Source organism: Pituophis catenifer, unplaced genomic scaffold, assembly GCF_029215685.1.
Source record: "Pituophis catenifer annectens isolate HBS135680 unplaced genomic scaffold, rPitCat1.0.hap2 SCAF_2, whole genome shotgun sequence".
In the NCBI taxonomy this organism is placed as follows: domain Eukaryota; kingdom Metazoa; phylum Chordata; class Lepidosauria; order Squamata; family Colubridae; genus Pituophis; species Pituophis catenifer.
The window spans coordinates 87,710,368-87,782,456 of NW_027256882.1; positions in this window are offsets into that span (position 1 = coordinate 87,710,368).

Below are 72,089 nucleotides of genomic sequence, written 5' to 3' on the forward strand. Positions count from 1 at the left end.
TGATGGTCTGTTTAGGTAAGGTACTCTATAGATTTTTGTGTGTATTTGTGTGTGTGTGCACGCGTGTGCCTTTGAGTAAGTGTTGGCTCGGTGTTGAGAAGTGACTTTGTGTCTAAGACAAAACTAGAACTCACTGTCTCTTAGTTTCTAACAAAGTGCTTTTAACCATCCCAGTTTGGCTCATAGCTCATTATTGCCAAGCAAATTTATTCATTTCAGAACATTCTCATTAGGGTTTTGTAAGAATTTTTTAAAATGAACAATAATGCTACTGTATCTGCATACAGGATCACATATTTCAACCTGGCATGGAGTACTTTTTCGTTCTCCTTTGTTGAAATAAAGCAGAACAAGAAAAGCACAGAAAATAGACTGAATAAAATATATGACAAAAATAGACTGAATAAAATATATGACAACTATAGTCATTCCCAATTCATTTGCAAGTCATTTCTATATCAGGTCAAGTTGACTCCAGGAATTGACTCAAACTGCCCCAGCTCTGACTCTGAGGTTGCTCTGACCCTTTCTTCCAAGGAAGAATCAAGTTGTGTTAAAATCAGGATTGAGCCAGATTGAATGAAACTGTTTCTCCCATGCACTAGATGAGCAGCCAGCAGAAAATCACAAACCAAAGTTAATTCTCTGAAGCTGGATAAAGCAGGTAACAAAAAAGTCCTATAGAATACCTAAATGGAACACCTAGATGGAGAGGCAAAGGCCGGGACTGGAAGACAAGCAAAAGAGATTCATTTGGAGAAATGTGGGGCCCTTCCAAAACACAGTGGTGGACCTAGAATATTATACTTTGTTCATCTTTCAGTCACTTTCAATCAGATGAAGATTGTTAAAAACTTAAGATGGTTGAAAACCAGCCTAGTTGAGAATACCTTATCTTTACCTTACCAATGCAGCAATAGCAATAAGCACTTAGGACTTATATACCGCTTCACAGTGCTTTACAGCCCTCTCTAAGTGGTTTACAGAGTCAGCATATTGCCCCCAATAATCTGGATCCTCATTTTATCGACCTCCAAAGGATGGAAGGCTGAGTCAACCTTGAGCCAGTCAGAATAGAACTGCTGGCCGTCGGCAGAGTTAGCCTGCAATTCTGCATTCTAACCACTGCACCTTACCTAACCTAATGCAACCCAACCGAAACAGAGAGAAGGTAACCCTCTAACCCTGATGGAAATCTTAGTAACTAAAGATGCTTTCATTAGAAAAGGAAAATCATTGCCTAAAAACATTCTCATGTAAACCTAGTTATAAGAAGGAATGCTAGTCGAACTATAAGCCCATTTAGCTCATGACTGTCAGCAGTTTTCCACAGCATGAAACTGTCATATTTCTTAGCCTCTTAATAGGAGATATTTCTAGAAACAGAACAAAGGACTACTGCTTACATGTAAAACATGTGCTGAACCACACAGCTGAGATGTTCCTGCTTCAAGAAGTTGTCGTTCGTACAAGGAAGGATTCTGGCCTCAGTAAAAGCGGTGGCTGTTCATATTATTAATTACATCTTGCAGACAGCCAGTTCCGTGAAGCAGCACAGCAGGTCTCTATCAGTTTTGAACCAATTCAAACAGAATTTTGATTTCAAGAAAAGCTTTCTCCATTCTGCACACCATTTCTTTCAAATTAGCTCTAGATGCAACGGAGAGCTGACGCGTGGAGAGGAAACCTGGAGAAGAGAGAGCTGAGAAGAACGAAGTTTGATATCTTGTTTTAAAAGCACAGATGCACAGCAGGTTGCTGCTTGTTAGATACCGATTTCCACCTGTACCGTTTGAGCATGTGCCAATGGTGGCACGGGAGCACACACAAGGAGGCACTATGAAACACAAGTGGCTTCGAATTCATTTACAAAAACTACAAAGAGAAAAGAAAAACAGGACAGCTAGCCTCATCCTTTAGGAAAGATCAAGGGTTCTTCTTGCATAGGGTACTATAGCAGCACTCGGGAGGCTTTTCAATTGTCTCATCCCACGTCACTGTGATAATGTTTGGAAGTTAGAATTATACAAATGGTGCAAAACTGTGATCAGATGCCACTGGCTTTCAAACATTAGTGCAGGGCAGAAGTGGTATTCAGCCGGTTCGGACCAGTTCTGGAAAACCGGTAGTGGAAATTTTGAGTTGTTCGGAGAACTGGCAAATGCCACTTTTGGTTGACACCGCCCCCACCTGCCCCTCCCCTTCCAGGAGTCCCCACATGCCCCGTTTTGGCTCCCAGGAGGCTGCAGGGAGGCCTAGCCTGTAAGGCTGGGGCACTCAATAGATCTATTTGCTGCCTCCCAGCCAGGGGTGGGTTCTACTTACTTTTACTACTGGTTCACAACGGGGGCACGTGCATGCGCAGGAGCTTCTGCACATGCGCAGAAGATTTTCATGACATGAGGGTCAGTGGGCGGAGCCTCCCACCGGTTTTACTATCGGTGCGAACCGGGAGCAACCCACCACTGCTCCCAGCCTCCCAGGTGATCGGCTGGGTCTTCTTTTGTTGCCCTGCACAGGAGAATGGACCTGGAAAGCGGGTTAGTGGAGTGGGGTGGAAGTGGGGATTTTGTAGTATCCTTCCCCTGCCATGCCCGCCAAGCCACACCCACAGAACCAGTAGTAAAAAATTTTGAATCCCACCACTGGTACAGGGATCTTGGTTAGCACTTAGAAAAGTTGGACGAACAGCTATGTTTTAACCACAGGTGTCAGGTTAAACAAACTTCAGGTTAGTTTTGTTCTATAGTAAAGGAGATGAGGAAAGCTACTAGTATTGTCTACAGTGAAAGGTTATGGTTCTGAAATCTTCCAGCTTCTCAGAGGTGCTATCACAATACTGTAAAGATGAGAATGCACCTGGTTAGACTCGACTGAACGGCAACAAAGTAGAAGGCATGTCCCATTAAACATTTCATTTCATCCTGGAGGATATGGAAATTAGGTCAAGTAGAGAATAAAGAATTCATGACCAATTAAATTAGGAATTTGGAACAGGGAATAGTCAATTGTGACTTTGTTTCCCATTGTGAGTCCAGACCAGGGATCAGTAGTCTCAGAATAAAATTCCCAAGCAACTTCAATAAGAGTTCTCTCCCAAATGCATAGTAGCCATTTAACCCAGGAAATGAAGGCACTAGAGTTGCAGTCCTTACCTCTCCACCAAAGTTATAGTTCAAATGTCTCTATTCTCTCCAATATTTATTTTTGAAAGCTCTTTCTTTTTACTTTTTACTATTCAAACCTCCATTGTTGACTTGTTTTCCTCGCATAAAAAAGCAAACAACAGGGAATATACCGGTAGCCTATCCACCTTTAACTGGGGACAAACTCCACTGAATACCCAGTGAGACGTTGTGCTCAGATAGTAAGAAGAATGGGTTCTAAATAGCACAGGCATTTAGGTCTTTATAAAGTCTATGAAGAACACAGAGAAATCCATGTTGGGAATATCTCTAAAGAGAGCCAGCAAGGAAAGCTTGTGTTCTGAACCATGCTTGTCCATCTTTGATGTTTCTTCTGTTCCTCTGATAATTGCGGGGAGGCGGGGGGGGGGAGAGAGAGGTAGTAGCCATAACTGAAACCTTAGATCAAGAATTGTGATCTGATTAGTATTTCACTTCAAGCTAACAATTTCAATGCCTGTGAAAAATTATGGCAAACATATCTGAGCTGCCTAAAGCCAAGTAACCTTATATGGAGCTTTTTGTGGCTATTTACTACCCTGTTTCCCCAAAAATAAGACATCCCCTGATAATAAGCCCAATCGGGCTTTTGAGAGCATGCACTAAAATAAGCCCTCCCCGAAAATATTTAAACGCAGAGCTGAAAGTCAGGTAAGACACAAAGAGGAGCCCCATCTTGCTCCACACGCCCCAAAATAATAAGACCTCCCCGAAAATAAGGCCAAGCGCTTATTTCGGGGTTCAAAAAAATATAAGACAGGGTCTTATTTTCAGGGAAACACCGTAATACCTGCTGATCATCCTCCAAATTTTTTTCCGTCGATGTATGGTAGTCCTAGAAAAGTGCTACAAACCTGCTTGGGTTTCCTTCTCATCTCATCATGATACTTTGGGAAAGAAATATTTTCCTCCTTTAGAATGTTTTGTTGAAATGAGACAAAATCGATTGAGAAAATATCCAAAGTAATTTATGTTTTTTTCTTAGATTTATACCTCACAGTTGGAGATCAATGTAATACGCCATCCTTCTGATTTGATCATTCGATGACATCTGAAGAATAGCAACTCGTGCATTGAACTGTATAAGTTAGGACTGGGAAGTTCACTGCTATTAGATGCAAACATCAAATTATTGCGTTGAATCACTAAATCCTTTGGTCTGGAAAACTCTTTATGATTACTGGATCGGAACAAAGAGTCTTAGCTTTCTTCATCTCATTCTTCATCTCATTGGGGTTTTGCAGCCCATATCGGTTGGTCTTAATTTAGACATTACATTCAAAACCCTGCAGAGTGTTGGGGTTCAAATTAAAAGATCCCCTACAGATGTCTATCTAGTCTACATTTGCATATCCAGTGAAAAGAAATCTACCACTTTTCTAGGATAAACAGTAAAAGAACAGTTAAACTGCTCTTACTGTTAGGGAACTTTTTCTAACTTTCAGTTGAATCTGCCTTTCTGGAACTGAAGTTATTACATAACTTACATTCTGGATGAATAAGACTAGCTCTTCTTGGCATTGAGTTAGGCATCTGGACAAATTCATAGAAGACTTAGCTACAAGACTTGATGGATGGCTGCTGTGTCCTTCACAGTCAGAAGCAGCATGCCTTGAATTCCAATTACTATGGAGCAACAGCAGAGGACGATTATCTGAACTCCCTGAAAATAGCTGGTTGTTTCCCACATGCCACAAAATGTTGAACTAAATGGACCATTACCAGGGGTGGGCTTCAAAAATTTTAGCAAGGGGTGTGACCATGGTGGGTGTGGCCTAGTCAGCCTCCTGCACCACAACAGGGTGGGGGCATTTTTACTCTCCCAGGGTTCTGGAGGCTTTCCTCGAGCTTCTGGGAGGGTGAAAACGGCCTCCCCAGGCTCCAGAGGCCCACTGGAGGCCAGAAACAGGCCCGTTTCCAGCCTTCCCGAATTTCTGGTAGGCCCATTTTTTGCCTCCCAGAGCCTCCGCACGTGCCCTGCATTACCTGCATCCAAAACAGGCCACGTGGGGACTCCTGGGGAGGGGCTGGGTGGGCAGGGCCAGCCAGGAGTGGGATTTGGGGGTTCTCAGAACTGCACTGAATCTTAGCTAAAGGTCTCCTGAACCCCTGCGAACCTCCAGCAGCCCACCCCTGACCATTACCCTGTTCAAGGAGAATTGTATTCTTACAGGAATTTGCCAGCTCTGATTTCCATGCACATGGCAGACTTTCAAGCAATTCCATCTTGCATTGGTTCTAGATTATTACCTTCTGTGAATCTGAGTGTTCCAGGCTTGTATAAACCTCATACGGAAGTTTCTGTGACTCTTTCATACCTGAGACAAGCATTCAAAAAAGAATGGGGGTGGGGGCATTCTTCTAAGACTATTACAGAACTAAGTGTCCTCAGGTCAACTCTCCCATTACACATAATGCAGTAACCAGCTCAGGCAGCTGATTTTGAATACCATGAATTGTTAGCAGAGTGCCAATTCATTAATTTCTTACTGTTGTGTTTTATTTCATGTCAGGAAAGGAGAGGGGGAGACACATGCAAGATATCCTATTCAGGTACTCAAATTAGTGACAAGCTGTGACTTCTATGAATAACCTTGATTTGGGCAGGTGGGTGTGATTTGTTTCTCTACCCCAGGCTGGAATGGCCCTTATTGGGAAAACTAGCATAAATCAGTCCATTCGAGTTTGCACTCTAAAGCCTTTTCAGCTTGCACATTTATTTACCATTATCATGCCTTTCCTTTGCAAGTTGCCTTGGATAAAGAGGTCCATCTGAAGAGGTTAGTCTGCTGATGCTATGTATAGTAGGCACCTACAAGCTGCAGTGCATCAATTATTGAGGCCAAGAGCTGGGCCTTCTGACAGGCCAGCCATCTATAATACATGACGGCAGTAGGAGGGCAGGACAGGCAGAGGCCCTCGGCAGATAAATTAAGCAGTCAAGTCCTGTTTAAGAAGCAACATGAAACAAAAGACAGAAAAGCTGGAGGAAGAGTTAGATGCTCAAGACAACTCATACAATGCAGAGGGTGAGGAAACTTATTTGCAAAAATAGTGCTTATTGGAATGCCATGAAAAAGAAGAGAGGGATCAGAGTGACAAGAGGAGCGTCAAAATGAAGCAAATCACCAATGAGTTTTTTGGCTCAACACAGTAGACTTCTTTAACTGCTGATCAAGACCATGATTTATTTAGAAGGAAAGACTCCCAGAAAATCGCAGTTCATTATTTGGTAATTCTCCTGCCTGGAAAAGAAGAACAACAGACTTTCTGATAACAGACAGATCTAGTCAATCTTCAAGAGCTGAGAGAAGATAGTGATGGATGGTGCAAACCCACCCATCAGAAAGAATCAAGAACTCTTCATGTTCTTTCTTCAGGTGCACACAACACATGTGTGCATGCACATACACATACATAGTTGCATACATATTTTTGTGACTGTCATGTTTTAGTCAGGCTTCAAATTATTATTATACTGTATAATATCATTCTCTTTCTTATACACACATACACACACACACACACACACACACACATGAAATTTCAACTTTTGGGAGAAATTCTGAATTGAATTCTGAAAAACAGTTGTTTTCATCAAATGATTCATAGCTTCAGTTTATTCCCTTCCACCATTAATTAGTACAATTGGCTTTAATTGGTTTATGGCTTTCATCCAGCATTCTCTTCAAATTGTTAATGATTTTCATACTATTTTATGCATGTTGCTGGAAAAATCAGAGAAGCCTCAGCCAATTCATTTTGTCTACATAATTGCACAGATTTTTTTAAAGAAGAAAAAACAAAGTTTCTTATTCGCATATGTTTCAATGCTCATTAAAATAACTTAGATTTCAGACATTTGACATATTTTCCTTTAGATCCAAATATCTGAAATCCGAGTTATTTTAGTACATATCCATAGCTCCATATCCATTTTCTTGAATACAAATTCTCTATAACTACAGAATCTGAGTGCTATTATATTTGAAATTTTGTAATTCTGTATGTGCTTACTGCAATAAATTCTATTGGGCTTTATTTTTAAATGAGGGAGTATTGGATTACAATTTGCAATCCCAAACCATATATAACTAGATTATGTATTGATTTTGCCTCATGGACTTGTCTTGTCCTGTGGACTTGCCTTGCCTTATGGACCTTGATTCTTGCCCTTGCCCTCTGGAGCTTGCACCTTGTCTTTGGACTTCCTCTCTGGTTTTGTGAATTGGTTTTGTTGCTTACTGGGTTTTGTTTGTAGGACTGTGGGTGGCTGCCTTCAAGGAAGTATGGGGTGGAGACCTATCAGTTTTTGTAGGGCCATTTGTTGGGGAATTTAACAGAGCAATAAAGTACTTTATCAATGCCTGCCTCTGCATAGGCAACCTGGGTCAGAACAATGGAATAAGGTAATGTGATCCTGTTCTAAACAGGTGATATTATATTTAAACATGGCTGATAAGCAGCGGAACTTAAATTTGGGGTACCAATTAATTAGGGCTACATTTAATACCATTGAAACTTCTGTACTCTCACAGTTCACCCTCTTGATTTTATTTAAAGAAATGACTCTTGAAAACAATAGAACATATTGTGCCACATATAAATTTATAGAAAACAGAAGTACTCATCCAACCAAATCCAAAATCTAGTTACTTTCCTTCATTACCGATCATCAATTTATGCATATTGAAAAGTTCATCTTTTGATTTGTCAAAACTCACTTCAAGAATGCTAGTAACAAGGCTTAAAGGCAACATTTCCAAAGCATCTGCTGTTTTTGGAACACTGATTAAGAATCATCGAAGCAAGTGCAAAACCACATTGAAAAAAGCTGGTTCGCCAATTTAAATATTGCTATTTATAATTATCATTATAAAGGTGTGAATTCTCATAATCCTGAAGTTTGGCACCAAAAAACGCTCAGGGCCTTCTGGACTTGGCATTGTGATCATTGTGAGGACCCGGTTTGTGGGGGCAATAAGCTGACTTTGTATAAAATATACAAAAGTATGAAAGCTATTGCTTAATGCATTGTAAGCCACCCTGAGTCTCCGGAGAAGGGCGGCATATAAAAATAAATAAAAATAAAATAAATAAAATAAATAGTGCTTGAAAGAAACGCCTCCATTCAGAGATTTCCTTAGGGGAAAGAGAGAAACAAACAGGTTGAGATTGAAGCCATGACTGTGCAATGGTAGCCCTTTTCTTTTACATGTGTCACATGTGAGATACATGTCAAAGGAGATGGAGCTTTGGTTCCATGGCCATTGATTGCTATCTTGACATTTTCGATCCCCCACAAAGGTGCCTCTGTTTCCACTCCAAACATATTCAATTCTTCCCTAGTAGTAAGTGTGTCAATATGCACAATGCTAACATCAAAAGCAGCGGTTCATGTATTTATTTTATTCAATTTGTGCACCGCCCACTCCCAACAACTCTGAACAGTTACCACTTCTTCTCTGTAACGTTAATTAAAATCAGACTAGTAGAATGACATCATTGTGTTGGAAAGTTACATGCTCTGAGAAACAGCAGGCTAGAAGAACTACAAAATGTCATCATTCAGCTGAAACTACCATCAAGCTATAACATATTAAGTACATTTCAAACTTATTTAGCTCTAATAGTCTTAAACCTAATCAGACACTATTCATCCTTTTTTATTATTCTAAATCCCACTGTCAGTCAATCATATGGAATTCAGCCTAAACTTTTTTGTTAGACATATCAACTTTTTAAAAACTAATTAGATCAACTATAATCCTTTGTGTCTCTTTGCCCACAACACACCAAGGTACACTTTCATATCTCTCCTGTCCAGGAGTGAAATCCAGCACTGGAGAACCAGTAGCGGAAATTTTGAGTAGTTTGGAGAACCGGCAAATATCACCTCTGGCTGGCCCCAGAGTGGGGTGGGAATGGAGATTTTGGAGTATCCTTCCCCTGCTACACCCACCAAGCCACACCATGCCCACCAAGCCACGCCCACAGAACCGGTAGTAAAAAAAAATTGAATTTCACCACTGCTTCTGTCCCTAAATCTGCTTCCCATAAATATCTGTGCAAGGGAATGGCAGAAAGGAGGAGCCTGGTTTAGTTCAACAGACAGAAGCACTGTAATTTAACACCAGCTGTCTGCAATTAAAGTAAGATCAAATCTCGCCAGGCTCAAGGTTGACTCAGCCTTCCATCCTTTCTAACGTAGGTAAATTGAGGACCCAGTTTGTGGGGGCAATAAACTGACTTTGTATAAATATACAAAAGTATGAAGGCTATTGCTTAACGCACTGTAAGCTGCCCTGAGTCTCCGGAGAAAGGTGGCATATAAATCAAATCTGAACTAAACATACCCCCCTTCCGAAAAGAAAACAAAAAATCTAATCAATAAAAAATAGATCCATGCATAACCAGTATAAATGCCTACGGTATATAGAATTAATTCAATTGTGGACTTATCAGTAACCTGGACCAAGCAGCATTAGGTGTGTCATCTTCTCATTTATTAAGCACAAAGGCTTTCTAAAAAGAGAAAACAAACTTATCCTGGATCCATTCCTTACAATAAGAAGAGTGACTTTCTTTCCTGTTGCATTGGGATTATCCTCTTTGCTGTACCTCAAATTTGACAAAGACAAAGCTGTTTGTAACATGACAAGCCCCATAATTCAACCTCATAAGAATCTTTAAATATAATGTTTCCTCCAAAAATGATATTAAAATATAGGCAGTCCTTGATTTATGACTGTAATTGGGACTCGAACCTCCATTGCTAAACAAACAATTGTCGTGCCTGATTTTACCTTTTTTTTTTTTTTTGCTGTGAACATTGAACAAATCATGTGGTTGCTAAACGAATCTGGCTTTCCCCATTCACTTTGCTTGTTGGAAGCCCCCTCGGGAAGGTTGCAAATGGTGATCATGTGATCCCATGACATTGCAACCATTGTAAATACATTCCAAGCATTCAAATTTTAATCATATGGATCCGTGGATACACTGTGATGGTCGTAAGTATGAGAACCAGTCATAAGTCACTTTTTTCAGCACTGCCATAACTTTGAACAGTTGTTAAACAAATTGTCATAATAAGTCAATTTTCAAATTTCTAAAATCACTAACATTATAAATCTAAAATTAATCTCTTTTAAAATATTTGAGGGATCCAATAGACCCAAAATAATATTTTCTGGATGAATTAGTTTCATTTTTAAATCAGAAGGTGTATATTTCACATTTTTGATCCAACAAAGACAACTCAATTTAAGATTCTGGTAAAGTTAATTATTAATTTTATGTAAAATGCCATAGTAAAATGAACAGGGCCAAGCTAAAATCCCCCATCTTCTGGGGCAACCTTTCAGTTAAGAGTGGATTCCCTTGAAATAATGTATTTGAAATAGCCTAAACTAATAACAGAACTTCCTAGATACATAAATTGTTTTACCCAGGTATTTGAATATAATCCACCCACATTATTTCTCATCTTTGCTAACAAACATAGTCATGATTTAAGAAAATTGTCAAGTACACAATAAAAATCACTTGTTATTCTCCTCCTCACATCTACTTGTAAAGAGGTGACAAGGACAGAATCATTACAAGTTGCAGCAAAAGAGAAAGTGACTAATCTCTCAATTATATCAAAGGGTTCTTGATAAGATTTCATGAATATTTTTCCATATAGATTAAACTAGATTAAACTAATGCCGTGCCAAAATCAGCTTCATAAATCCTGAAAGATTTTCATTCCCTGTGAAAGAGGTTTCTGGGTTTGTATCTTATTCTCAAGGTGCTTAAAAATATTTTTTACATTTCTCTCAGTAGTACTTGTCATCGCTTTCATTTTGTCTTTAGAGAAGGCTGAGGTTCCAATTACTAGTGTGATTCTTTTCTGAGAGATGTTATGGTACCACCCCTTCCCAACTGAAAAGATGCAGTGGGAGGAGCTTTCTTAAGGATTCTGTTGAAGCCTGGGAAGTCAGGAGGAGACCAATCATTGGAGAATTTAATGAAACACAAGGCATCCACAAACGCACCTTGGTTCCCTGCTAAGATTTAGTATTCAACTCAGGAGAGTTTTACCACGATTTTCTGCTCTTTGAAAGACATTTCAGAAACAAGTTATTTTTCATTAAACTGAATAAAAGATGATTGGGGGGGAATGCAAGAAAAATGTTCTGCACAGGACGAGATTTCCCAGCAGGAAAATTCCATTATGTCTTCTTGAACCTTCTTAGATATTGGCATTCTGCTTCAAACTCTCCGATGGGTTCTACCTGGTCTTTCAGTGAAGTTTGAATATGGAATCTTATTATTAAGTGGAAAAGATTGTCATCTATATTTACACGGTTGCTTCACTCACACAGATATCCCCAGTAGAATATGGATTATAAAATGTCACATACTTTGATTAATTGAAAAGAAAGGGTTGGGTGAGTTTGGCAGGTAGGGAAAGAAAACCATTATGCTAAGTCGTGGCCCACCAGCAGCCAGCAGAGCTGGCAGCAGATTCGGACAGTGAGGAGGTTGGGGAGGAACATGGGCCAGTCCTGGAGTCTGGGGAAGGCTCAAACGAGGGCTCTGAGTCGGAGGCAGAGAGGGGGCCAAGGCCATCTGGTAGTTCTTTGCTGCCTCCGGAGTCTCAGGTGTCTGACATCAGCGAGGCAGAAGAACAGCATTAGCCTGTTCCCAGTGTGTGCATGCACAGAGCTGCCAGAAGACAGGAACAATTAAGAAAACAGGGTCGATTTGGGAGTAAGGCTTGGAGATGATTGGCCCCTCCCATAAGACATAAAAGAGAAGTGAATGGGACGTGAGCTTTTGCAGGAAGCAATTAGTTCATCTGGTCGGTAAAAGCTCTGGAAAAGCTTTGACTCTGTGCTAAATTTGGCCTTGCCCTGCGTTTGGCAATTAGTTCTCTGGCAGCATTCCAAGGGAGATAAGGTGAGTGTTTGTAAACACTCCCCTGATAGACTGTTTAAGAATCCTTTCAGACTGGGAATGACAATAATTCACAGCCGTTTGAATTAAAGAGGTTTGCCGGGACTACGTTTGTTCTGTATACTTTCTAAGGAAGCCTAGGGCAGAACATCAACATTAAAAAATACATTAAATCCTGGTTAAATGCTAAATAAAAGTAGAAGTATCTAGGAATGTATTGGTGGTCAAACAAACACTACCAAGAACTTTGGGCATGACTAATGGAAATCTTTTTTTTTTTTTTTATTGCAAAAGTTTTACAATTACATTTTCACCCCTTTTTTCACCCCCCCACCACCCTCCCACCCTCCCCAAACTTCCCATCCTCCCTAACCCTCCCCAACCCTCCCCCCCCAGACTTCCCTATTACATACTCATAACTAATAACACTAATAAATAAACCTGAACCCATCCCTCCCCCTATATAATTTTTCCTCTTTGTCTCTTTACATTAAAATATTTCTAATACATTATTTTCAAATAAAAGCTATTTGATACTTTCTAGTTTGGTATTTGTTCTGAACATATTCTATCCACCTTTTCCATTCCCATTCATAAGTCTCTTGTGAACAATCTTTTAAATACGCTGAAATCTTCGCCATCTCTGCAAAACTGGCCATCTTCAAAGTCCATTCCTCGATAGTAGGCAAAGCTTCATTCTTCCAGTATTTACCTATCAACAATCTTGCTGCTGTTATCATATACAATATTAGTTTTATTTCACCCCGTGTAAAACCCTTAACTATACCCAATAAAAACAATTGTGGAGAAAATTGAATTTTTTTCTTCAAAACATTCTGCATGACCCACCAAATTTTTATCCAAAAAGCCTTAACTTTCCTACAGGTCCACCATACATGATAATACGTAGCATCCAAACATTCGCATCTCCAACATTTTGGCTGAACATTAGGGTACATACATGACAACTTTTTAGGATCTAAATGCCATCTATAAAACATTTTATAAAAATTTTCTCTCAGGTTTTGCGACTGTGTAAATTTAACATTCTGAACCCAAATTTTTTCCCAAGTTTCCAGCATCACTGGTTCTTCAAAATTCTGTGCCCACTTAATCATACAATCTTTAACTAATTCCGTTTCTGAATCTCTTTCTAACAAAACATTATAAAGCCTTTTAATATGCATTGGACCTTTCTCTCTTATATGTCTAACCAATTCTTCCTCATGCAACATAATACCAGTTTTTTGGTCCTCTTTCCATCTCATTTGTAATTGATTATATTGTAACCAGGTTAAATTAATCCCTTCGTCCAACAGTGTCTGCAATGTCTTCAGCTGCCATCTGCCCGCATCTGTAAAAAGAACCTCTTTATATAAAAACCCCCCGAGTGACATTATATTTGTATTCCACAAGGTATGACCAAGATCCAGCCATAGCGGTATTTTATAATCCCATTTGAGTCGGTGCTTCTTCCAAACTTTCATCAAGGAGTCTCTAAGTATATGACTTTTAAATACTTTATCCACTTTATTTTCATAGAATAAGTAAGCATGCCATCCAAATTCAAGATCAAAACTTTCTGCATTCAATATTCCAGCCTTTTTATTTCCAAACCAGTCACTTGTTAAAGTTAAAGCTGCTGCATCATAATATAACTGTAGGTTTGGGAGTTTAAGGCCTCCTCTTTCTGGAACATCTTGCATAATTTTCAATTTCACTCTCGGCTTTTTCTCGTTCCAGACAAACTTATTCACACCAGACTGCCAGACTTTCAGTTGTTTGTCACTTTTAAGCACCGGAATCATTTGGAACAAAAACAGAAATCTTGGCAAAATATTCATCTTAACTGCTGCTATTCTTCCAAGTAAAGACAGTTGCAGCTTTTTCCAAGTCTCCATGTCTTTCTGAACCTCTCGCCACAACACCTCATAATTATTTTGAAACAATTTCATATTTGATTCTGCAACCTGAATTCCAAGATATTTTACCTTAGGTACAATTTCAAAACCTGCCCTCCTTTCAAGCTCGTGTTTACGATCTTGTGTCATATTCTTAACTATCATTTTAGTCTTTTTTGAGTTCAGTTTAAAACCTGAAACTCTACCATAGTCTTGTATAATGTCGTTCATCAGGATTATTGATTCCATTGGTTGTGATAGGGTAACAACCAGATCATCTGCAAATGCCTTTATTCTATAATCCTCTTGCCTTATCACTATACCTTTCAAAATTTTTGAGTCCCGTATTGTATTTAGCAAGACTTCCAATGTTAATATAAATAAAAGTGGGGACAACGGACATCCCTGTCTTGTTCCTTTTTCAATTTTAAACTCTGTCGTCAAACTTCCATTAATAATAATCTGTGCTTTTTGCTCTTGATAAATTGCTGAGATCGACTGTATAAATTGGTCCCCAAAGCCCATCTTTTTTAAAGTCTTTAGTAGAAAGTTCCAATCCACTCTATCAAAGGCTTTCTCCGCATCCAAAAAAACCAGCAGTGCAGAAATCTGTTTATTCTTATCAAGATATTCCAATAAGTCTATTACTTGCCTTACATTATCCTTCATATATCTGCCCTCAATAAATCCCGCTTGGTCCTCATGAATTACTTTTTGGATTACTGGCATCAACCTGTTGGCTAATACCTTCGCATAAATTTTATAGTCTGTGTTCAAAAGAGATATTGGTCTGTAGTTCTCTGGTTTTTTAGGACCAACTTGTTCCTTTGGTATCAGAGATATATAAGCAGTTGTCCAAGATGGGGGTATTTTACCCCCTTGTTGAATATTGCAAAATAAGTCTCTAAGTTGTTCCACCATTTCAGCTTGTAAAGTTTTGTAATACACTGCAGTCAAACCATCCGTGCCAGGAGCTTTGGCTGTTTTTAGCTGCTTAATTGCTGCTATTATCTCCTCCTCTGTTATAGGATAATTCATTCTTTCCTTTTGTTGATCAGTAATTTTTGTAACTCTCTTATCCTTTAAATATTTTTCTATAAGTCCATTCTGCACCTCTTCTTTGGCATATAATTTAGTATAATAATCCACAAAAGCTTCTTTAATTAATTTTTGTTGAAAAATTTCTTTCCCTCCAATGTTAATACTATCAATAGTCCGTATACTTTGTTTTTTCCTCAGTGTGTAAGCCAACCATCTGCCCGGTTTATTGGCATTGCAAAATGTATTATACTTCGCGTATTGTAAACTTGTTGCAACTTGTTCCGCCATAAGCATTTGAAATTGGTCTTTCAAAAGTTTTATAGCACTTCGTATTCTTTCATCTGTTGGGTTTTTAATAAGTAATTGTTCCTTATTCTTTATTTCCATTTCCAACTCAGATCTTTTCTTTTGTCGGAACAGTCTATGTTTAGAATTCATGTAGATAAGTACCCCTCTCATATAAGCTTTACTGGCGTCCCAAACAATTTCAATTGGGGTACCTTTATTCAAATTTATCTCAAAAAATTCTTTCAAATGCTTTTTAAGTTCTATTGTATTTTTTTCATATCTAAACAAATTCTCATTTAATCTCCAAGAACGTCTCTCAACCTTATCCATCTCAATTTCTATCCATACAGGGCTATGGTCAGTCAAAGTTCTTGGAAAAATCTTTGTTCTTTTTGTCTTAATAAGTAGATCATTTGACAACAGGATAAAATCAATCCTAGAAAAGGATCTATGTCTATCGGAAAAGAAAGTGTAATCCAATTCATTTGGATTATGTATTCTCCAAACATCTTTTAGTTCCATATCTTCTTTCAAATCAAAAAAAGTCTGCGGTAGTCTAATTCTAGACTTTGCCAAGCTCTTTTTGTCTAATTTAGAATCAATTACTCCATTCCAATCTCCCATAAATAAAATAGATCTATAGTCCCATTGCACTATTTTAGTATGTAACATCTTGTAAAAACAATCCTGTTGTTGGTTGGGAGCATAAATTCCAATCAAAAGAATTTGACCATTTGCTGTAAGCAATTCAGTTGCTACAAACCTACCATCTTGATCTACTTCTATAACTTTTGCTGTTAATTTTTTATTTACATAAATAACCACACCATTCTTTTTCTGCGAAGTTGAAGATATATAATGTACTCCTAATTTTGAATTTATCAGGTATTTCTGATCTTGAGTTGTAATATGCGTTTCTTGTAAACATATTATATCATTATTAAATTGTTTCAAATATGTAAATAGTTTCTTCCTTTTCTGTGCTGAATTCAACCCATTAACATTCCAAGATAAACACTTAAGGGTCATCGGCCTGTTTCTGGAGCGCAGAGCAAAATATTTGAAGTTCATCCAAGAGCTTCGATCTTGCTCCTCCCATAGCTCCACTCTCTTGTGGGGTACTCTTTGCTGCCTTCTTGTCTTGTCTTTCCTGTTGTTGTTGTTGCTTTTGTTTAAGTAATTTGGATTGAGCTCTAGTTATACGTTGATCTTTAACTTCAGTCAACTGAATCAAATCCAAAATTGGAGAAGAATCCAGCAAGGGCTCACTCAGAAAACCTCCTTCTGCACCTTGCACATTTTCTAATTCCTGCTTAGGCTGTTCTTCCAATTGCCTCTCTTCACTCTCCTTAATCTCCAAAACTGTAGATGTACGTGGAGATGGTGTTCTTTCCTTAAGAATAGTACTATAAAAATGTTGTGCCTTCTCCACAGTATTCAATCGATATCCTTCTCCCTTATATCTAAAAATTATCCCAGCTGGCGCGTCCCACCGGAAGGGTATCTGTAAGTCTTTCAATTCCTTAACAAGAAAACCAAATTCTTTTCTAGCTTTCAGCATTTTAGGAGGTAATTCTTTAAAAATTACAAGTCGTGAGCCCCCCACTTGTACAGAGGTGTGAAAAGATTTTTGAAGGATTTCATTTCTAATTTCTCTCTCAGTAAAATATATGACCACATCTCTAGGCAGTTGTCTTTGTCTGGCCACCCAAGAGTTCACTCTGTAAATTTTATCTATTTTGTGAAATACCAGATCAGGGTTAACTTGTAAGATCTTAGCCAAGGCTTCAGAGCAAACTTGTCTCAAGTCCTGTCTCTCCTCCTCTCGAATTCCCCGAAGCCGTATGGCAAATTCCATCGCCCGGAATTGTATCATGACAATCTCATCTTCAATTCTCTGCATTTTATTATCAGCTTCTTCAATTTTATAGTCATTATCTTTCATCCTAACATTAACTTCTAATTTGAGTTCTTCAACTTTAAAATCAACTTTCCCAATAAAATTTGCCAGGCCAGACGCCACTTCTGATATTTTTTTGGTCACCATATTTTGATTCTGCTTCACCATATCTTTAACTTCATTAATTTCCTGCAGAAATTCCTCATGTGATTTTTGAAGTTTATGATCTATTTCCTGTTGAGATTCTTGAAATTTTTCATCCAAAGTTTTAGAAATAAAGTCTTTTAAATCTCCCACATCAATTTCTTTTTTCTGAGTTTGTAACTGTTGAGCAGGGGGAAGTTGCGTTTGATGTTTATGTGTGGGGGATCCCCCCCCTGATACCTTCCCTTCCTGCTTCTTTGAAGCCATTGTGCCACGTAAGCTAATTTTTCTAAAGAGGGAAGTTCTTTTTCCTTTCCCTCTTCCACAAAAGCTTCTAAAAAAGTCCCCCAGATTTAATCAAGTGAAGCTGAAGTAAAACAAAGTCAAATTTTAGAAAAAGAAATTTTTTCTTTAGATAGAGCAACTTTGTAGCAGCTTTATAACTTTGAAACAAAGCAGGAAGGCTTCACAAATCCACTTTCATTAGCTCGTTAACTCAAATGCTGGGCGCCATTTTTTTTCAAATCACTTTCACTCACTCACTTTCTCTTTTAAATTAGAAAGTCAACAAAGCACTGATACTTGCAGTTTTCAAGTTTCTGGATTCAAGTTGATATTTCCGTTGATTGTTAAAATTAGTTCCTTTCGCTTTAAGAGTTTGCTGCTGCCGGCTTGTTCTGCTAATTAGCAGAAACGTCCCACGCCGCCCGGAGTTTCAGCAGGTTGGAAGGGAGCCACGCCTGTTTCCTCCCCAGAAACGGTTCCCTGGGGGGTTACAGGGGCTCAACCTGTACCCTGCTATCTCTTCTCCTTCAATCTTCAAGATTTTGGAGTTTTCAAGCCGCTCCTCGATCGCGGGGCGGCTCTACAGGCGGCGGGGCTGGCGGTCTTTAAAGAAACACCGCCGTCGCCGAGGCTCGCAAACCGGAAGTCCCCTAATGGAAATCTTTTTAAAAGGCAACATTTCTATCAACATCTGAGATAGCACTTAGAAGTATATGTAACTCTTTGTTACATATTCTATGTTATTCCTAAATAACTTTTGATTTAACACAATACTGGTTATAAGATTAATTGTAGTATGCTGTGCGTTATTCAAAATAATTCAGAAAGAATCTTTTGGACTTCCCATAAGCAACAATAACCTTCTGTTATTTGTTAAAGCAGGCAGGTTTTCAAGCAAGTGTGAAAAAAGATGCCAGTGTCTTAAAATCATTAAAAATGCACTGCTATAATGATTCAGTTCATTAAAGCAGCAACATTTTTCTTCTGGCCCATTCGAAAGACTGAAGAAACATGGGCTTTCATGAATAGCAGAGAGGTGTGCTTAGGGGAAGCCCAAAGCACCAAATAATTTTTAAAAATGTGCATAGTGCTCATAAGAGTCAAACACAAAAATCAGCAGAGATCTGCATACAGCACAGATGTATTATATAACTTGACCAAACTTGGAGTATTATGTCTAATTTTGGTTGCCACTGTTCAACAAAGATGCTGAGGGACTGGAGAGAGTACACAGAAAAGCAACAAAGATTGGAGCATAAGCACAAAGCTTAAAACGCCAATTGCAACATTAGTGGATGGCCAATACAGAATAGCAATTTCTTTAGTGTTAGCTGAGCGGAATTTAGAATTAATATCCTTTTTTAAAAAATTGATGCTTTAAGGCCACCCACAGAATAGAAGCTTACTGGAAATATAGCAGGCCAGTGATGATGCTCTTAACAAAAAATTCTATGGTACTTAAAAGAAACTGACTGCCACGAGGAAGAGAACAAAACATGAAAACAGCACTCTGCCTGACAATGTCAGGAACAAATGCCCTTGATGTATAAAATGGATTTACATTCAGGGATGTAGAAAGAAAGAAGGAACTTTAAAGCCTATTGGAAATTTTTTAGATCTATTGTGTGCTCTAAAAATGTTAATGATGAAAGGTTTGTCTTCAGATAACATCCACAAAAGGAGACCATTAAAAAAATTGTAAAGATTTGAAAGGAAACAGTAAATCTTGAGGTTTTGGTGTGTCAACTAAATTTTTGACCAAAGATCCATATATCTTGGGAATAAAAAAAAAAGAAAAGAAAGAAAGCTCAATGAGATTTACTTAGAGATTTGAATTTGTCCCTAGAGAATTATATTAACAGAAGCAGAAGAAATGAGTTATTCACAGTTGGAAATTATCATAGTGATGATATTCTAATATTGGCAATCACCCAGGATCAAGACATGGAAGGGAAGAAGACTTAAACTCTAGTGAGAAACAAACCTTTGGCCTAATATAGGAACCAGCAATGGGGGTGGGGGAGAGAGCTTGAAAACAGACATGTATGCAAACAATGTAGCTAATGTGGTATGAAACATGGCTATGTCCAGCTTATGTGCGGCAAAGTAACAAATGTAGAAAACATAATGTCATGAGTTAGATGTGAAACTCTCAAAAAGCAATTCAAGAAATAAGTATACATATGGCAAAAGATTATAAGCCTAAAGAACAGTATTTCTGATCATCAGATCATCAGAAAGAGAAAGAGAAGCAGAGAAAGTGTCATGACAAGATAAAATCCTGCATGTGGGATGTATCAGTGACAGACATCTGAGGTGAATCCTACCAGTGAATGGAAAGGGCTGACCTAAAAGGCAACATTGAGGGATGGATCATAGCAGCACAAAAACAGGCACCAAGCAATAAATGAATAAAAGTATGGGTCTACCATACTACACAAGACTGAGGTGCAGACTGTACAGAGAGGCCTCAAAGACAGTCCAACAAATAATGGCAGTGTAAGATGTAGACAGAAATAACATACACTAAACAACATAGTTTAGGAGGCTACTATGAAATACAGGGTGGACCTTACCCAGCAACGGTGGTAATTTTAGCTCCACAGTTACAGGATTGATAACCCGTACTACAGGGAACGGACCTAGATATTTTGGGCCCAGTTTTTTACTAGGTGTACGTGGCTTGAGGTATTTTGTGGATAAAAAGACTTGATCCCCCACTACGAACGGTTTGTGATCAGCCCTTTTTTTATCCGCCTGGCGTTTATATGTCTCCATTGCTTTATCTAGAGCTGTTCGTATATGTGGCCACTGTTTCCAGATGTGACTAGCCCACTTATCTGGTGCTGGTTGCTCATGGTTCTGGGCCTCTAGTTCGGGGATTGCGGGAAACTCCTTTCCCGACACTATTTGGAAAGGGGTATACCCAGTACTACTATGAACAGCATTATTGTAAGCTATTTCGGCAAAGGGGAGCAGCTCAGACCAATCGGACTGCTGATACGATACATAACAGCGTAGATATCGTTCTACCAATGCATTTGCTCTTTCAGCTGCTCCATTAGTACATGGATGAAACCCGGAACTCAACCCCTGTGAAGACCCAATTAATTTTACAAACATACGCCAAAACTTTGAGGTGAACTGAACGCCTCTATCTGATATGATACGTTGAGGAGCCCCATGTAACTGATAGATGTGCCATATGAACATTTTGGCCAATCTGCGAGCTGACGGCAGTCCAGAGCATGGAATAAAGTGGGCCTGTTTCGAGAAGAGGTCCACTACAGTCCATATTACGGTGTTACCATTACTCTCTGGGAGATCAACAATGAAGTCCATTGCAATCTCGTCCCAGGGTCGTGTGGGTTCCGCGACAGGTTGTAACAGGCCAAGGGGCTTTCCTGTGCGGGGTTTCACTAAAGCACAGGTTTTGCAACTTTTCACATATTGTTCAACGTCCCGCCTGAACCGTGGCCACCAGAATTGACGGCGCACTAGATGTAATGTTTTTTGAAAGCCAAAGTGGCCAGCCGTTTTAGTATCATGACACCTGTATAAAACAGATTGTCGTAAAGTTTCGGGAACATATAATTTATCCCCCACCCAGACAAAACCATCCCGTTGTGTGGTCATTCGTTCATTGTCCTTGAGCCAGACATCATCGGTTAGCTGTTTTTGCAGCTCCTCTTTCCATGTGGAGTCTAATCCAGTATAGAATGTTTGGCATGCTCGTTGGTTCCCAGGTATTACCGCTTGTACTACTTCTTCCCTTTTACTGTCATATTGTGGTAAGCGGGACAATGCATCTGCTAGAAAGTTCCGACCTCCCGGGACATATCGTAGACAGAAATCGAAGCGTTGGAAGTATTGTGCCCATCGGACCTGTTTCGGGGACAGCCGTCTGGGATTCTGCAAGGCCTCCAAGTTTTTATGGTCCGTCCACACCTCGAAGGTAATACCACTACCCTCTAACAAATGTCGCCACGTCAATAAAGCCCACCGTACCGCAAAAGCCTCTTTTTCCCAGATTGCCCAGCGTCTTTCAGTAACGGAGAACTTGCGTGATGTGTAGGCGCACGGATGCAGCTCCCCTTCAGATGTTTTTTGTAACAGGACCGCGCCAACTGCTACGTCACTTGCGTCTGCTTGCACAATAAACGGTAAAGTGGGATCCGGGTGACGCAATATAGGTGCCTGTGCAAATAATGTTTTCAATGCCTCAAAGGCTTGTTGGCAGTCTGGAGACCAGGAAAGTACTTGCCCTGGCCTTGCCTTCACCCCTGACCCTTTTGTACATAATAGATTAGTCAACGGAAGAGCTATGTGTGCAAAAGCAGGGATGAACTGCCGGTAAAAATTAGCGAACCCTAGAAAACTCTGTAACTGCTTTCGTGTCGTGGGTGCTTGCCACTCTAGAACCGTGCTCACCTTTTTTGGGTCCATCTCCACTCCAGCCTCGGAAATGCGATATCCCAGATAATCGAGTTTCTTTCGGTGGAATTCGCACTTTGACAATTTAATGAATAATTTTGCACGGAGCAGTTTTGACAATACTTGTCGCACCAGTGCTACGTGCTCTTCCATTGTTTTAGTGTATATAAGGATGTCGTCGAGATAAACGAGGACTCCTCGGTACAAATGCTCGTGTAACACCTCGTTTATTACCTGCATAAAGACAGCTGGGGCGCCTTGTAAGCCAAAGGGCATAACCCGAAATTTATAACTTCCTAATGGGCAGTTAAACGTTGTCTTCCACTCGTCACCAGGTCTTATTCGTACTCGATAATAGGCCTCGCGGAGGTCCAGTTTTGTAAACACTTTTCCAGTTGATAGAGTAGCCAGGAGATCCTTCATTAACGGAAGGGGGTATAAATGCTCAACACAAACGGCGTTCAGGCCACGAAAGTCCACACATAAACGAAGGCCCCCATCCTTCTTTTCCCGGAACAACACAGGTGCAGCCAAATGGGAACGACTGGGTTGAATAAAGCCTCTGGCCAGGTTCTTGTCAATGTATCGTCTTAACTCTTCCAGTTCCGGTCTCGTCATGGCATACATATGTGGCTTGGGTAGAGTGACTCCTGGTTTTAATTCTATAGCACAGTCAGTAGGTCTGTGTGGTGGCAATACCTCACACTCTTCCTCCTTGAAGACTGCCTCAAGATCTTTGTACACATCCGGGTATGCCAGGTCTGTCGTTGGAGTCAAACTGAGTGCACCCCCCACCCGTGACTCTCCTTGGTTTGCCGGTGCTTCTGGCTCTGGCTCCGGTCCCACACTCAACCGAATCCGCCGAAAGCCCCCTTCCCACCATATAGTGGGCCTCCACTTATCCAACCACGCGAGGCCTAATATCACAGGTTCTACCACAGTATCAACGACTATAAAACGAATGGTCTCCCAATGCTCTCCGATTCCCAATGTAACTGGTTCAGTGATTCGGGTTGCCGGTTTCCCACCTAACAGGGATCCGTCCATTTGTTCAAAATGAATGGGGGTAGACAGGTTTAGTATGCGGAGACCCAGCTCCTTGGCTACGGACTCCCGAATGAGACACCGAGTACAGCCGGAGTCTACTAAAGTGCCCTGTTGGACTGTCTTACGGGTATGAGGATGTCTGAGTATGATAGGGATAACGAAGGGTTGTATCGGATCACTCACCATAGAGTCAGCAGGAGCGTCTTCATCGCTGCTTTCTGAGACCCCCGGGGCGGCTACTGGTTCATGGGACTTCTCCGTCTCCGACTGACGTCCTCGGGAACCGGCCGGTGTCGTTGCCCTGGACCAGTCTGACGAAGAACGAGCCCGTTCCCGTCCTCTGGCCACCGTTGGCGTGCTTTTGGTAGGTAATACTGCAGGTGAGGGGCATTCGACTGCCCGATGGCCTAACCGATTGCAACGGAAACACCGGATCGAGCCCCGCCCAACTGGTACCAAAGAACGAGGAGCCGCCACACTGGCTGGGAGGGGACCTGGCGGCTTGTCTGCGCTACGCCGGGCCGGTGGGGGATAATTAGTTACCCCCCGGGTACGGAATTCCCTCAGGCCGACGTCTAGATCTACTGCTGCATGGAACCAATCCGATAATTTAGGGCCCAATCCCCGGTACACACAGGCCTGCCTTAGATCTCTATCCAGACCTAGTCGAAATTGGTGCACCAACAGCCGTTCAGGCCATGCTCTTAGACGGCCAGCTACGGTACGGAATTCTTTGACGTACTGCCTCGCAGGCCGCCCCCCCTGTCGTAGAGCCACTAGCTCCCCTTCTAACAATTGTGTTCTGGACTGGTCCTCAAAACGGGACCGCAATGCCTCGAGGAAAACCCCTACATCTGTTAATTCATTAGCGTGGTCGCTATGAAGATCAGCGACCCAATCCGCTGCTTCACCCGTTAACACGGAGGTGACAGCGACTACGACGGCCCACTGCGATGGGTACAAGTGACCATACAAATCGATGTAACTTAAGACCTGGCTCAGAAATAGGGACACCCTGTCCGCACTCCCGTCAAAGGTCTCCTGTAAAGGAGGAGGGCCCCAAAACCGATGGTGGGGTTGACCACCTGCGGGTGGCCAGATAGGAGCCGGGGCCCCAGACCGAGCGTCTTGGTCAGCTCTGAAGGCGGCGGTGCCGCCGTGGTGGTGTCCCGGCTGACCACGAAACCCCACTTGGTCCTGTCCCGTCTGAGCATGCCCCCCCCCTCCGAGGAGCTGACCGGTCCCCCTCGTGCGAGGACACAGGACCAGAACGTGACGGACCTCTACCGTCGAGTCTAAGCTTCGGACTAGCTAAACGGAAGCGAGAATCAGCACTACTTCGGGACTCCCCCCTCCCTTGCCATGTGTCCTGTGCAGGCACCCATGGTTGCCAAGAAGGAGCGTCTCTGAAGCTGGCCTCACCAAACTTCTCCCGTAGAATGTCCAAAGTAGACGCCCCCAAACCTGTCGAATGGCTTCTCTCCATTTCATCCTCCTCCAGCCACCTCTTCTCTCTCCAACCCTGGAAGGAGGGCTCGCTGGGTTGAGGGGTTAGTTGTTTAGCCTCGGTAATAGCAGGACTGTGCCACCATTCCCCTTTCTCGAGCCGCCCAGCACCGGGGTCAGCCGCCTCCTCGTCCACCGTTCCCGGCTGCTGCGGCTTCTCCTTAGGTCTCACCACCGGCAAGTCCGCCCCATCCCCCTGACCGTCTGTCACAGGGCCTGTCGCACCGTCCTCTGCCGCCTCGTCCTCTATTCCAGGCCGTCCGGCTGTCGTGCCTTCTGCCATGCTCGACACGTTCCAGCCGTTCGTACCGAATGAAAACAAACGCCGACTTTTCTGTCAAACCCTCCGTACGTTGCTTCACCCAAAAGGAAAGGATGACCCGAATGCCAGTTCTAGTGTGCATGAAGTCTTTAATCCAATCGGGTCACAACGGTAGCGATAGGTGACATTAGCGCGAATTGCACAAAGTCGGCGTTGGGAGCGGCTGCCTCCCAACGCCTTTTAAACCTTCGCGCCGTCAAAGCATACACCCTTCCGGGTTCGGGCGACTGCAGCGCATGCGCCATGGATCCGCAAGGGCGGGGAGCGTTAAAAGCATCAACCCTATCCCGGCCGCAGGGGTGACCGACCGCCTGGATTCTTGAAGCTAACACCCCCTTCCACCGTGATATGGCATCTTTGCCCAAACCCCCCCCCCTAGCCGTGCCGTTGATTCGTGAACGAGCCCAGGCTGCGAGTCCAGGAGTAAGGTCAGGACCGCTGCTACCCGATGAGGTGTCGAGGGCTCTCGACACATAGTCACAATCTCTGCATTCCAGGCTTCCGGAATGTTAGAAAGGGGAAATTTATTAAAACATTAGGCCCAGCGTTTCTCAACCTTGCCATCTTTAAGGCATGTGGACTTTGGGAATTGAAGTCCATACGTCTTAAAGTTGCCATGGTTTAGAAACACTGCACTAGACTATGTCACAAATGCATGTGCAGGATGCATAAATACTCCGTGCAGAACAGTGACAGGTTGCCCATTTGCCTGAGTTGTTTGCACAACAACATTCAGAAATATCCTTATCTGTGCAATAGAGTGTCAAGACTTTTTCAGTGTAAATGCTGCAAGAACAAATAGGTTCCTTTTTATTACCTTGTGTATGTTTCTTAATGCAGTCAGAAGGGGCATATTCTTGCATATTCTTAAAGCAACTCAAAACCTATTGAAGACTTGTGGAGGGGATGGGGGCGTTATAGAAGGATGCTATTTCCTGTGGAATATTTGTGTCTGTTACTTGCAAAACTCCAGCCTATGAGAGTGGCGGCCATGTGCTGCCAGCCAACAATTGTTAGAAGCACACTGGGCTATTTTTACAAAAGCTTGTAATCTCATGCTTGCCTTACAGGAATAACAGCCAAGGTTTTTATTTTGTTAGTTTGTTTTGCTTGAGCTCCATATTTACAGACGGGCAGCAATGAAGGACTTGTTTTCTGACAAGGGGTGCAGCATGAAGAGAAACTGGATTTCAAACCTAACTTGCTTCTGTAATCTGAATTGGGTCTCCAACCCATCCCCCCTTTACTCATTGTGCCGCAAAAGCCAAATTGCTGGATGAAAACAGTTTGTTGCGGTGTTATTTGGAAATCTGAGTCTAGAGCAGTTTTAGCTTTCTCTCTTGCAAGAACAGGGGCACTATACAGACACCCCTGGAGTGGAATGAGGGGAGGCAAGAATCCTTCTTTTTTAATTAATTTGCTTTCAAAAATATCTCCCATTAAAAAAGAGATCAAGAACACTGCAACGGACATAGATACAAACAAAAGAGATGGCAGGGTTTGGATATTTTAAAATAAACTGAAAGAATTTTTTGGAGCAGATTTTGATCTGGAGAAGTGCCTTTGTCTCTCACTTACCCATGAGGATAGGGGTCCTTCAAAATTTCCTTGGTGCCATCACTTGGAACTGAGATGCCCATCTTGCTATTGTATGACACTGCATTTTTTTTGTCTTGTTTGTGTATATATACTTTAGGTCAGGGTAATAGGGACTAAGGAGGAGGTTTTTGTTTGCTGGCTTATTAAATTAGTTATTTAACATCCCATCTTTCTGATTCTGCCATCATTCAGAGCTATTTTTAAATTAAATATACATGACAGCCCTGGAACATGATACTCCTGGATCATCAGATGTTTTGGGACTGCAGTTGTTATCATCAGTTTCTCCTGACCCATGATGGCAAGAGCAATGGATATTGGAAGAACAAAAATCTGGGAGGCCACAAATTACCCTCCAGGGCTATCATGTATATTTAATTTAAAAGTAGCTCTGAACTTTGGTAGAATCAGAAAGATGGGATGTTAGATAACATTGTTTCAGCATTTGATTTCAATATATCAAAATCAATAAACATTTAACATGTAAACATGCCACCAGCCTCTTGGGAAGGAAAATAAGTAAACAGCCTACTTCAGTAGAGTAGGATTTATATTCAGGATTTATATTTTAACTGTGTTTCTCAATTTCCAGTGATATAGTAAAGCATAGCAGGCAACAAATACTGCTTTTCCCAAGTTGGAGAAAGATTATCTTATCCAATAGGCTAAGATGGATCAATAGCTGTGTTTGAATCAAAACTCAACCATGCGTGTGTTGGCCTTTGGCAAATCACTTTCATAATAAAGTATAAGCTTTATCACTAAAAATCAATAGAGCAGGAACTGCTTTAGATCCTGTCATGTATACAAAGCTAAGTTGAAATGGCATCACACAGTGGTGTTTTTTTTATTATTTCACTTTTTTTTAAAAAAAAATTTGATTTATATGCCGCCCTTCTCCGGAGACTCAGGGCGGCTTACAATGCGTTAAGCAATAGCCTTCATACTTTTGTATATTTATACAAAGTCAGCTTATTGCCCCCACAAACTGGGTCCTCATTTAACCTACCTTAGAAAGGATGGAAGGCTGAGTCAACCTTGAGCCTGGTAAGATTCAAACCTGCAGAAATTGCAGGCAGCTGTGTTAATTACAGGGTGCATTAAACCACTGTACTACCAAGGCTCTTACTCATATATAATCTCTATTACTCTCTTCTGGTGCTAACAGGATGCCATTAGGATGGATTATAATTGAGCAAAGGAATTTGAGTGCAGACACATCAGGAGTTCTTAGGATAAATGTCTAAGAATTTTGAATAACACTTCTCTCTACAAAAGCATTAACATTCTATATTTCTGGATAAAAGGGGTGATATCATTGGGGTTGGTTATTATTGTTCAGACAAGAAAAAGAAATAGCAAAGCAGAAGGTTGGTCTCCATCTATACACTGTCAGATTCTAATTTCTCATTTTATGACGTTGATTAATATGATAATTAGAATAAAGTTACAGCTGCTTCATATATTACACTAATATTCAGAATATGATTATTTGTTGTTTTGACTTAGTTGATGTGTGATCTCAGACATTTTATATTATTCAACCAATTGCAGTTTAGAGTTCTAGTGTTTATCATACTGCTGACTGGTTCTATCATTTATATTTTTTATGAATCTCCCAGAATAATTTGTGAGTAGGTGGCATATCTATATAAACAGTGAAAAGATACATACATAAAATCAAGGTATGTGAAAGCAGCCAATATCTGAGCTTGTTTTTTGTCTTGAGCTACATGAGAAGATTGTAACAGAATTTGCACAAAAGAGTGTGCTTTGGACAGCCACTCCCAAGATACTGACAATCACTTCTTTGAATGACTTTCTCTGAAAAGCATTTTCGGGAACATAAAGGACAATTACAAATCGAAGATATTACCTGTAACAACATTGCATGAGTGAGGCAGTGAGCTAGCACAAAAAAGAGCATCATTTGGGCATGAGGAAATATGTTCAACTCTGTAGCCAATAATTCCTACACACACACAATTTTTAAATCATCTTGTTTGCCAGTATTGTGTGGCCTAGCATCTCCTAAACCAGTGATGGCTAACCTTTTTGCCATCGTGTGCCAAAAGCGGGAGTGGGGTGGGGGGGTCATGCATGCGCATGCCCACACCCATAATTATATGCACCCCAACCCCCGTGCATGCATACAACACCCCCCCTGCTTTTGGCACACAATGGCCCGGTAGGCCTGTTTTTTGCTTTCCCCAGGCTCCAGAGCCTCTCCAGGAGTCTGGAGAGGGCGAAAATGGCCTCCCCCCCTCCCTGGAGGCCCTCCAGAGGCCAGAAACGGCCCATTTGCCAACTTCTGGTGGGACCCAGAAGACTCAAAAGTCAGTTGGCTGGCGCGTGCATGCACGCCGGAGCTGAGCTCGCGTGCCCACCGATATAGCTCCGTGTGCCACCTGTGGCACGTGTGCCATAGGTTCACCATCACGGTCCTAAACCATCCTGTAAAGAAACGTATGCTGTGCGTGCAGAACTATTGGATCTAATATTAGCCATGGACAGGCTTCCTGCTGTTGTCTCATTTTAACTTTCCGTTTGCTCTTTTGTAACCTGGATCCCATCAATAAAGGGCTTTGCTTTATTTCCTTTGAATTTCCAAGCCAACCAGCTAGCCATCTCTTGGGATACATACAGAAAATAGGTCTGTTTCTATGAAAGTAATTGCCAGAAAGAGATAGCAAAACATCTTCTAGGAGCAAGGGCAAATCATTTATGGGCCACAATCATATTCAGAAGGGAAGTGTGGAGATACAAGCAAAAGGAGTCTCACTGCACCAGGCAATCCATTGGAATTTGATCATTTTCGAAGCAAACATGTTGGGCTGATATCCTGTGAATAAAGCCTGTTCTAAATAAAACCGGCCCTTTTTTGGGCCCCTGTCAGATTTTCAAGGTATATCAGGTCAGGAAACTGTAAAGAGTACTACAAATGTATTGTTGTAGGGTATAATAAGAGAATCTTAAAAGTCTGGCAGAGTTTCCGTCTACTAATCCTCATACCAAAGAAAATGAAAGTGATGGTATCTTTTTCACCCCTTCTCCTTTCCATAGCTAAGTTGATGTTTGCTTAACAATTCCTGCATTCCTTCGCCATGATTATCTCTGTCTTCTTTTACAGCTCCAAGCCATTGAGAACAATGAGGAGCTTCTGGAAAAAAGAAGGTGAGAAAGAGTGATTTTTCCCAGCACCCAGGTGACCTGGGCTGACCTCAAGACCATCATGAAATGCCAGGACTGTACCTTGATAGGAAAAAAGCAGTGGATCTTTCTGTACTGCTGCCAAAAGAAGCCTAAAAGGATGTATTCATGTATTCATGTATTATTGCTCTTTAGTACATCCAGCAAATGCCTCTCTTAAAACATGGGAAAATACAGTGAGTTCTGCGGTGGTTTATTATATTAAGACTAATTTGGCTTAGCCTCAAAGTTCTTATAGGCACTAATTCTAGAGGCACTAACTATGGAAAAAAATCCTCTAGGGCAGGGGTGTCAAACTTGATTTCATTGAGGGCCGCATCAGGGTTGTATTTGACCTTGAGGGCAGAGGGGGCATGGCCAGTTTGATGTCACTTGTGTCAGGGGCACCTGTGGTGGCCCAAGTTCTCTGCCAGCAAAAACAGGCTCCTGAGCTCCGTTTTCGGCTGCGATGGCTTCCTGCAACCCTCTGCCAGTGAAAACAGAGCTCAGGAGGGCTGCCCACAGCCCTCCTGAGCTCTGTTTTTACTGGCAGAGACACCACAGGCTGGTCCTTTGCTGTTTCCAGGACAGCCCCATGAGCCAGATCTAAGCACTCCACGGGCTGAATCCGCCCCACAGGCCTTGAGTTTGACACTCCTGCTCTAGGGAATACAAAATTTCAACTCTGGGTCCTTAAGATTCAAAACCCAATTGTATGAGCAAATTTACCTCCCCACTAGCAGTTTCATTTTCTCATTTACCATAACAGTTCCTTGCAGGGTAGGGTAGAAAGGAACAAACCATGAAAACATCTAAGGTAATTTACAAGTTGTGATATACTGAACAAAACACATAATCAAGCCATAAATCATTGTGTACAATCCACATTCCTTGGTTTGGCATGGCATGCGTAAACACCCCCCTCCCTAATTTTTCAAGATCTATTTTCCTGATGGATCCTGAAAAACTGGCATCTTCCTATCCTAAGTCACCAAGACTTAATGGGCAAGTTGCATTCTCTCTTTCTCAATGAATGCTGGCTTCTGAGAGTTGCTTATAACCAACTCCTGTGAATAAATCCAGTCAACAGATACTGCTGAAGGACAATTTATTGTTGGTGAAGTCCCACACTATGACACTGGTTATTCAGCAAGAACTCTAATCATTGGAACCAAGTGAAATTAACAGGGATGTAGGTCCATTGAATTCCTCATAGAACTAGGCTGCTATCTTTGTATAGGAAAGAACAAAACGGCACTGGAAGCTGTCCTGGAAAAGTTGGTACATTTCTGTTCTGGAACTATTCAGAGGGAACAGGCCATTTTTCTTAGCAGCAAGCTCCTCCTCTAAGGTAATAAGTTAATGGTGCTAAAGAAATGCATTAAGTCCTCCTGAGGGAACAAGGCAAAGTGTTGGAGTGTGCTTTGTGTTAGCTAACGAAAGCAGTCACAGCTTATCTGTGATCAGGGAGATGCAAAATTGTAGAAATTGAGAGAAAGATAGGGAAGAATATGCAACCAGACAAATCAATGGGTGGTGAGAAGAATGCTGAAGATTCTAGAGGGAGATTTCCTTTGACATTAATCTTTAAGGGTGAAGGTTTGTTCTCCAAACTTCTGGGTTGGTTTCCGAACATTTCATTACCAGATTAGGTAACATCTTCAATGGAGATTTAGGGGATGTCAGTGTTTCTCTGTTTATAAGGGATTCATGTGGTCAGTAGGTCTTGTGATGGGTTAGGTGTGGGTGTGTCAAATGAAGGTCTTGTGAAGGGTCTTATGATGAGTCAAGTGTGGGTGTGTCAAGTGCGTAATGGGTCTTGTGATGGGTCAGGTGTGAGTCATCAGTGAGTCTTGTGATGGGTCTTGTGATTACATCAGGTCAGGGTAATTAGGAGGTGAACTGATGGGGGAATTGTGTGGGTTGGTTGAGGGTCATTGCTGTCTCTGGTTGGCTGTGTGGTTGATTTGGATTTTGAGGAGTTCATAAATTGTTGTAGGTCAATGTGTCTGTTGATAGAATTACTTGTGGAGGCTTCAATGAACTCATGAGCATGTTGGATGGTATTGTGGCCAATGATTTTTGTGTTGCTCCAGTCAAACTGGTGCCAGTTGGTGTCAGTATGGGTAGAGATTAAGGATTTGGGATCATGATGTTTGATTGCCATCAGTGTTTGTGGATCCTGGTTTTTAATTGACATGATGTTTGTTCCAACTGGATTAAAGATGTTAATCTTTAAATATATGCTAAGAATTTCACTTTTTTAAGGGCTACCTGTTTTGCCTTATAGATAGTCCTCAACTTAAATGACTGTTTGAAGTTACAACAAACTTCCCTGGAGTTACTTATGACCCATTTTCAAAGTTACAATAGCTGCAACCACCACCACCCTGCTTGTCGTGATATCAAATTTTAGACACTTAAGTACTAGCTCACATTTACAACCATTTGCAGGGTCCCAAAGTCATGTGATTGTGATTTATGATATTTTTGCCAGCTCCTGGCATTTACTTCTGGTTTCTGATAAAGACTGTCCAGTGGGGAAAATGGATTTGCTTAACATGGCTGACATTGTGGTGTAATGAAAATAATCTCAAACTTAACACCACAAAAACTAAAGAACTTATAATTGACTTCAGGAGGAAGAGAGATGTACATCTACCATTGTACATAAATGGTGAGGAGGTGGAGAGGGTGAGTAGTTTTATATTTCTGGGCATTTATATCTCGGAGGACCTCTCATGGACTATGAATGCTAACATGCTTGTGAAGAAGGCACAGAAGAGGCTGTACTTCCTGAGAATGCTCAGGAAGATAAATCTATCTCAACACCTACTTCTGTCCTACTATCGCAACACCATTGAGAGTGTCCTGACATACGGCATTCTTGCATGGTAAGGGAGCAGCTCTGTAGCAGACAAAAAACCTCTATAGAGAATCATTAAAACTGCCCAGAATATCATCGGACTCCAGCTACCAGCCCTGGACGACATCTTCGAATCTCGCTGTTTGAGGAAGTTGCATAACATTCTCTTCCCATCTTTTTGGACTGTTGTCTTCTGGCAGAAGATACAGAACAATTAAAACTCGGACCACACGTTTTCTGAATAGTTTTAATCCCAGAGCTATAATTGCACTCAACAATGAACTAAAGGGCCACCATCAGTGAGCTGTTGGACAGCATTACTTGGTCTCTTGTGTGGATGTTTGGGTGGTTTAGGGGTGGAGAATTGTGGTGGGTGGGAGTGTGTTTGGGGATTGTTATGTGTGTTGGACCTGGTCTTTGGGTGTTAAGTGAATTTCATTGTATGGGTATTCTGTGTATACACGTACAATGACAATAAAATTATTTATTTAACAACAGCATGTTCCTTTAATGAGCACCATGTTTGCTTAACAACCACCACAAAAAAAGTCAAAAGTTTCTGTCCAGTCACAGGATACCTCACCTTATGACTGCAATGATTTACAGTCATAATTCTGGGCTCAATTTCAGTTGTAAGTTGAGGACTAAAAGCCAGATGGGGCTTTTAGGGGCCAGTCACTCTCTTTCAGCCTAACTCTCCTCACAGGATTTATTGTTGTGGGGAAAATAAGAGGAGGAAGGTGTGTTGGATATGTTCTCTGCCTTGAGTTATTTGTAAAAATAATAAAGATAGGATATAAATAAATTAGCAAGCTAAGTACTTATATATGCTTTTGGTTTCATAACTACTCATTTGCTACTTCTTTATTATATAATCATTTCCATTCTATCTGGACTCATCAGTTATAGGTTCTTTAGGATTTATCCAGGTCCTGGATCTCAGCAGTTGCATGAAAGGATGTATAGAGGGTATGTGTGTAAGGGAGCTGAGGGGGTGTAAAATTATGTAAAACCCCATAGATAGGGACATGACATAATGTAATATCCCTATCCCTCTGTTCTAAGAAATCAAGGGAAAGTGGATTATATACTCCATTCCCATACCTGCTTTCCAGTACTTGGTTTTTGATTAGGACAAGAGTCCAGAGCTGATGTCACAACTACTAAGAATTAGGATCTAATTTTTCTACAACCTGGAAGCAGAAGCAAAGAATGAGAGCCAGCTTGGTCTAGGCTAGAAACTAGGAGACTGTGAGTTCTAGTCCTACCTCAGGCATGACAGCTAACTTGGGCGACTTTGGGCCAGTCTCAGCCCCACCCATCTCACAGGGTTGTCATTTTGGGAAAATAGAAGGAGGAAAGAGTATTAGGTATGTTCGTGGCGTTGAGTTATTTATAAAATAATAAAGGCAGGTTAAAAACATCTAATAATATAAATAAAAAATAAAACGTTAAGGTAAATATACCTATAGCTTACTGTTCACTTCAAAGTTTCTCTTGATATAAAGAACATCATGAAAAGCAGCCAACGTTCCTCCAGAGATGAGAGTTCCACCACTGGAGTAGAATTCTAAGAACCAAGTCAGCAGAAGGATTGTATACTACAGTTTCCAAATCAGCAGCACATCTGGCCTTTCAACACTTCACAGTCATGGTGGTTAGCGATAGGATCATTTAAAGAGGAATGCTTTGATAATAACACTAATAAACCCATTATTTAATGGAGCCAGGGGATTAACAGGATGTTCCCAGGACTTGAAGAGGAGACCTACAATCAAACATTTATATTTTCAGTTGTCTAGTTTACGCAAAGGTTTCTCCATTTCTTCTCTCAGTTCCCTCAGCTTTTCAGACTGTTTAGATGGTGAAAAGGAAGTCAGAGGAGAAGAGACAAAAAGGCAAATCTGGGTAGTCTTCGCTGGGTAGTTTTTTTCTTTTAATCTCTTAATAAACACGTCAAAAGCCAAATGAACAAAATTGGGTTTCATAGATACGTGCAACATTTTTTGTCTCTTTTAATTGCATGGGGATGGAAAAGGAGATTTTGTTTTGAGATGAATCTGTCTTGTTAGATAACAGCTTTACTAATGAATGTAGATCAAAAAGAGGGTTTGAGTCTGCATTTGAAGTAGGAGAGAAATATAAACGAGCAATAATATAAATGGGGTTTTGCTTTGTTTTGTTTTGTTTTGTTTTGTTTTGTTTTGTTTTGTTTTGTTTTGTTTTGTTTTGTTTTGTTTTGTTTTGTTTTGTTTTGTTTTGTTTTGTTTTGTTTTGTTTTGTTTTGTTTTGTTTTAGAACTCAGAAACTTTCCAAAGGTTTTCCAAAGGATCATGAGAATGGCACACATAATTTGGAGAACGGCATGAGCAGCCTCAGGAAGAAGACTAGGAAGAGCCAGCAGCTGTTTTTCATAGGGTCAGGTTGGTAGTAGCAGGAGGAAGATGGCAACATTAGCAGGGCTTGGTGGAGCACAGGGTAGTGAGGGTGGCTGGGGCTTTGTGGGTGGTTGGCCATGGTGTGGGGCCTGAGGCAGTACTAGTTGATGGCAGTGAGACTGAAGAAGACACTTGGGGGATGTTGCAACCAGCTGGGACTGCTAAAGGACTTGGTCATCTACTTCACTCCACTGCTGCTGCCAAGGAGTGTCACTGTGCAGAGCAGACAAAAGGACAGAGATTGGGATTAATAGATGAGGGGGGAGTTGATTTAACCCTGTGGTAATAAGTGTAGGTAGACTGCCGAGCACTTAAATTTTGTTCATGTGACCGCAGGGGTGCTGCCAAGGCTTTAGCTTGGGAATCGGGCATAAGTACCATTTGCTCAGCCCTGCTGTAATGTTGAAATATCACTGAATGAATGGTTGCTAAGTGAGGACTACCTGTACTCTCTTGGCATAGACCTTTACTATTCAGCCTTCCTTTTAAGCTCCATGTGCAAAGATTTGCCGCAGATAGCCTCTGTCAGGAGCCAATGGCTGATCCTACCAAGGAAATCTTTTCCATATGGCAGCAAGGCAGGCAAGCAGAGAGTTTGTTTGTTTGTTATCCAGCTGTGTGATTCTGTATGAGAGGTCATATAACTACGACCAGCATAACTACACTGCAATAATTCATATGACCATTAAAAGGCAGCAGAGAGATACAGAAAACTCTCCCTCTTTTCTGTATCTAGTGGATATCTAAATTTTTCAGCCCAGATATGGAGCTTTGATGTAATTTGTGTTGTCAAATAAGCCAGGTATTCTACATAGCTCTTCATTCTTGTTTTTAGAAAATGCTACTCAGGCTGATAGCAATCTTTTGCTATGCTTTATCTCACTAACATATTCTGTCTCGCTGTCTTGCAAGATTACTGCTCATCTGTAATACTATGATAATGCTATGAATTTTGCTTTAAACATCTATAAAACTTCAAATTTATCGTGCTCTGTGAAGATGACAGGAGTGTATCATGGCAGGGAGCAGTTAAGGCAGACATTCCATAAAGGGATGTCAAAGTAACAGGAAGAGACTCTCTTTAAATTGACTTCATAACTACTTTGGGGATCTGTCATCATTTAGAAAATCTGGGAGTATCTTCTCATTCCATTCCAGTATGTGACAAAAGGAGAACTTGACTTCTGTTTGTGTAAATGATATGGAAGGGAGGAAGGGAAGCTCTTGAGTCTGAAATACTAAAGTCCTAACATCTCACAGCATTTGTGAATAGCACAACTTTATATAACATTATGGGGACACACAACATTTAAGACCGTATCAGAATGCATGATATTTGTACAGAAGATGAGCAGACAAAGAGTGGAAGAGAGAGTAAGGAACCACCAGCTATTAAGGGCAGGATTTAGTCTTCTTACACTATAATATTTCATGGTTTTCACACAAGCCCAGGGAGCAAAAGAAATAACAGCCAAATGTACACCTCCTGTACAGTGTTGGAGCAATATTATTCTCTTGCTGTGATAGACCAGACAGAGGAGCTTGTGAGATGCTGGACTTGTTCGTATCTGTTAGCACTTTAAGAACAACTGCTCACAGCCTACCCCTGCTGACACTCCGAAGCAACTTTTTAAACTTCATTTTTTAATGTAGGCCTTAAAAATGCCACCTGCTGACATCTTTGCATTAAAAATATTTGACAAGTCTCTTCCTTAAACTTGCAGGAAGTGGGAGATAATCAAGACAGTTGTGCACAGAGAAATCCATAAAACCAAAACTGAACTATTTTTTAATCCACATTGCAATCCAATTCTCCGAGAGCCTTTGGAGCCAATCATGGAAGATGCAGTCTCATGGCTTTGCTATACCTTGATCTCCATAATATAGGTTATTTTGAATTGTTGAGTGAGACAACATTGAAGACAATTACTATATAGACCAAAAAGTTTAGATCAGATGATTTTAAATTAAACCCCTATTGAACAATAAGGGACAAATAACAGTAAGAAGACATCAATAATGGAACCATTTTTTAAAGGGATCATTCAATAATAGTAATATTCCTAAAGTATGGGATATCTGTATAGAAAAAGAATTAATATAGATCTACTGTCTCTTGCTTCAATATTAAATATTTATTTTCAAGAAGGAGAAAGTGCAGAAAAATTGACCAGGAAGGGACAATTATTTGCATAGATTGCAAAACGTAATTATTAAGACAAGGATGAAATATTTCAAGATTCAGATATTGGGTTCAATAGGTAGTATAGTTAAAAAGGAATTACAAAGCAAGTTGGAATATGAAGACGTTTGACTGAACTGACCACATTTATTACACAACATTCAGATTATTGACCCATGGTGGTGCAGCGGTTAGAATGCAGTATTGTGAGCTGACTCTGCATTCCACTGCCAGGAGTTCAAGCCTGACCAGTTCAAGATTGACTCAGCCTTCCATCCTTCCGAGGTCAGTAAAGATTGTCAGTAAACAATCTGAGAACCCAGATTGTTGGGGGAAATATGCTGATTCTGTAAACTGCTTAGAGAGGTCTGTAAGGCATTATATATATAAGTCTAAGTGCTATTGCTATTTTATTGGGGCTTATTTATAAATTGCTGCTGAAGGATGACTCACAAAATGAAAAAGTCAAAGACTATGGTTAAATAAATACAGAATTTAAATGGAACAATTGATTGCAACAATGAGAATATCAATGGAAATAAAGTGTCAAATTTACAGTGAATATTTCCCTTGGAGAAAAATGTGACAAGATGTTCCACGATTGGTATATTACTTCAATATTGATTGTGGAAATAGATAATTAATTTTCTAATGATTGTTGGAAATGTAGTTATTGGGTTGTATCAATTTTGGGCAATATTGTAAAGCTCCACAATTCTGAAAAACAATTTATAATAGAGTGAAACAAATTTTAAAGGTGAATTTCTCTTTTCAGGCTGCTAATTTTTAATTAAATATTACTAAACCTTACTAACCCTTACTTCCTAGAAAGTAAACGTAAATTGCTTTGTACATGGTAACAGCTGCTAGGTTTCTTTATGATTCTGAACTGGAAATTACAATCACTGGTAATCCCTTCCATAGAAGAATGACAAATTAAGCTATGGAAGTAAAACATAATGTTTTTGTTTGCTTTTTGGCCCTTTTAAAAATTTCTTCCTTTGTCTTTTATTGTTTTTGCAAAATTAATAAATTATTTTAAGGATAAAAGGAAAAAGAAGCAGAATATACCCCCCTCCCCCAAACTATCTCTGTTGAAGCAATTATCTATTGGGGCTATTTTAATTTGGATTTATTTAATGAACAGAAGATTAGGTGCTATAGTTTCTTATGATTCTATAACTTTATTGGTTACTCTGTTACTGACTGATGGGAGCTGGTCTCCAATAACATTTGGAGGGTCCCCAATTTAGAAAGCATTGAAAAAACATTGATCTACTGGTTCTATAATATGCCACAGTGTAAATGCATCTTTTAGCTTTCATAGAAGTATTTGGTGACATTGCAATTCCAGTACTGTACAATCAAACGTGAATATTGAGAAGTTTAGCCAAATAAAAGTATTGCTTAATATTTTAGAATTATTAGGAGTTATTATTATAATTTAATTTCCTTAATGCTAATAAGGCTATTAATAAAGTGCAGTGAAACAGAATTAGGATTCTATGAAGGTAGGAATGCAGAATAGATCAATATATCTTATGGGGCTTTTTCCTTATTAAAATCTCTCTGTGTAATAAACCTCAGGAAATGAACTTAAAATGCATTGAAAGGGTTACTGATGATCTTCAAAAGATTTGATTTTCAAATTTTCATAGGGATGCCTGAAAGCCTCAGAAAGCTTAAATTAGTGCAGAAGTGTCTAAAATACTGGACTAGCATCTGGAAGACCAAGGTTCAAGGTCACTTTCAGCCATTCGCTAGTACTGTCCATGGTCCTGATTTGGGGTTCTGTCTAAACCAGCCTTGTCCCAGTGGATAATATCCACATACGCTTTATTTCAGCTGCCATAATTCCCAGATAACTTGGAAGGATATAAGATTGCCTTTAAAGGGGATTAAAATGTATTGTAGCCTCTATTTCTGCAATATTAATTACTATTTATAGAAATAACTCAAATTGGATTCACACAACACACCAAATCTTATTCATTTAATTCATTGCATTTTGGTGCTACCCAAATCCAGACAAACTATGGGGCTTGCAATATGACAGAACAAAATGTAAAAATGTAATACATGATAAATAATGAACAAGATGGGAAATCTGGCCAAACAACAGAGAAAAAACATATGCAAAATACAACCAATAAATGGTACCATCCACCTTTACAAGATGTATTGAATCAGCTGCATTTTAGCTTAGTATATTCTGTAAATCCAGCATAGAAAGTATCTATGGACAGCCAACCATTTAAGGCTTTCCAGAACACCATTGGGGTAAGAGTCATACAGATCTTGAGATAGTGGGGTTCATTGCAGAGGTGAGGTGCTGCAACAGTCCAGATAAATGACAGTTTAATTGAAAGGACCCTGAGTGTACCCACTCTGTTGGCTTGTAACCTCTGGGAAGAATGCATAGGAGGCCCTCAAACAACTTGGTCCTACACCATGTAAGCAAATATCTGTGCTGGATTTTCAGAATATACTGAGCTAAAATGCAGCTGATTCAATATGTCATATAAAAACAAAGAGTAAGGCTGTTGAAAGCTTCAAGGCATATTAATATTCAGGATAAGCGAAATCTCATTTAAACAACACCAACTTATCAGGAATACTCAGAAGGAAACAAAAATGATTGCTGCCCTTATCTGCGTATAGAGTTTCCAAAAGGCAACTGTTGGCCAATGGGGAGAAGAGAATGTTGGACTGATACTTTTTGATTTTTTTTTAATGTCATTTTCTGAGGAAGCCTGGCATATTTTTGAAGAAAATATCTGTAGTGTAGTCCTACAAATCCTTAGATTTTTAGCTGTGGGGAACAGGGTGAACTTAGAACAGAGCAGAGAAGAGAAACAAAATGGAAAAAACATGAGAGGTATATGTCTATCACTTTTATATGATAAAGAGTTTTAACTTATGTCTTCCTCCAGAATCTGTGTCCCCCAAGAAACAATGCAACCATGATACACTCCCCAACTTTTTGTGATTGCAGCGTGATCTTCTGCAGGTTGCTATAATCATTTTAAAAGGGATACGGTGGCTCAGTGGCTAAGACACTGAGCTTGTCGATTGAAAGTTTGGCAGTTCAGTGGTTCGAATCCCTAGTGTCGCATAATGGGGTGAGCTCCCATTACTTGTCTCAGCTTCTGCCAGCCTAGCAGTTCTAAAGCACATAAAAAATGCAAGTAGAAAAATAGGGACCACCTTTGGTGGGAAGGTAACAGCATTCCGTGTGCCTTTGGCGTTTAGTCATGCCGGCCATATGACCACAGAGACGTCTTCAGACAACGCTGGCTCCTTGGCTTTGAAACGGAGATGAGCACCACCCCCTAGAGTCAGGAATGACTAGCACATATGTGCGAGGGGAACCTTTACCTTTACCTATAATCATTTTTGTCTTGTTGCTCTTCAAGCAAACAATTGACCTAGCGCTCTGTCCATCTAGAATTTTATCTTATTCTGATTCTTACATGGCAATCTATAGTATTTAAAATCTTATATTAATGCTTGAGTTAAAAATATTTCCCAAGCTATTTGCTTAAGTAGTCTGCTAAGTAGACTGCTTAAGTAGTCATCCCCCATAAGATTTCTTTTTAATTTCAGGGTTAGGTAATGGCCAATGGTCAGATGTTCTGTGTCTTGTACTTCAAAACATGTGCACATTCCAGATTCTCTATTTCTATGTTATGCTGTTGTCTAAAATTAAGCAAAGGAGTGCACAGAACAACTGCTACCTGTTGCCCTTTCCCTAAGGAACACTGTTGTGGATTTGCTTATGCTTCCAATCTGATTCACATTTTTCAGAGGTTTAACTCAGCATGCACAATTAAGTGTAATGGCAATGGGTTCTTTCATATATACTATAATATCAGAACTCTGAATTTCAGGCAAATGGAAGTCACAGAAGTAGGGTATTAAATAAGGTCAGATCTCCAGCAGTTCACACTTATGTGGACTCCATGCCAGCTCACAGGAGTAACTAACAACATTATTATGATTGAAGTGGAGCGGGAAAAAGTACATCCATCAAGTAGCTAAGTATCTTCGCCTCAAGATTTGGCATTTGCATCAGAAAATCCCTTAAATGCCTTTATTTATTCCAGTGGATAAATCATAATCTTAATAAATTATATAACTAATCATTTGTGGTCAACTCACATGACCTCTTTACTCAGCATAAGGGTACAATTGGTGCAGTATTTCTTATAAGAATATTCAAATTAGATCTAATTAAGATCATTGTTTGTGCTTCGTAGATTCTGCTCATCCATCCCACCACATATCCTGATGGAAGGTTTTCTGCAGCAAAAGAAAGTCATTTTATTATTCAAGTCCACAGGTGAAAACTACACAAAGGCCAGTTTTTAGATTCTCTTCTTGCCATGACTGCCACATCTCTTCCATCCATTAACTATCTCATGTGTGCATTTATACTGTCAGAGTTTCTTGCAAAAATCAAATCCAGAAGCGTACAAAGATAAACTGATTCAGCTGGATTCATTAACTTCTTTATATATATAATAACAGATTCTTCTTCAACATAGTAGCAGTTACAACACAAAACAGGAGAGAACAGTTAGCTTCATTTCAGCAGAGCAGACAAGCATGCACAGACACTGGTTTCAGTTTCTCTTTTACAGACTCAGAAGCTGCAGACTAAGACACGCCCTGGCTCCAGCCTGTCTCAGCTCCCAGTTGGCTGATTTAGTTGCTATGCCTATTCATTGGCTGACCTTGTTACCATGTCTTCCCAGTCATGAATATTCTGACATATACTTACCAGTTGCTCTAGATATCAAGTTCTAGATATCAAGGATCACATTTTGTAAATGCCATTCTATCAGTTTCAGATTGATTAACTTAGACCTGATCCCACCATTCAGGAATGTCAAGCACTGGATTGTGGATGAAATGAAAGGCTAGCCAATGTCCAGTGTTATGGTTATATTTTGACCACAAAGTTGAGTGAAAAATGGATGGGGTTTCCAAGTGCCAGAATAACTTGGCAAACCTTGGTTGTTCTTTCCCGTTATTTGGGGAAGGGTGATGAGTGCCATTTGCTAATTCATTATGAGGCAGCCACTGACCTCAATGTGACAATGGGCACAAGGAATGGGTGTTCCTACAGGATACCATGGAACAAAAGCATGTCAGTTTTAAATATCATCAGGATAAATCAAGCTGTTTGCTATTGGGGTTCTCCAGAGCTTCAAATGGTACCTCAGAAAAGGAGGCAGCCTCCGAAGAGCTGTGCTTGGAAATATATTTTCCTTTCCTTGCGAGCATGAGAATCCTTTGCCAACAATGAACAGAACAATGTGATTTCAGAGTGGGTTAAACTGTCAAGGACTATTAGAGTTGCCGTAGCAACCTGTACCCAACCCTCGCACCACACATTCATTAAGTTCTGAATCAGAAATAGGAGGCAATTGCCTGTATGTTTCCTAGCAATAATTTCAAAATAACTGGGGGAGGGAGACTGCATAAAAAAAGGAGGGGCAATATGGGTGCAGAGTTGCCCCATTAGTAAATCCTGCACCCCGAAGAGGAAGTGACATCTGAGAACTTGAGAAGTCAGATCAGACAAGTTTGGAGACAAAGTCAAGTGATCTTTTGCCAGGACTGAACACAAATGCATAACAATCTAGAGGGAGAACAGGGCAGCCTGCCTTGCCATGAAGCAGACTGCAGGCCCCCCTCACAACAGAGAGGTTCAGTTCAGCCTTCATGTTCCTCATGCGGTTCTTTGACTGCTTCCTTCACTGCTACTGTAACCATCTAAATCAAAAGTTGCAACTCAGCTGGAGGTCAAGCGGAAGACAGATTGTAATGCAAGTTTTTAAAGGAATAATTGGTTACATTTGGTATTTTCTTACAGTATTACTTAATTGCTATACTTGATGTTCCTATCCGGATATGAAGGCTTTTTCCTTTGCAATGAACATGCACTGCATATTTCAAAATATGGCTAATCTAGTTTTAAATGAGTTTCGGTTATTTTACGATGAGAGCCAAACTAATGTTAAGAAGAGACTGGGGTCAGGTTTCTGATGAACATCTTAAAAGGAGCAGCCATAGACAATTGGAGGAGAGGAGAAATAAGTAAGGGTGGAAGGCTTAATTGATCCCGCACTTCTCCTCTTGACTCTATTGTTGTAGTGTTTTTTGTTCCAGTCTTGCAAGGAATTACGTTGAAGTAGGATGGTATATAATGGCATAGAACCCTAAACTTTACTACAATCCCGGAAAGGGACACTAATTTTACAAAGGATACTAAAGGACCTGTCAATCTTAGAATTTGTGACGGGGTGTTCTTCAAACTACAACTTCCATGATTATCAGCTGTCCATGGTGCTGGACATATGTCTGGAAAGCATCTAGTTGTGCTTAAGGTTATGTGGTTATAAGGCTATATGTCCAGCACCATGGACAGCTGGGATGAATTTTAAGAGCTTCTAATATCCCGCACAGACTTATACTTATCATTGTCCCAGACCCTAAGCTCTACCAGCTGCCAGTTGATGCAGGTATGTGTCTCATTCTCCCTTGTCTGCTTTTACATCTACGCTACCGCCTGGAATTTGCTGTTCTGCTCATGATGAATATGGTTCTGTTTTGACTCATGATGTTGAACAAATCATCCAAATTGTTGTTTGCCAACTGTGCAGAATTTGTATTTTTTTTCCCCCATTTATATTAGAAGAACACTCTATCCATTTCCCTAAACAGAGAGAACTCCCTAGGCAGAACTACCTTTAGCTTTTCTAGAATGAGAATAAGCACAAAATACTTGCAGGAATCTTTGTATTTCTACTTTTTATTACTAATACAAAAGATACTGTATAAAAATAAGGGAAGGAAATACAGTCCTAAAAGAGGAAGCAGCAGCTTGTGTCCTGCAACAGATTCCCAGACTGTGTATTCTAAGGCTTCTTCAGGTTCAGCCTTTGTTTTGACCTAAAGTTATTTCAGCTGAAATAACTTCAGCTTTCTTTTCTCTTTCTTTCCCAAACCTCACTCAAGTGCAAGGAAACATCCACAATTATATCTGGCTATTAGCAAGCAATTACTGCACTTCCCAATCCTAGAAAGAATGCATTTTAAATAGTTCTGTAATCCATTTTGGGAAAAGAAGATAAAGTGTACAAAACTAAGACTGGGCAGGGTAATGATGTTTGGATGGGTATTTGTATTTAGATCGTTCTTTTCCTTTTTCCAGATTAAAAAGGTCCATCTTCATAATTAAATTTCCTTTTTCCTGTGTCGTCTGGAAGCATAACCATTAACAAAACTAAAAGGCAATCTTCACCGTACTACACAAAGCTATTTCCCATTTTAAGATACAGTGATGCTGGAAAGAAATCATTTCTTCGGGATCAAACTACATATCTTTAATGCTCTTGTAAATGATCAGCAACATCCCTCTCTCCTCTACCTCATCCCTCATTACCTACCTTGCCAATTTTCTAAGATGAATGGAAAAGCTGCAATATGACTTAGGGGTAGCAATTAATGGGCCACACAGTTACTCTGAAGGAGAGAAAAAAAATAGTTTCACCTAAGTCAGTAATGGGAAATCTGCCATTTCTATTGCAGAAAACCTATTTCTCAGTATATTTCCTATTAATTATTTATATCTTGGTATCTTCAAGTCAGGGAGAATCTTGTTCTTCAACAGGTAGCAAAATGTCTTTTTCTACTTGTTGAGTCCATGCATTTCATAGTATTATCAAAGTTAAGAAGGTATGGCCAGCCTCATGCTGTAATCAGGTGGGAATCTTTATTCATTAACATCTGTCCTCTCATTTTTCTTCTTGTTCTGCAGCTGGTTGGTTAACATCAATGGAGAGTCTACAAAAAGATAAACTGTAGAGAAGAAAATGTTCTGATTTTACAGATTTTAATCTCCAGCCAAATCTTGATAGACCTATTTCTGTCTAAGCAGAGATGAATTCAGGTTTCTAACTAGTAAAGCATCTGGACTCTTCTAGAACCAATGGGAATTTGTTAGAGTTCCTAAAGATAGGAGTCTGAAGTAAAGTGAAGTTTCCAACAATCACCTCAGAAATATCTGAGGTGATATTAACAGCTTGCTGCTGTTTCTCTAATGTTTGGGATAATCTTCCATTTAAATGACATAAAGATGGATGTCTGTTGCTACTATTGGAACATTGTACTTTTTGTTTAACTATGTATTTATCTATCTTACTATGCAATGATGAAATATAAATAATCACAGCTCATTCATCACCTCTATGGAGGTTCATGGCTTCAGTGTTATCCACTATTTATCAGCAGTTCAGCTGTAATCTAATATTAATGTAGCAGTTAATGTAATCAGGAAAAAATTGCTGTCTCAATATAAATAAACCTCAACATTTAAAAAGTCTGTGTATCCTAGAATTATTAAAAGTAGCTGTTTAAGAATATGATCATTAATCTTGAAGGAAGATCCCCTGCCCCCCTGGAAATAGAAAACTTTTAACTTAATTATTTGTATTCTTTGAGGATAAAAGATTCATGCCACAGGTTATGGCTACTATATCTGGTACATCTTCAAAACCTGGAATGCCGCTAGATGGTAGCAAAGACATGCAGAAAGCTAACTCCATGCTGCCATCTAGCAGCTGTGAGGGCATTTGCAAATATGGCTTCCTTTATCAGTGTTCACAAACTTTTTCTTTCATTACCCAAAACCTCTTGTCAGAAACTCATTTTTACCCAATGTAGGTAAAACACTTCCAATCAATTTAAATGTCCTGTTGTGATTGGCTAATGGGTTTCTCTGTCATTACCCAAAGAAAAACCACATTTACTTCATTTGGGATAATTTGCCAAGGTTTGGGAAGCGCTGATTTGCTTCAGTGCTAAGACCATGGAGATAGTCTTTTTTGGGTGGGCATATGATGACATCTCCCAAGGGGGAAGGATTGATTTTTTCTGCCCTGCCCCCCACCTTTTAAAGTCTTTGTGGTTGGTCAGAGTTTTTGAGATGTAAAATTGGCATGCTAATTTAAGAAATCTAATTTGCTTTCCTAATTTTTTTTTAATGATTTCACTGCACTTTCGGATTACAGTTTAATGAGATGTGAGTAGTAGATAAGTGATAAAGAGATCCGTGGGCTGTCCACAACTGCAAAGTTTATCTCATTTTTTTTTAAAAAAAAATCACCATACAGTTGAAGGCTGTCTATGCTATGTGACATTTTTTTCACCCAAAAAAAGACTATCTCCATGGTCTTAGCACTGAAGCAAATCAGCGCTTCCCAAACCTTGGCAAATTATCCCAAATCAAGTAAACGTGGTTTTTCTTTGGGTAATGACAGAGAAACCCATTAGCCAATCACAACAGGACATTTAAATTGATTGGAAGTGTTTTACATTTCCTAGACCGGGATGCCCTTGCCACGGTCACCCATGCTCTTGTTACTTCTCGGTTGGACTACTGTAATGCCCTCTACATGGGGCTGCCCTTGGGATGCACCCGGAGGCTACAGCTAGTCCAGAATGCGACCGCGTGGGTTGTTACAGGGGCTTCTCGTTACTCCCATGTGACACCTCTCCTGCGTGAGCTACACTGGCTGCCGGTGGTCCTTCGGGTCTGTTTCAAGGTGCTGGTGCTCACCTATACAGCCCTACTTGGCTTAGGCCCGGGGTACTAGCAGGATCATCTCTTGCCATCCTCCCATCATCCTGTGCGCTCCCACAGAGCGGGCTTCCTCAGGGTGCCGTCAGCCAGACAATGTCGGCTGGCAGCCCTCAGGGGGAGAGCGTTCTCTGTGGGAGTGCCGACCCTCTGGAACAGATTGCCCACTGGCCTTAGGACAGCCCCTGACCTCCTCTCTTTCCGCCGCGAACTGAAGATGTGGCTCTTTCATCAAATGGGCTGACACATTGGGGGATTTTTACATTGAAATAATTTTAATTAATTTTAATTGGATTTTAACTTTTATGTAATTTTCGAATTTGTTGAATGTCTCTTTGTAAGCCGCCCTGAGTCCTTTGGGAGAAGGGCGGCATATAAATTACATAAATTACCTACATTGGGTAAAAATGAGTTACTGACAAGAGGTTTTGGGTAATGAAAGAAAAAGTTTGGGAACACTGATAAAGGAAGCCATATTTGCAAAGGCCCTCACAGCTGCTAGATGGCAGCATGGAGTTAGCTTTCTGCACGTCTTTGCTACCATCTAGCGGTGTTCCAGGTTTTGAAGATGTACCACAGTGCTTCGCAAGGATTTCATGATATACTTAAGGAATGAATTAATTTTATACAGGTACTAATGGACATTATATGGATTTTTCTTTCCTTTTTTAAAACTATTAATTATGACACTCGCGTGCCCCCTCTTTTTTGTCATATTCAGTTTATTTTAATTGTCATAACTAGTTTGCTAGTTTTTTTCCCTTCACAGTGTAACTACTATTTATTCTTTCTTTTCTGTTGCTGTTGCTGTTGCAGTTTCTGTATTTCATGATTACAAATAAGAAGCACATCTCCAAAATGCCCCCTGCTGCCTTCAAAGCCTGGCTATCCATGAAGGGTAGATCAAGAAGCAAATAAAAATAAACATTCATCATAAAGTGTAAAAGAAAAACTCAACCACAGTGCAGCCCTATTGGCAATTACCTTTGGGGTGGGCTTGCTCAGATGACTTATGGCAGCAGATAAATGCTAAAATATTCCTATTGAAAAGGTGCACATAAGTGTACTGCATGGATACAAACATTTGAAAGGTATGCTATATTCAGTGGTGGGATTCAGCCAGTTCGCACCACTTCGGGAGAACCGGTTGTTAACTTTCTGAGCAGTTTGGTGAACTGGTTGTTGGAAGAAATCATTAGGGCAGAGAACCAGTTGTTAAATTGTTTGAATCCCACCACTGGCTACATTTCTTATGATTTCAAAATGCTTATGTACAACAGGCCTTCTATGCACTTTTTACAAGGACTCCATTTCCAACTGATCAAAAAAATGGAAACAATAGAGATCTATTGAACTGGAAGGTGGATTATCCAAAAACAACTCTCCTTGACCAGAGAAGATTCTGGGTGGCAGAAACTAAATATAAAAGCCCTTCTGCCTAAGTCAAAGTATTTATAGCTTTTGGAAGAGGTAGAAGGCCATGTTATGTATGACATGAGACATCCTGAGAAAATCACTAAACTGAAAAATCTAAAAGGAGTCATTGGGCCAGGAGCATTTGGAAAGGAGACTAATCCTTTTCTCTGTAGTATCAGATACACCATAAGCTCAACTTTGCTATAATTTCAGCTGAGGATAATACAATAACAGAGTTGGAAGGAACCTTGGAGGTCTTCTAGTCCAACCCCTTGCTCAGGCAGGAAACCCTATACCAGTGATGGCTAACCTTTTTGCCGTCGTGCGCCAAAAGCAGGGGGAGTGGGGGGGGTCGCGGGTGTGGGTGCCCACATCCAGAATTCAATGCGCCCCACCCTCCCACGCATGCCCACGTGACCCCCACACACTTCCCCCTGCTTTTGGCACATGATGGCATGGTGGGCACGGTAGGCCCATTTTTCCCCCTCCCCAGGCTCCAGAAGCTTTCTAGGAGCCTGGGGAGGGCAAAAACAGCCTTCCCCATCCTCCCGGTAGCCTTCCGGAGGCCGGAAACAGCCAGTTTCCCGACTTCCAGTGGGACTGGAAGGCTTGAAAATCAGTTGGCCGGTCCGTGCATGCGCGTTGGAGCTGAGCTAGGGCAACACTCGCATGCCCACCAATATGGCTCCGTGTGCCACCTGTGGCACCTGTGCCATAGGTTCGCCATCACGGCCCTGTACCATTTCAGACAGATGGTTATCCAACATCTTCTTAAAAACTTCCAGTGTTGGAGCATCCACAACTTCTGGAAGCAAGTTGTCCCACTGATTAATTGTTCTAACTGTCAGGAAATTTCTCCTTAGTTCTAGGTTGCTTCTCTCCTTGATTAGGGTGAAATGATATGCCTCTCATTTTACTCTCCAAAAGATTTATTAGCAATGTGGATTAGCAATTGGAAAAACTCCAGGAACACTTCCATCAGCACCATTGTTTTGAGTTTCACAGAGTATCCCCCAGGGGTGCTATTCAGCAGGTTCTGACAGGTTCTGGAGAACCGGTAGCGGAAATTTTGAGTAGTTTGGAGAACCAGCAAATACCACCTCTGACTGGTCCCAGAATGGAGTGGGAATGGAGATTTTGCAATATCCTACCCCCAGGAGTAGGGAGGGAATGGGGATTTTGCAATATCCTTTCCCCAGGAGTGGGGTGGGAATGGAGTTTTGCAGTATCCTTCCCCTGCCATCCCCACCAAGCCACCCCCACCAAGCCACACCACCCCCACCAAGCCATGCCCACAGAACCAGTAGTAAAAAAAATTGAATTCCACCACTGGTATCCCCCCATTTTACTGCCTTGTGTGCTCTGTTTTCTGATAGACCCTTGCTTTTCTGCTGAGAATTTCTCCTAATATGTGGCTGAACCAGCCTGCTCAGTATGTTCTTGATCTTGAAACATGCTGCTCCTTCTTGTCCCCATTTGAAAGACCTTTGTTGTCAATAAAGTGATGGCCTTCCTGGAATCAGAGGCAAATCATTAACTTCATCCTCATCAGAGAAACCTGGTTACAGTCAAGCACATTAGGTGATCACTGGGTGAGGGGCTGTCCCCTGTTCTGCAGAAAACAGGGGCAGAAGAGCTGAAGGCCTAGGGCCGTGATGGCAAACCTATGGCATGCGTGCCACAGGTGGCACGCGTAGCCATATCGGTGGGCATGCGAGCTCAGCTCTGGTGTGCATGCATGCGCCAGCCAGCTGATTTTCAGGCCTTCTAGCCCACCAGAAGTAGGGAAATAGGCTGTTTCCTGCCTCCGGAGGGCCTCGGGGGTGGGGGTGGGGAAGGCCCATTTTCCTCTCTCTCCAGGCTCCAGAGCCTTTCTAGGAGTCTGGGGAGAGCAAAAAATGGGCCTTCCGGTCCCACTAGAAGTTGGCAAACGGCCCATTTTTGGCCTCCAGAGGGCCTTTGGGGGTGGGGGGTGGGGAAAGCTGTTTTCGCCCTCCCCAGGTTCCTAGAAAGGCTCTGGAGTCTGGGGAGAGCAAAAAACGGGCCTTCCGGTCCCACCGAGCCATCGCATGCGGGGGCAGGGTGCATAGAATTATTGGTGTGAGCACTCGCCCCCCCCCATGCTCCCCCAACTCCTGGCATGCAATAGCAAAAAGGTTAGCCATCACTGGCCTAGGGAGATGGAACCAAGGTAAGTCAGAGAACCTCCAACCGAAACAGTTTCCCTTTGGCTTCCGTCACTATTTTTAACTAAGAATTCCAGAATTATGAATGTGCAAGGAAACAAGAAAATAATCAACAGACTGAACAAGGCCACAGCAACAGAATTCATTGTTAGAAAAGAAGTATAAGAAGGGAATACTGCACCGAAGTGTAGCATTTATGTTCTTAAATATTAGGATGGAGAATCATATCAGGGTAGAAAGAAGGTAGTTAAAAAAAACTATACTATTGGATTCCTCCTGTATAAAATATGAATAGAAAGGAGAGGTCGATAAAATGATTCTGGAACCTCACACTATAGAGTACATACAATTACAGTGTATGTGTTGCCATGATTTTATTGTTACTGAAGTGAAGTTCTGATTTTCACAATATGTCGCACTTCACAATATCTGCTGGCTGCCTATCTGGAAAATGAGGCCAAATTCATGGAGATAGCTGGAACTTTGTAAGGTAAGTACCGGTAGCATTTTGGAACCAAATACCTTGATACCTGAGTCAAGAGATAGCTATAAGGGAAGATGCCTTCTCAAAAGTTACACTCAAATCGTATCAGGGAAGCTCTCAAAATAGGCTTTATCCATTCTATGCCCTTCTGTCCCCAGGAAAATGGCTTTCCTATTTTCTCTGTCATTTTAAGAAACTATTCTATAGTTATTGGAGACAATTTTGTTGCCGGTTTTATTGTGATTTTTATCTATTCTGTTAAGTTTTACTTCTATAATGCTCATGTTTTTATTTATTTTTCTTTGAAGATTTTCTCCCTAGTAAGATTTTGACTCAAGGATTAGTAGCTTTACTAAGTGTACTGTTTTCACTTTTGCTTGAGAATCTTTATGCCATTGCATTACTGTCTGTAAATGTGTACTGTGTGTATCTATTTTATATTTATATGTGCAAGTATGCATTTGATCGTGCAGGCTGCAATTTGTGCAGATCTAAGAGAAACTAAGCTAAACTACTGCTGAGAAGAACAAATAATCTCAACAGGCTTCAGAATGAAAGTCAATAAAAAGCTATATAGCAGCTAGTATGTTTCACAGGGTGAATGAGCTCCAAGTCCCTCCATTAAACCTTGTGATCTTGTGAAACAAGGAAGTATGCTTTGTCTGTTGCAATTTCCATCCTCTGAAACATACTAGTCGCTATATAGCTTTTTACTGACTTTCGTAGTGAATGTTGTGGTCCGCCAGCAGCCTGCAGAGCTGGCAGTGGAGTCAGACAGTGAGGAGGCTGGGGAAGAACATGGGCCAGTCCTGGAGTCTGGGGAAGGCCCAGATGAGGGCTCTGTGTTGGAGGCAGAAATGGAGCCAGGGCCATCTCAGAGTTATGTGCGGACTCCAGAGCCTCCAGAGTCGGACAGCAGAGAGGTAGAGGAACAGGAAGACTTGTTCCTAATGCGCACATGCACAGAGCTGCCAGAAGGCAAGAAGAGCTAAAGCAAAAGGGATGACTCGGGAGTAAGACCTAGAGATGATTGGCCCCTCCCATAAGACTTAAAAAAGGAGCAAAGGCACATGGGCACTTTGCAGGAAAGCAACGTTGTTAATTCTGTTCCCATTCAGCATCTCTGTTTGCTTCTGGACTCTGTGTGGCTTTGCCAAGTAGGTCTTTGGCAGCGTGTCAAAGAAGATAAAGGTTGGTGATTATCCCAAAGGACTTCTCCCGAAGGACTTTTTGCAACTAATTGGGACTCAGCTGTGAATGAAAGTAATTCACAGGTGTAGCAATAAAAGAGGTTTTTGGGATTACTTGTGTGTTTTAATGACTCAGTAAGACTAGGTCACAACAGTGAAGCCTGTTGAAATGTTTGCTCTTCTCAGCAGTAGTTTAGCTTAGTTTAGCTTAGATCTACACAAATTGCAGCCTTCACGATCAAATGCACATATAAATATAAAATAGCACACAACACACATTTAGAGACAGTAATGAAATGGCATAAAGATTCTTAAGCCAAAGTGAAAACTTAATGCGCTCAGAGATACAGAAAGAGCCCTCTATTCTTAGGTTCGGGAAAGCTTCGAAAAGCTGGCTTTGGTTCAGGCCTGTCTGGGGTTGATGTTTGTTATTGGTCTAATGGCCCTGTTTGGTTTTGCTGTTTATTAAATCATTTTAATCTGGGCTGTCCATACATTTTTTTTAGCTGTTTTTACATTGTGTGTGTTTTTTTTTTTAGTTTTATATGCCACTCAAAGTCCATTGGAGTTGGGCAGCCAATACGTTTTTAAAAATAATAATAGTAACAGCAAACAGATACTGCCTTAGTCTGTTGAGTGAACAATTAAAAAACGTGCCTGAAAATACAGAAAATTTAATTTCCTTACATTTTAAGGTCCAGTCATCAGTAAGAACTGGAAGATGTTTAAGTCTGTCTTCTTGAAAGATAAATGAGATAAGATTACCATCGCTTCTGTACCATATAAATGTCTGTACCATATAAAGAAAATCTCTATAAAATGTTTTATACCTGGCACTTGCCACCAGCCAGATTGGCAAGAATGTTCCTCGGCACGCCATCAACATGTTGGAAATGCAACCACCACAAAGGCACCTATTACCATATATGGTGGACCTGCCCAATGGCGAAAAAATATTGGCAAAGGATCAAAATACAAATAGAGGAAATAACACACCAAAAGATAGAACTAAGACTAGAAATCTTCCCAATAGGCATATTGAATGGACACTACGAAAAAGAAACAACATATTTAATTATACATATGATAACAGCAGCACGAATACTATACGCGCAACACTGGAAGAGTAGTGATATACCAACACCAGATAAAGTAATCAATAAAATTATGGAATGTGCGGAATTAGATAGACTCACAAAGGAATTACAAAATAGGGAAGAACATGACTTTTACTTAGTATGGGAAAAGTGGTATAGTTGGTTGAAAGATAGGAAAGAGATGAAGCAATAGGAAGTAAACAAAATGACCAAATATAGTATGATGGAAACAAAGAACAGACATAGGTCAACAAAGATCTATAGTAGATAGACAAAAGGGAATGACCAAATAAGGAAGAGTCAAAATACAAAGAGAAATGTATATTACAGTTGCGACAAACTGGACATGTATTGAAATGGGTGTTTATATGTTTTTATGTTTTGTACGTTTCATTGTTCTGTTTAGTTTGTACTTATAAATAAAAATTGGAAAAAAAAAAGATTACCATCACTTCTATCTTCCTTGAAATTAATGCCCAACGATTTTACTTGAGCCAGTAGGTTTAGCCCAAGCTCCCCCTGGCATTTAGTGATTGAAAGAGATCCATTTTAACTGTACGTTCCAAAGCTGGCCCATTTTTCTCCGTCTGCTTTTCTGCTTTTTAATTATGAGAGTCGTGTGTCATAATTAAAAGCAAAAAGTAATTTCTTTTTTTATTTTCATGCCAGAATTTTCTAACTATTCCTGTTTAGCCTATCTGTCTCCTAATTTCTCCTTCTACCTTGGTAATCAAAAGAGTTGAGCTTTTTTGGGCTCCTAGTGAGCAATATACAAACATCAATCCCAGATAGGGCTAAATGGTTTCATCACCCACTGAGTCCTACGCCCTTCATCCTGGCTCCTGAGGAGAAAGTAATCTATATGTTAAATACATTTGTCCTATAGAACAGAGAGATGAGGCACTTGGCTGATGAATGGAGGCATTGCGCTTCCTTAGATTCAGTGGGTCCTAGATGTAGCTTTCTCCCGTTAATCCATATAATTTCTTATGATGTCTTTATCTTTGCTTGATTCCCCTGGGAGATATATATTTTGTTTTTATTAAATATTTTATTAAATATAAAGTTCTCTATTATTTCTTCCTACATAATATCAGTTAGCCCTAGAGCACACTGCTGTCATCAAAGTCCGTTTACTAAAACTGATCCTCTTCTGCTAAATGCGGCTTCAGTTTAAACCCTCCTTGTTTCCTATTCTGATTAAAGATTATGAAATTTAAATCCGACATCAGATCAGAGAAGCTAAAGTCTTAAGCTTGAAATGCCCACACCACACCACTATGTCACTTGTTCTTTATAAACATATTTCCATAGTGCTTCTGATGCATTCACATAACAATTTGCAATAGAAGCTTAAAATATAAAAATAATAAATTGAAGCAATGTGATCTTATTATATTCTAATTTGATAGTATTTAAACAGATGAGTGGAATGGAAAACCAAAAAAAATAAATAAATGGAACCATTCTTCCGACCTGGAAGTGAACATCTGGGTAAACAAATAGACTTCTAATTATCCCCTTTTGGAGTGGGAGAACATTCTAGAATGCAGAGGCCAGGACAGAGATGGTCCACCCATGAGTAATCACATTATGACACACAGTAAATTTCATTACCTTTCATAACCAAGGGTGATCATCTTTGACTGAAATAACCACATGTAACTAGTATTGCAGGTCTTTTAATCCATTTTTAAAAGCGTGCTATTTGTGCCAGAGTAGAATATTTGATAAAGTTCAAGGAACAAGCCGACACTGGAACTTAAATCTGTTGAATTGTCACGAACTGTTTGCTTAGTGCTATGGTCTCTGCACCAATGGGTTAAAACTGCACAGGGCACTGTTAATTTGAAAGCAATAAATGCAGAAATAATATTGTAAGAAGATAAAATTAATATAACAAGCAAACATTAAACATCCTTTTCAGCAGTCTCAAATTATTTTTGATTCTTACTGAAATGTATTATTAATGAAAGTTCAAAATATGTATCTCTATTTTGTTTTGTTTTTTACAGTGCTGGCACTTTAGTTTAAGTATATGCAACTTAAACTAAAGTGTGCAGTATGCTGATGTATAAAGATATGTACCCTTGCCATATGATAATTTTGTGAACACCCTGTTAGCATTTTTGTGTGTACTTTTTGACTTGCAAAGTGCATCACCAAATCAGAAAAAGTGTGGATTTTGGCACATCATTGTTTTCCTGTTTGAATACACATTTGGGACGTGTGAATTGAGTATGTTCACGCTGAAATGTGCACTGAACAATTTCTCACCCGTCCTTAGTTTTAAACAGAAAGCAGAATCATTCTGTTATTGTTCCAGTTAATTACCTCCAGGGGAATAATCTGTCTCTTAAATAGCTTCCATTTTGTTGAAAGCAATATATATTATGTTCGATCACACATCCAGGATGCCAAGTACTTTGTAGAGAGACAGGCACTGAAGCAAGGGAGGAGAACATGAGCGTCTTTTGAAACCCAGCTAAATAGGCTAAGTTGTTCTTTGGGCATCAGGGACATCAAGCTTTACATGGTGATATCACAGCCCTGGTTTTGCATTTTAAGGACTTAGAGCTATTTTTTAAAAAGGACATAAAGCATATATTACAGTAATCTGAAATCTCCAAACTGACCAAATTCCATAAACGCATCAAAAGAAACGTATCTTCTGTTCAAAAAAACCCATATATTTGTTGAATCTTCCAATAATTTCAACACCTATTATTTGTCAATTATTCAATTTGTATGCCACTACAATCAATCAGACTTTGTGATTCAGTAAAGCAAAAACAAATAAATAAACTATAATTCAAGTTAAACCATTAATAAATATATATCACAACAGTCAGTGGCATCATCTCACTTTTCTTATACTCTTCTGTTTCCAATCATTTTTAGCAAGCACATAATTTATCAAGCTTGATAACTACTGGGATTCTATTGTAGAGCACAGGCAGCCCCTTTTTACGACAGGTGGGGAGGTGGGTAAAAAGACAAAATACAATGGTATGGTCATTGTTGCCATATTGAGGCTTTTTACCTTCTCTGTGGACGTCTCTGTCCCTTTAGTTCTTAAAACTGGGGTGACTACAGAAGTTTGTCCCAGGATAGTTCAATTCTGGTTAGAAAAGGTAGGTCTTAGTGCCAAACCACTATGGCATTATGGATTAAAATTATAACTCTGAATCACTCCAAGAAGCCAATACATCACCAGTACACAGAATATCCAATCTAATGTACTTATGACAATAAGCACTGGCCAATAACTGGGCTTCTGCATTCTGGACCAAGTATTGCTTCCAAGTGGTCTTGGGGGGAAAAACTCCATATAGATCACAATCCAATAATTAAGCCAAACAGTGATGAGAATGGAAGTAAGTATCTCACAAATGGGCCTTCATTAAATCCCCAAAAGACTCAGTCCAGCAGGAGCTCCTCCATAACAGACAAAGAAAAGAACAATAAATGAAGCAATGTCATTCCATATGCTGCAGGAATATTTGAAAAGCTCAGCAGGATCTTCAGCCAACATAACATATGTGCACACTTTAAACCCAAGAATACACTAAGGCAGAAGATTGTCCACACCAAGGATAAAACACCCAGACACAAACCAAGCAACGTGGTATATTCAATACAATGGAGTGAGATGTGCAAATCTGTACATTGGGGAAACAAAACAACCATTTCATAAACACATAGCACAACATAGGAGAACAAACCAATCAGGACAAGATTCAGTAATCCATCTGCATTTCAAAGACAAAGGCCACTCTTTTTAAGACAGCAAAGTCCACATTTTGGACCAAGAGGACTACTGGTTTGAAAGAGGGGTCAAAGAGGTCATCTATGCCAAAATTGAACAGCCCTCTCTCAACAGAGGGGGAGGGATATGACATCATCTCTCTCCAGTCTACAACCCAGTCCTTTCAGCAGTTCCAAGAAGGCTCCACACTCTGCACTACTTCAGGTGACCCTGAAGACATAGATAAACCTCCAAGTGGCCTCAATGATCCTCTAAAAGAATGCAAATGACCAGCTGTCTGCAAGGAGTATAAATTCTTCCATTCCCCACCATCCAGTCAGAACTGAAGAAGATTCTTGGATGAGAAGAGAAACAACTTCAAAGAAAAACAGGGAAGTCCAGTTGCCTCATGAAAAAGCACATTTCGGACAACCATGACCTGGATGACTGAGAATCTCCATTGACATTTAACTATCTCACAGTTCCTACCATTTCAGTTACAGCTGCACCAGCAAGATCTGGGCAAAGAGCTTCCTTGCCATGGCTTCCAGGCATCCATATAGCAATAGCCACAAGTCCAGAAGGTTCTCTAAATTGTAGACCTACTCCTTAAGGGGCAGTCCTATCAAAAAAGAACACCAGAGCTGACAAAATACCAACAAAGTAACTTTGTGGTGTTTGAGTCCAGATTCAGTCTGTTTCATTCCAACCAGATCCTAACCATCTCTAAACACTGGGACAAGATGTCAACAGTATTCCTGCATTACCTGGAGTAGTAACATATAACTGAATATCATCAGCATAATAATCATACTATGCCCTCAACTAAACCAATGGATGGCCTTTTCCCAACATCTTCATATAAATTTGACAATCAGAGCCAAGTCCTGAGTTACCCACAAAGAAGTAGCACTAATCCAACCTCACGTCCTCTGAAGTCACCAAATGGAACTCCCACTAAGGAAGGAGCCAAATCACTACAGATAGTGCTATCCATCTCCAGTCTCCAGATGTGATCCAGAAGGCTACCTTGAAGAATGCTTTCAAAGGCCACTGAGAGATCTGAACAAACCAAAAAGGATCTGCCAGGTGTTAGTATTTTACCATAGATCGGGATTTACCTTGTTGTTTTTACAGAATTTATTTATTGGAGTTTTAATATTTATTTTGTATGGTGTTTTTATATTATAGCCACTCAGAGTTGCTACATTGAGATGTGCAGCCCTATAAATCAAATTCATAATAAGCACAATCTTAACACTTAAAATGTGACAAATGCCATCCATAGGAGCAATCAACACATCTTTATCCTATGCCCTGGCCGTGACTGAAAATAATCCAGATCAAGGGTGTCAAACTCAAGGCCTGGGAGCCGGATCCAGCCTGCGGGGTGCTTAGATCTGGCCTGTGGGGCCGCCCTGGAAACAGTAAAGGACCAGTAAAGGGCCAGCCTGAGGTGCCTCTGCCAGTGAAAACGGAGCTTGTGAGGGCCACATGTGGCTCTCCCGAGTTCCGTTTTCGCTGGCAGAGGGTTGCAGGTGCCCGTCATAGCCAAAAATGGTGCTCGAGAGCCCATTTTCGCTGGCAGAGATCTCGGGCCACCAACATGAGTGATGTCGAGCTGGCCACGCCCACTCTGGCCACGCCACGCCCCGGCTCCTCCGAGGTCAAACACATGAAATTGACTTTGCCACCCCGATCCAGATATTTCACTTCTTTTAGGAAACACTTTTAGGTGCACCTCAAATATTCCCTCAATTTTTTCCTGTCAGGAGAAGTTTAAAGATTGAGTGAGAATTGTCAAGAACAGCTGGGTCAAACCAGACATTATATAGATGGATTGGGTTCATGGTCACTATTATTCTTATTACCACAATTTAACATGCCTTTATTTCTTGAAATGATCTGCCTACCTTAATACAGCCCCCACCCTCTACATAAAATAGGGAAAATAAGTTTTAAAAATGCTTGCCTTAGATCTGGATTGGAATATATCCACATGGCCCTAATTCGGGGCTGTCAGCCAGCAAGGTAGGAAAGGATGAATCAATCTCAAGAATACCCAATATTCTTGATACCCAATATCAAGAATATTGGATAAGCACTGAAATTTGTTAGTTTTTATTATGTGGACTAACTTTGGGTGATTTTCGGTTGGATTTCAAGTTGTGCCTGGTGTCTCTGGGATTGAAGTTAGTTTCTCAGTTATATACACTGACTTTTCAAGTCAGGAGCAATTCCAAGCATGGACTTCTAATTGCAAACAAATCACCTCACAAACATCTATTAAAACTGGATATTCTGGCTGGCTGCTACATGATCTATTAACACAGCAGTAATGGGGTCATCTATTATATATGCCTTTTACATTACCACTGATCATTTTGTGAGAAGCACCGAGACAATGTGGGGAAAGAACATTTTGCAGTGGTTTCATTTAGAAGATACTACTGCACTGGTATTAGTAAAAAAAAAAAAAAAAGTTGAACTATTTTTTAAAATGCTTCTGTCCAAAACTGCTTGTATGAAGTCCTTTCCATGCCATATAACAACCTGGTGACATCTTCTTTTATATATCACAACCCCAGAAGAAGAGCTTCTGTCTAGATCATGCACAAGAAATTTTCCAGTTTCTCAGTGGTTATGGTTATAGTTCTCATTATCTGGAAATCACCTGAAAATATTTAGTTTTCCTGACATTTGCAGCAGTACCTATTACACTTGCCTTTTGAGATGATTTCATCAATGCTCCTTACGAAACGTTCACATTTAACTTCCAACTTACTTAATGATGTCATCATATAGCTAAAAATAATTGTTCAGTATCATGATGTCCTCCTAGGCACCACGTGATATTAGATGGGTGAGATGACATGCAATTCATCAAAACATGAATTTCTTTCAATGTTATCATTGTATTTCAAATTCCAAATTGGCTGAGGATTCCATCATAAAATTAATCCAAAAAGAAAGTATCATTGCTGCATGCACACCTGGATGACACCAAAACAAGGAAAGCTAAGAAAACTGATTATATTTAACAACACTCAATCATTCATAAAATAAAATAAAATGTTACATTGGATATTAATTATCTGAACATCCTTATAATGGATAGGAAGTCGAGAGACAGCATGAAATCTGCTTGTTAGAGCATTAGAAGTGGATTTTTGCAGTTCTCTTTTTTTATTGCTAATTTAAATTACAGTTGGTCTTTTGGCGGGCTTTTTTTTAAGGTACTCTTACTTTAAATTAGTAATGATAAGCATTGTGCCTCTTGCAACAAACTGATGTCAGAAAATCTTTTTTCACATTGTCAACTTCAGTGCCTGCATTACATTTCATTCCCAAAAAGTAGGTGATGTCTAAGTGATTGTAGTATTTATATCATTCTGCAATCACTCTTAAATGAACTGTATTCTAAGGATAATTAATTTTAGGCCTTTGACCCATTCTGAGTTGGCCAGAGGTGCCAGTAATGGATGCATGGTCTTTTCTAATATTTATTTTTATTGAAATACTGGTTTATTTCTATTATTATAGGCTGTATCAAACATTTACAAAGAAGTCATTATCTGCTTCTTTGCATCTGATTTCCTTTTCTTGTAGTTATGTAAATGTTACTTGCAGAAAACGACGGGTTTCATTTTAAGACACATTTATCTCGTTCTAAAGGTGCAGCTAAAGCATGGTGAAAGGAACCCAGATTTTTAAGAAAAAAGTAAAAAATGATCTTCAAGTTATAACTGGGCAATCTAATCTGGTCTCACATTTTCCCAATTTAAGATTGAAACAGAATATATATATATATTTGTGTAGTCTTTCATCATGGCATGTCACGCTGCTAGGCAGCCATTTCTTTAAAAAAAATTGCTAGTCTGCCACATTTGAGTGTTAAATAGTACACAACATGAGGTTGTACAAGAAAAGATGGTAGGTGGGTTACACACACACACACACACACACACACACACACACACACAAAGGATTCTCACTACAGACCTACCTGCTCCACAGATATGAAAACCTGAAGAAAGAGACTGTTTTGATGAACCAAAGTCTCTTCTTCTAGCTTGTTGCCTGCACTTTAGATATGGGGTTTGTCAGTGTAGAACCATCCCTTTCAAAAGCCATGTCTACACAAGCAGAGATGTTGTGTTCCTAGTATAATAATGGCAAAAAGAAAATGAGCTATACTAATCTCAAAGTGCCAGTTAGATTCCTTGACCAGCTCACAGGTAGACTCAGAAACATATTTTAAGCTAATTGCCTTATACCTACCAAGCTCCAAGGACTTGGGGTTGCGTTTACTTGAATGCTAGGATCAATGTGCAAGAAACTATATTTTGCATGCAACTCTCTGGTTTAGATAGAATTTAAATATTTGTTCCGATAGCTATCACCAAGTGGCATATGCACACTTTTTTCTTTCCAGTATGAAAACCTATTTCAGCTATTGATATTTGTTACTGAGGTTGGCAAAAGGATAAAGCTTCTTTTGATGTATTCCATGGACTCTGAACAACCCATTGGAGATGGAACACCACAACCATTTTTAAATTGAGAACCTAGTAAATTAGTGCCACCCATCCCTGTGAAGTAAATTAAAACTACTCTAAATTGACCTATCCTAGCTGAGATTAGAATTTGTGCTGAGTTTGGGAAACAACTATAATTACATACTGGAGAATATATAGTTCCAGTCAACTACAGGAAATTATCTGAAATCCCACCAAGAAATTATTGCCTTTATTCTTTCTGGTATTAATCTGCTGTAACCAATGTAACATTTGTTAAAGATACACACACAAAAAAGAACTATGTTTTAATGTTTGGAAAATATCTAAAGAAAATTTGGTTCCACTGATCCTTCAGCCAAACATCAATAAAAACACTTCTCTCACTTTATTTACAAAACCAGGAACAAATGCTAAATGAATCTGGCTTTCTATATTAGAACTGCCCCAACCTGAGTTCTGCAGACTCAGCAGAATATACTACAGAGGGAACTAATTGTTAACCCGAGTTGCCTCTTGAATGTATTGCAGCACCTGAATCAGTGCTACATAAAAAAACCAGCTTTTATCTGGATTTGCTTATTATCCCCCAGGATAATTTTCACAAGGATTGGGATGGATAGAATTTGAGATGAAATCTATCATTGCTGTGCTACATGAGAAAAATATAAAGAACCAAACGATAACATCAAATCCAAAAATCTTTTTCATGATGAGAGACAAGCTACGGTATCTTACAAATACAAATTGAAACTCCAGAAATCATAGTACTTAATTTATGAAGCACCAATTGCTTTTGTCATGTTGCTTATAAACCTCAGTGGAAAATGAAGTTTTAAAATAAATTGATGGGAAGAAAGAAATATTCTGTCCATTTTGGAGAGCAAACACTGGAGAACACCAAAAAAGGTACTTTGTGGAGAATTCGGCTAATGGGCAATAAACGATTGTGTGGCTGGGAGATTTGTACCATATTCTAAATTGGGTGCACAAAAGCTGAGAAATCTGTTCCAAACAGCAGCCAGTGAGTCATATATGAAGCCCCATGGGATTATTCTGCTGCAGTGAAGGGGGAATTTGAAGGCCGTGAAATCACAGTCACCATATCAACTGGATAGATTTGAAAAACGCAAAAGTTGGGGGTGGGGGAATAGTCAGCATTAGAATTTCCACATAGTATTTCTGAACTAGTATGTCCCTTAGGGACCATTTTCCTGATGCGCAAAAGAAAATGTAAGCATACCACCGATTTGGTGAACAGAGTGCCTTATTTTCACTTCATTTCTGTTTCACCGACTCTGCAGCTTGCCGCATCTAGCAGCTTTCTTTCTCCCCAGTTCTAAGAATGTTGAACGCTGAAGCTGAATTATGGCTGCTCATGCATTTTTAATCCTCAACCAGCCAGCCATCCTGCCTGCTCATTTTCTTCACCTCATTATCAACTATTCTGGCCTCAATATACTTTGGACTATAGCGGTGTACTATCCAGACAAGCAAACCGACAGCCATGCATATTTTCATGTAAATCAGACTTCATGAACCTGGTACCTTTCAAATGTGTTATGTGTTATTCAAATCTGGTACCTTTCAAATGAGCCGTGGTGGCGCAATGGTTAGAGTGCAGTGTTGCAGGCTACTTCTGCCAGCTGCATGCAATTTGGCAGTTCAAACCTCACCAGGTTCAAGATTGACTCAGCCTTCCATCCTTCTGAGGTCGATAAAATGAGGGCTCAAATTGTTGGAGGCAATATGCTGACTCTGTAAACTGCTTAGAAAGGGCTGAAGAGCCCTGTAAAGCGGTATATAAGTCTAAGCGCTATTGCTATTGCTATAATTCTGTACATCTAGAAGAATTATCGTGTAAATCTATAGCTTGGTGATACACACTCCCTAACACATACTCTCCAACTCAGAGAATGTAGGTATTTGATGGTTTAAGTGTAAAGATGTAGCTTAGATCAAGAAAACAGTATTCTCGTGAATAAAGGCTTATTTAATTTTAGGGGCTGTCTCTATTGGCTCCCTGAAACTATTCCTCTTGGGAGGTTGTCTCTGGAATCCAGCTATGGACACTGAATTAGATTCAATATGCTTACTGCTACTTGAACCCTGTGTCTGAACTCTGCCCTAGACTGCCTGAGAGTTACAGGTTGCTATCTCTAGAATTCCCAGCAAAGATGACCATAAGCCATATTCAGTGGCAATTCTTGGATGAATAAATGAACACATCAAGGACACTAGATTAGGGATGCCTGACATCAATCTTCAGCGATATTGATTATAAAACTTGGAAAGAAGTCCAATCAATGCTTTAACTATAGAGAAAGGAATGGTAGTTGAGTGGCTGGAAAGACCTAATTTTTTTTTTATTTTATTTTTTTATTTTATTTTCAATTTATATACTGCCCTTCTCCCTGAGGACTCAGGGCGGTGCACAGCCAGAATTAAAAACATGAAATACAAATATTAAAAACAATTAAAATCTATATAAATTTGGCCCAAAAATTTTAAAAAATCACAAACCAATTAAACATTTAAAAAATTTAAAAAATTTCTTCCTAAACCATCCCGGCTTGCTGGAAAAAGTGGGTTTTAAGGGCACAGCGGAAGGCACTGAGGTCTTGGATTCTCCTTATCTCTGGGGGCAGCTGATTCCAGAGGGTAGGTGCCCCCACAGAGAAGGCTCTCCCCCTGGGGGTCACCAGCCTACATTGTTTGGCTGATGGCATCCCGAGGAGGCCCTCTCTGTGGGAGTGCACAGGTCGCTGTGAGGTCGTCAGTAGCAGCAGGCGGTCTCGAAGATAGCTAGGCCCTATGCCATGGAGCGCTTTAAAGGTGATAACCAACACCTTGAAGCGCACCCGGAAGACCACCGGGAGCCAGTGCAGCTCACGCAGGAGTGGTGTTACATGGGAGCGCCATGCTGCTCCCATCACTACCCGCGCTGCTGCGTTCTGGACCAGCTGGAGCCTCCGGGTGCTCTTCAAGGGGAGCCCCATGTAGAGAGCATTGCAGTAGTCAAGGCGAGAGGTGACGAGGGCGTGAGTGACTGTGCACAGGGAATCCCGATCAAAAAAGGGCCGCAACTGGCGAATCAGGCGAACCTGATAAAAGGTCCCCCTGGTTACAGCCATCAGATGTTCCTCCAAGGACAGCTGCATATCCAGGAGGACTCCCAGATTGCGAGCCCTTTCTGTGGGGGCCAAGGACTCGCCCCCAATAGTCAGTGATGGAGTCAACTGACTATATCGGGATGCCGGGAGCCACAGCCACTCAGTCTTGGAAGGGTTGAGCCTGAGCCTGTTCCTCCCCATCCAGATCCGCACAGCCTCCAGGCACTGAGACATCACTTCAAGGGCATCGTTGGGGTGGCCTGGGGTGGAGATGTACAGCTGGGTGTCATCAGCGTACTGATGGTATCTCACCCTGAAGCCATGGATGATCTTGCCCAGAGGCTTCACATAAATGTTGAACAGAAGGGGCGAGAGGACCGATCCCTGCGGCACTCCACAGACGAGAGGCCTCGAAGTCGACCTCTGCCCCCCTGCCAACACAAACTGCAACTGGTCGGAGAGAAAGGAGGAGAACCACCGCAATACGGTGCCTCCCACCCCCAACTCTTCCAGCCGGTGCAGCATGATACCATGGTCGATGGTATCAAAAGCCGCTGAAAGATCTAACAGGACCAGAACAGAGGAGCAACCCCTGTCCCGAGCCCTCCAGAGATCATCAACCAACGCGACCAATGCCGTTTCCATGCTGTGCCCAGACCTGAAACCCAACTGGAACGGATCTAGATAAGATGTTTCCTCCAGGAATTGTGGAAACTGTCGCGCGACCACACTCTCAACAACCTTCGCCATAAAGCGAAGGTTGGAGACAGGATGATAGTTGGCCAATATTGCCGGATCCAGGGATGGCTTCTTGAGGAGAGGCCTCACCACCGCCTCTTTCAAGGCAGCGGGGAAGTAACCCTCACTCAACGAAGCGTTGATAACACCCTGGAGCCAGCCTCGTGTAACCTCCCGGGAAGCCAGTACCAACCAGGAGGGACACGGGTCCAGTAAATATGTGGCCGCTAGATGGCCACTAAATAACCACTAGACGGCTTGTAAGAGTTAAGCATTTTCTGCTCTTCTTTGCTCCCATCTAGTGGTCATCCGAATCTTTGAATGTGTTTTATTTAAAGATAAAGTAGGTTAAAATGAAGGAAAGTATATGTCAGGTTTCGGTTCTGTCTTAAAATAAGTTTCATTTTCAAGCGCAGTCTCTAATGAATCATTCTTTATTAAGAACAGAAATAGCCGACATTTCTGAGGCTAATTGCAGCTCAACTGGCCCCTCCTTCCAACCCCCTCCTCTTCCGCTCTCCAACCCGATTTCTCATTGGCCATTAGCCAATCCATCTCTCCGTCCTGGCACGTACTTCTCACAGGAATGTGACCCCCACCCTCATCCCCCAGAAAACCCTATCTCTTGCATGCAGAAAACTAGGTAAAAGTTCATCTCAGCAATAATTCAGCGCTTCTGGTCTTCATGACAGCACTGGAAGAGAGCATAAGTTGGAGTGCTGACAGTATACAGATGATGTAAAAAATAGTTGGGTTGTTTCACTTCCAGTTTATACTAGATCAGAATATTTTCTTTTTAAAAAAATATTAAAGAATTTATTTACAAAGTAAAAGCAATGCAAATTTAAAGGGAAAAAAAAGAAGACGAATGGAAAAGTGATAATAAGAAGGAAAGTAAAAAGAGAAAAAAAGTGTGTGTGTATCTATGTGTGTGTACCCATATACATATACATAAACATATACATATATAAACTATGAATATAATTTATCAAATTATAAATCAAGGATGTCACAAGTAAATGCCTTATTCTCTAATAGGGGAATTGTATATACACGGGGTATCAGGGGTTAATTTATTCTTCCTCCCTTAATATATTCACATGTAACCACTCCCATCCTTTACTCCGCCTTGTTAATATAAAAGGGGATGTATGCACCTCCTCCTTGCTTCTATCTACAATTATTCAGAGAATATAGAATGCCTACTGTAAATAAATAGAGTTATGTTTGAATACTTCATTCTTGAATCATTTATTGAGTCTGATCCTTAAAATTACGCAACAATCTGGTAGCAGAGGATGGTTGGATTGACTCAATAAAAATCAGATATGCCTAAGAGAGAAAACTCCAGAAACAAAAGAGAAAGACCCAACACCAGGGCACACAATAAAGAGATGGAAACGGATCAAGAAATGATCGATGAATCCACAACTATAATAACAAAAGAATCTGAAGACTGCACTACAGACAACGAGGAGATGATCAATGAAACTGATGACCAGGAAGAGAACGAGATAGAAAACAACGAACTCAGATCAGAGATACTGAGACTTTTGAAAAGCCAAAAGGATGACGAAAACCTCATCGCGAACCTCCAAGACATCATAAAAAACAGTGGAGCAGTGAGAGAAAAACACATCGTAACAGATGAATCTAAAGAACTAAAAATGGTGAGCGAATTGCCTGTAGATAAGAATATAACAAAAAAGAAGACTAACGGTCCCGCACAAAATTTTGAATGGCAGCCATCTTGGTTTCAACAGACCACTAAGATGAGCGAAGCAGAGCCAATCAGAAAACAGAATTCAAAATGTCTGGCGCGAAAAGCCCTACATAATGCAAAAAGCAAAAAAGAAAAAATCTATTCTTCAGAAGAATCTGATACAGACATCGAAGAAACTTCAATCGAAATGCAAATAAAATCAGCAATGAAAACTCTCTTTGCAACATTCGGTCCAAAACTAAGAATTACAAAAGAATCAACGAAAGCTAGCAATCAAGGAATAAAGAAAAGACAAGCAAGCAAGCAAACATCTCAGAATCTACCCGCTTCTATCCAAACGACGAGAGCACCGACGCCTGAACCCAGAGAACCCTGTAAATACTCCCCCATGCCACAGACGATTCCAGGAACCGGAGACCTCAACAAAAACTATCTCAGCGAAAAGAAACAAGCGCCAGTCATCACCTGGACACCCAAGATCGAACCGGAGACCGAGTCATCGGAAGAAGAACACTACGAGGGAGCTGCAGCAGCGAGAACCTCTCCCGACAGCTTCAGAAGCAAAATGAGCAACGCGCCTGCGCAAACACACGCAGACAACTACGGAGGACATGAAGAGCAGAGAGAGCCATTCAGACTCATTGCAAGCATACCCACACCATTCTGCAACTATCAACATTTACAAGATCACGGACTACCTACAGTTGTAAGTAATGGAACAAATAATATTGGGAACTTGCCCAATGATTTCCCAAAACTGAGAATAGATGGTATTAATTTGCAGGAATGGTGTCAACAACTTCAGGTTGTTTTTCTAAAAGAGAACTTATTATTCTTTATAACTAACCCCCCCCAAAAGGCCTTGGACTCTAAAATTGGACTGCCTGCACCACAGAGCATTCTACTTATTAATATCTAGTATATCTCCTGCTATGTACCATGGTATTAAGCATAACTTGACTGTCTCAGAAATTATTCAATGCATGTTTAAATTGTTTCATAGTGAAAGTGTAGCAACCACTACAAGAATATCTAAAGATTTCTTCTCAGCTAGGATAAAACCTGGGGTTACTATAAGTGAACATTTGATATCTCTAAACAAAATCAGAGCAGAGCTACATTTAAGGGGAGAGATAATTTCAGATCAAACAATGAAAAGTGTTATCATTAATTCATTAGACCCATCGTGGGTCACATTTAGACACAATTAATTTAGGATACTTATCCATAGAGAATTTATCAAATAAGCTAATAGCTGAAGATAATTTAAGAAAGAGTCGCTGTAATACTCACATAGAACATAGACAAAGTAAGAGAGTAGTGTTTCAAGAAAAATATCGAGAATCAATTGAATGTCACAATTGTGGATCCAAAGAACATTGTAGAAGAGATTGTCCTAAATTTCTTAGAGAAAGGCAAAAACATGACTATAGAAGCAGATACCATAACAGACAATCATCCATTGATAGACATAGATATAGAAACTCACCTAATTATAGAGAGCATAGAGGGGGCAGAGATAATTCGAGAGATAGAAAGTCTGGATCACTAAATGGATTAGATAAACATAATATAACTAACATACAACATTCAGGAGATAATGATTGGCTCATTGATTCTGGGGCAACTAATCACACAACACATAACAAAAATATATTATCTTCCTTTATAGAAGATAAATTTGTAATTAAGGTAGCCAATCAAGAAAAAGTTCAAGTTATTGGAAGAGGAAATGGAAGGGGGTATTATTAATACCAGAAATACCTCATAACATACTTAGTGCAATAAAACTAAGTAGAGATTCTGACATAAATATAGTATTCTCAAAAGGAAAAACAACACTAGAGAAAAACAAAACAAGCTTGGGTAGTGTGATTATCAAAGGGGGTCTACCATATTTGGTCATAAAAGAAAAATGGTTACACAATATTGATTCTAACATGGAAGATGACACTAACATAGAAAATGAAGACAATAGCAATAGTGATAATGAGGAACATGAAACAAATCATAACCACAAAGACACATCTATTAATGACACATTCAATAACAAAAAACCTACAATTGGAAAACCAATCCACGATGAATGTGCACATATTTTACATAGAAAATTGGGACATGCTAGTTTTCCTGTAGTACAAAAAATGATTGAACATGCTGAAGGTGTTAAAATAAAAAATTGTAAAAATTATTTGGAATGCTCAGTATGTAAGTCCACAAAACTCAGAACTAATCCCAAGCCAAGAAAAGCAACAAGATCAACTAATCAAATTTTTGATCTGGTACATATGGATTTGGTTGGTCCATTAACACCATCAATCACGTATAGAAAACGATACTTTCTGACTATTGTAGATGACTATAGTCGTTACGGATTTGTCTACACTTTAAAACACAAAGATGAAACCTTTCAGAAATTTAAAGAGTTTTACAAACGTGTAGAAACACAACATAATATTAAAATAAAACAAATCATGACAGATAGGGGATCTGAATTCATGTCAAAAGAATTCTCCCAATGGCTAAAAAACAAAGGGATGCTACACTTCACATCTAGCCCTTTCTCTGCATTCCAAAATGGAGTGGTAGAGAGAAAGAACTCGACACTACAAACCATGATTAGGTGTACATTAGAAGATGCTGGCTTAGGAAAACAATTCTGGTCAGAAGCATTACTATATTCCAATTATACACAAAATAGAACTTGGTCCAGCATCATAAACAAAACGCCATATGAATTAATGTACAATAGAAAACCCAAAATAACACACATGCACATATTTGGAGTCACAGCGGATGTACACATACCAAAACAATTGAGGCGTAAAGGAGAGAACGTATCCAGAAGACTTAGATTCATGGGATACGAAACAGGCACAAAAGAGTACAGATTTATTGATAATAACAACAAATTCATAATTTCTAGAACAGCTGTATTTCATGAACAGGCCAATTGGTCTAAAATACATCTTAATGAAATATTACCAACCACAAATTTAGACACTGAGCATCAAGATAAAATAGATAGAGAAGAACTCAATCACAACACACATGGAAACAAAAATAAAACATGGACAAATAGTCACCACAGAATAAAAACAGATTCATTAACAAAAAAAGAGGCAAGATACCTACACGATAACGATAGCAAACCAGAAAAAACAATCAGATGTAACAGAAATCAAGTGCCAAGTAAATACAAGGATTACATAATGTACATGAATAATGAAGCATCAACACCAAACACATACGAGGAAGTATTAAAGCTCCCCATTGAAGAAAGAAAAAAATGGGAATTAGCCATGGCCAAAGAGATGGACAGTTTACGAGAATTAAGTGTATTTACACCTACCCCTGCACCTAAGGACAAAACTATTATAGGCACCAGGTGGATATTCAAAATTAAAAATCTGGAAGAAGGCAACACATTATATAAAGCTAGATTAGTTGCACAAGGTTATGCTCAAAAATATCGTGAGGATTATACAGACACATACTCTCCCACAGTAAGGACTGAGAGTGTTAAGACAGCTTTAGTTATAGCATCTGCACTTAACCTTGATGTATTTCAATATGACATACAGACTGCGTATCTACACGCAAAACTTGATAAAGAGATATATGTAAGAGCACCTCATAGCCAATACACAAACAAAAATGAAACTTGGTTATTGAATAAAAGTTTGTACAGATTAAAGCAATCTGGCAAACGTTGGTATGAATGTTTAGTCAATGTACTCAAAACTATGAATTTCAATGCCACCACTGCAGACAACTGTTTCTTTGTCAAAATTCTCTAGAATTTGTATTAATTTATGTGGATGATATTTTATATATCGGTAAACATAAAGAGAAAAGAGATACATTTGTAACAAAACTAAATGAACATTTTTCTTTAAAATCATTGGGAAAGGTAAATAAATATCTTGGAGTTCAAATCAGTAAAACCAAAAAAGGATTTAAACTTTCTCAGAAAAATAAAATTATAGAACTCCTAAACAAATGTAATTTGAATGATGCTAAGACTTGTGATACACCTATGCAGACAGATTTCTTAAGAAACATGGATGAATCATCCCCTGAATTTAAAGATAATACACTTTACAGATCAGTTATTGGTTCCCTTTTGTATATTTCTAATTGGACTAGACCTGATATTGCTTTACCTCTCAATCTGTTATCCAGGTATGTTAGCAAACCCTTAATGTATCATTGGGAAGCCGTTAAACGAATATTAAGGTACTTAAAGCACAGCTTAGACTTCTGCCTACTACTGGAACCTAATAATGTTAAAGAGCCCATTCTCACTTGTTACGCTGATGCGGATTGGGCAGGTGATACTAAATGCAGAAAAAGCACATCAGGTTATATATTTTTTCTTAACGATTGTCCAGTCTACTGGTATACTGGAAAACAAGATTTAGTAGCTACATCAACAACCGAGGCAGAATATGTTTGTTTGTCTAAAGCCTCCAACAATCTTGTATGGTTTAATGATTTATTATCAAATATTTGGAAAAATCCTTCATTACCATTTATCATACATGAAGATAACAAAGCTGCTATTGAGATATCTAGATCTGATGCTATTGGTCAAAGGTCCAGACATATAGATATCAAATTCAAACACGTAAGACAATTATCTCAAGATGGATTTATTAAAGCAGTTCACTGCGAAACATCAGAACAAATAGCTGACATATTGACTAAGCCTTTGCCATCTAAACAACACAAATATTTAACTTCTAAATTACAAGTTTTGTATTGTTCTGAATCTGAATGTAATTATTGCTGTATATCGAATCGGCATTTAGAGGGGGATTTGTCACAAGTAAATGCCTTATTCTCTAATAGGGGAATTGTATATACACGGGGTATCAGGGGTTAATTTATTCTTCCTCCTTTAATATATTCACATGTAACCACTCCCATCCTTTACTCCGCCTTGTTAATAT